General features: G+C 28.3%; 4 protein-coding genes across 6 annotated transcripts; all 4 read right to left on the bottom strand.

Moving 5' to 3' along the window:
- Positions 1–6,258: 6,258 nt before the first annotated feature.
- Positions 6,259–22,751, bottom strand: LOC136078014 (uncharacterized). The gene is made up of 2 exons (XM_065792616.1): positions 22,622–22,751; positions 6,259–10,153 (listed from the first exon to the last, which is right to left on the bottom strand). The coding sequence occupies exons 1-2, from the start codon at positions 22,659–22,661 to the stop codon at positions 9,066–9,068; spliced, it is 1,128 nt and encodes a 375-aa protein (XP_065648688.1). The 5' UTR covers positions 22,662–22,751; the 3' UTR covers positions 6,259–9,065.
- A 6,854-nt stretch (positions 22,752–29,605) lies between these two features.
- Positions 29,606–30,058, bottom strand: LOC136078550 (protein GVQW3-like). The gene has a single exon (XM_065794327.1). It carries the CDS (start codon positions 30,056–30,058, stop codon positions 29,606–29,608), a length of 453 nt encoding a protein of 150 aa, XP_065650399.1.
- A 5,746-nt stretch (positions 30,059–35,804) lies between these two features.
- On the bottom strand, positions 35,805–53,672 carry LOC136078013 (uncharacterized). Of its 3 annotated transcripts, XM_065792611.1 has the most exons (7): positions 53,437–53,672; positions 52,766–53,224; positions 52,446–52,648; positions 41,217–41,356; positions 41,057–41,113; positions 37,492–40,921; positions 35,805–37,396 (listed from the first exon to the last, which is right to left on the bottom strand). In XM_065792611.1, exons 4-6 carry the CDS (start codon positions 41,230–41,232, stop codon positions 39,147–39,149), a joined length of 1,848 nt encoding a protein of 615 aa, XP_065648683.1. In that variant the 5' UTR covers positions 41,233–41,356; positions 52,446–52,648; positions 52,766–53,224; positions 53,437–53,672; the 3' UTR covers positions 35,805–37,396; positions 37,492–39,146. The 3 variants fall into 3 exon arrangements, with proteins under 3 accessions (XP_065648683.1, XP_065648685.1, XP_065648684.1); XM_065792613.1 differs by lacking the exons at positions 52,446–52,648; positions 52,766–53,224; positions 53,437–53,672 and adding an exon at positions 41,798–41,986; XM_065792612.1 differs by lacking the exons at positions 52,446–52,648; positions 52,766–53,224; positions 53,437–53,672 and having other exon boundaries at positions 41,217–41,432.
- Positions 53,673–53,802: 130 nt separating this feature from the next.
- On the bottom strand, positions 53,803–70,932 carry LOC136078012 (uncharacterized). Its single transcript, XM_065792610.1, has 4 exons — positions 70,608–70,932; positions 69,764–69,804; positions 69,476–69,641; positions 53,803–55,909 (listed from the first exon to the last, which is right to left on the bottom strand). Exons 3-4 carry the CDS (start codon positions 69,597–69,599, stop codon positions 55,440–55,442), a joined length of 594 nt encoding a protein of 197 aa, XP_065648682.1. The 5' UTR covers positions 69,600–69,641; positions 69,764–69,804; positions 70,608–70,932; the 3' UTR covers positions 53,803–55,439.
- Positions 70,933–72,089: the final 1,157 nt, after the last annotated feature.

Genomic DNA, 72,089 nt, shown 5'->3' with positions numbered 1-72,089 from the left:
TGGTTAGGATAAATATTAAAAATTAAAAGAAATAATACTATAACAGAAAATATAACAAAAATAAAAGATTAAATAAAGAAAAACAAAAAAGCATTTAAAAAAATGAGAAAGTTTTATATTGTTACATGCATACACAAACATAAATATAAAGATATATACACATACTTACCCACATGCACTTACTTACACACATACATCTATTACATTATATATATAATATATATATATATATATATATATATATATATATATATATATATATATATATATATATATATATATTACATATTTATATTATGCACTTTCTTACACACATATATATCACATGCATACTTACACACATATTTGCACATAAATACACATGCGCAGATATATACACTCACACGCATATGTATAAACACATATATAGATACATATACAGCTTTTTAAAAATGTCAAACCAACATAAAACTAAAAAAAATACATACCTATGTAAACAAACAACGCACTAAAACATATAACAAGATGAACTAGACTCTGCAATATCCAATGAACAAACACAAGAATACCAAAACAAAACACAACAACAAAAAAACAACAACAACAAACAGACAAACAATGCAAAACAGAGCACAAAATTGGCATTATAAAATAAACAAATGTACAAAAATACAGGACAATTTAATGAAAGCATAAATACAGTACATTTTGACAATGTACGAAAATAAATTAAAAAATTAAAAATGAAAGAGTTGTTCTTTTTCTTTCTTTTTTTTGCTGGTAGTAATTTCGTTATTTTTTTAAGTTTACTGCCTTGATTTTCGAACATTTTAAAACTTTCAACTTTGTATTTAGTTTATGGTAGTTTTTGTTTTTTACCTGTTCTTATTTCTCCTCATTCATTTTTCTATTTAAATTATTTGATCTTGTTTTTACTTTGTTTGTTGCTTTTTTTTCATTTGTCTTTTTTCTAAATAACTTTTGATTTTCTTTATCTTCATTTTTTTTCCTTGATACCGTTAAAAACCACCTCTGCCATTTGCGATGTCATTGCAAAGATGCAATCTTCACAACCACAATATATGTGTGTTTCTGATCTTCAGCTCCTCTTTCAACAGGAGCGCCAAAAATGATCTCTTTCTTTTGATGTTAATCGAGAAATATTGTCAAACTGACCGCAAAACTCCAACTTTTGCAAAATACAAAATTAAACTTCAGTTATGGTATTTAAGTAAAGATCTAACAGTTTAACTATTATTTAGTGATAAAACTTTTGTTGAAGAAAAAGTGGAAATTATTATCTGGATATCGTTTGCTGTTGAAAAAGTGGAAGTTGTTACCTGGTAATCGTGTTTTTTGTAATGCATTTGCCTTACAAAAAAAGCAATAACCAGGTGACAAAACAAGACTTGCTCCAAACGTTCGTGCATTTAGAGTAAATGCAACAAAACGTTGCTCCAAACGTTTGTGCGACCATCACAGTAAGGAAGAAGGTTAGAACTACCTAGTTAAATGCACTTCCGCGGTGCTCTGTGACAAGACCGTTAGGTCTTCTTGGGGCACCTAAATAACAAAAAAAAACAAAAAAAAAACAAGATTTATACTTTTTCTAAACTCTCTATTGCTAATTTTGTTACAGGACAGTCAAAGAAATTGATTGACTTTCTTAATCTACCAACAAAATTCTTGACATCGTCTACAGAAGCATGGGCTACGTATTACTTGAAGCCATGGAGATATTTTTTTAAGTAACGCTCCAAAACCAGAGTGAACACCATGATTTATGCTTGCTCCGTCTGCATTTAACCCTAATAGTTTTTTAGTCATGTCAGTTATTCCAACTCTTGCAAATGCTTGTTCAAGGCAGATTTGTAAACCACAGACATTGTGATTGCCAAGGTTTTCGACCAATAAAAGTTTAATGTATGGACTGTCCTTAAACAAAAACAATACATACATTAGTTCTGGTTCCAGAGTAGCAATATCACAACTGTCATCATTTAAAATTGAATAATATCTTGACAAAAAATTAAAATTGAATAATATCTCTATAAAATAATCTCTGAAATAATCTTAAGCAATTTGACCAATGTAAAAATCTGTAAAAATATCAGCGGCTTGATTAGTTGAATAACTAATTGTAATATTTTATTGCTAATATTTTTTGCCTGCAAGATAACATTGATTGGAACTTAATGTGAAAAAAACCATACCAAGTTATTTATACTCTATTGATCATAAATAAAACCGCTTTTTTTTGTTTATAAATATAGTCTGCCATTTGTAAAAAAGGCAAAAGCCTAAAGCCAATGTGTGAAATAAAAGTTAAAAAATGCAAGTCAAAAGTTCCCAATAAATAAAGATAATTTTAGACAGATTTTAAAATACGTTGCTCTTTTTCTTGGTAACTGATTAGAATTCAGTATTTAACTTTTAATTAAGAAAAACTTATGAAAATGTTTTAGATATCATACTTATGTATAATCGTTCTATAAAAACTTCTATAAAAACTTATAAACATTTTAATTTATTAAGTTTTTATCTCAAATTTAATTGTAATTTTTATATAAAAGCAGTTTCTGAAAATTAGTTTCCTATATTAATATCTATATAATATTAATCCTATAAAATATTATTATAAAGGAATTTATGGTATAAAAACCCTTTTTTATGTATTGAATTTTTTTAAGTTTATATTATTTAGTGTTGCCTATTATTTAGTTTTATTATGTAAGATTGTTAAGAAAATAACTTCGTGTTTTAAAAAATAAAACGTGTTTTAAAAAACTAAAGCTTTTTAGTTTTCGAATTTTATGTTGGAATATATATTCAAATGCGTTTTTTGTTGTGCCGGTAAACATAAAATTATTAAACTATGCATCGTTTTTATCAAACAACGTAAATTTTGTATTTATTATAGTTGTTTGCTTTTAGTGATGAAAAAGAATTTTATTAATAACTAATTAATATGATATAAAATCCCATTATAAAACCATATCATTACTATTATTTTTATTTTTATTTAAAATTATGATTTAAACTTTAATATTTAATTCATTTTATAAATCATCAAGAAATGTTGTTTTTATCGAGCTAACATGGCTAAGGGTAAAACTACTTAATTGAAATTAAAGAACGGATCCTTTAAAGTCTCTAAATATTTAATAAAACAATGTAAAATCAGAAGAAGAGAAAGTGTTTCAAAATCTGTTGTTTCAAAAATAATAATAATTTCTAAATTTTTCAATGCCATTTCACTGCAATCACATCGCAATTGATGGAACCGTTTATTTAAAAGGAAAAAAAGCGTTTATTGAAAGAAGAAAAGCAAAAAGAGAAAATGGAAAGGCGATGGAAAATTTTTTGAAGAATAAAAAAGATTAGGTAAAAAATAAGTAAAATAAGAAAATAATTACAAGGAATAAATGAATTATAAGATTGAAGATAAATGAAACACGAAAATGAATAAAAGAATAAAAGAACAAACAGATTTAATAAAACAAAAACAAAACAAAGAAAATCAATTAAAAGCAAAGTATCAATTTAAAAGAAAAAAGTTCGAAATAATAATAGAAAAAACTAATTAAAACGTAATTTAATAAAAAGAACCAGTTTTTCTTCACCTTTTTTTTCCGGCAAAAATAACAAAAGATTAAACACGAGATTATAATTTTTTATCTTATTTTATTTCGTAGAAGTTTTTCTTGCTTGCATATTCGTTTTGTAGTTTTTGCTTTCATTTTGTAGTTTATGTGTTTGCCTTTTTGTTTGTGTAAACTTTGTTATTATTTGTGTGTTTGTAGCTAATTATTTTTATTGTTGTTCTCTGTTTTTCTATTTTATTACATTTTCTACACCTTTTTTTCGCCAAATATAACATAAATTTTTGTGTTTCGCCTTTTTTTTTGTGTAAAGTTTGTTTTTGTATGTGCTGTTTTCCTAATTATTTTCATTTTTGTTTGCTGTTGTTGTTGACTGTTTTCATATTATTTTGTCTTATTACATATTATTTTTTGACTTATTTTTTTTTTAAATTAAGTTAATTTATGCATGCTTTTATTTATTATTATTGCTTCTAGTTTTTTATTTAGGTGTCACTCCAATGACTAGTTTTTAACTATATGAGTGACACCTAACCTAATTTTGTTAAGTTATATAAAATTTTAACTTTTCAATTTTTGGTTGGATAAATAATAGTAATAATAACTATTACCAAGATCAACAACGTTTTTTTAATTAGCCCTAGCAAATCAGGGAAATCGGAAAATGGGCATTCTTTTTTAGCCAAATAGTAAGCTGCATTTAATTTCTTCTTAAGTGAGTGACGATCTTTTTTAGTAATTTCTAGCAGCCCTTTCCCAATATCAGTGTTTTTGTTAATATGTTCTTTATAACCTTCAGCACCCTATTTACTCTAATAATCGATGAGATGTGCTTCCTTATGTTGTTTATTATTACAATGGCTTCTTACACTGCCTTTAGTAATTGATGGAGTTCCAGGGCAAATCCACGAAATAGAAAATTTTTTAAATGCTTATGATTGAAGATTCATATTGCTTGCAAAGCAAGCAGTGTAACCTTACAACATCATTCCCCGCAATATACTCAAACTTTAAATTAAATTCTTTTTTCCCATTTCAAAACAGTATTTAGTTTATAATGGTTATCTTTAGTTTTAGCTAAGAATAATGATTCTATATTTTTTAACAATTAGTTCACTTTATCAACTCTGCTTTCAATTTAATATATTGAAATTTCTTCCATGTTTTTAGGCCATTTCAATTTGCTCAACATGATTGAAAATTGGAACATCATTTTGCAAATTAAAACTATTAAAGTCTCAATACCATAATTTAGCAATACTTTTATTCTTTAACACTTTACTACCGTCAATTTTGCAGACTATTTATTACAAAACTCCACTGACAATAACAAATAATACCATGCTGGAATATTCTGGTATGTATTTCAAGCATTATAAACAATATTATATATTGTTTTTTTAATAAATCTTTTTTTTTCTATCATTGGAATATTTTTTTTTTTTATAATTTTAGAGACCTAATGACAGGGTTGTTTTTGTTTTTTTGAGAATGGGAGGGGGTGGGAGGAGGCTTGCCATACCCTCTAACCACGGCACTGATTAACCTTGTAGGATTGTTTTGAAGTAAATATTTCTTATATATCTTTTTGAAGTAAATATTTTTTATAAATATTTTTTAAATTATATTTTTATATATATGATAAAACATAATTTCTATTCACTATCCACGGAAAAAAAAGTTTAATAGTGAAATGAAATATTTTCTTTAAAACATTTCTATATTTTATAATAGAAAACAATATAAAAAGAGTAATCGCAAATTAACTTTTTCTACTCTTAATTGTAAAGTTTCATGTTTCTAGTTTTAATGCTTTAAGTATAATTGTAAACACTTTAGAAGTTGATAGCGTAATGTAGTTGATTGTTTGATGTACCCTTGATGTAGTTGATATTTAATGTACTTTATTTAACATATTTATATTTCTTTTAATTTTTTCATATAACATTAAGTGCTTGAGTCCTGTATTTCTAATTTTTTTTCCTGGGTTTGTATTTACCTAGCTAGGTAAATACAAATACACAATAAAGGTTAATATAGCTGTTAATCTAGCTAGATTAACAGCTTTTTCATAGCAGGTTAAACATGTAAGTTGCGAGAGTCTCAGTTAATTAGTTAGATTTAACTTTTAAGATCAATAAAAGCTGTTAACAGTTTTTCAAGAACAAAAAATTTAAAGACCAGAAATTTTACCGAAACTTTGCAATCACTTAATTTACCCATTGTACATATATAAATGCAGCATTAGACCTACACAGATGTGTGCATAAAAAACCAGGAAGATGCTGGTGCTTCAGTAAACACATAGACTATCAAATAGCCTGTCTGCAAAGGAGTGCTGCTACATTGACTGAAGAATTTTGGCATGGAACAGCAATCTTTTCTTTCACTATTCTTTATGTTTTTCTTCTTTCTGAAAAATTAAAGCGCGCTTTTTTATTAAGAGCCCAAAAAGGATATTAGGAAACATTGTCCTTACATATGGATTGAATATTGTGTGTATATATATACATATATATATATATATATATATATATATATATATATATATATATATATATATATATATATATATATATATATATATATATATATATATATATATATATATATATATATATATATATATATATATATATATATGTATATATATACACTAGAGTGCTCTACAAAACTATACTAATTAAGATTTTTATTTTTGAATATGTAAAATACTAAAGACATAAAATAAAAAATACAAAAACAACTACCACTTAACAGAATAATGAGAATAATGGTTTAAATAATAAAAAATAAATAATAAAAAGATAAAAAGAAGCAAAAAGTAGTAACTTGTAAAATAATAAACAATAAAATTTTTTTTTTTTTATCATGTTAAAGTTTTTGCAAAGTCATTTTTTTTTATTATAAATAAACTTTTTTAAGTAATTATTAATTTGAAGATTCTGAAAATGAAAAATAATGAGGTGAATTTCACCCAACAAATCGTTATGATTATCCTTATCATCTACTTTAAAATTTAATGTTTCCAAAGTTGTGATCACCTTTTACTAAACATTCTGATAAATCTCATTAGGGAGTTTTAAAAAAAATACCATATTAAGCTAATCAAAGAAGATATCATGTTAATCTAGTAAAATGTAAAATGTTAGTTAAATACCAAACTAAAATTTTTTGTTATAGTATTGCAATTGTTAATTATTGATTAAATATATTAACTTTTCTTCTTGCAATTTTGATTGCGATGAACCTGTGCAATATTTCCTTATATTTATTCAACTCTTTTCACCTTTGTCCGGAGTATAATATTCTCCGTTTGCAATTTGCATAACTTTTTGTATCAAATCATCTGATTGACCAGATAAATACTCTATTACGGTTACCAAATGATAGGGATCAACTAACCATAAAGCATATGCACTATACCCTTGTGCCATTGATAAAGATAATAATGTATTATCAGCACATGATTTTGTGCTAAGATAATTATCATACTGAGATCCAGTATACATCACTAAAACATTAGGTAAGTTTATTATCACATCTAATTGTGCTGCTGCTTCTACATTAGCTCGTTCTGAATCTATTATTAAATATTTTATTTGAGGCTGCACAGAACGCATAAATTCTTTTATTCCTATTACTCTTTGAGGCACAGAAGAACCTAGCAATTGCAAATTTATTTCTATAGATCTTTGAGTCATACCAACAAAATTATTAGAACTTAATCCAAAACCTTCATATTCATATAAGGTACTAGATCTCACATCATCACAATCGTATTCAGTCTCTGATGAGTATTCACTTTTAGTAATATACCCTTCAGGACATCCATCTTCTATATCTTCTTCTTCTATTTCTGCTTGAGTATCACGGTCTTCAATATCAGCATCTCCATTTCTAAGTTTTTCTTTCTGCTCTATTTTTTTTTCACTACATTTAGTTCTTGTTCTTTCAAAAGACTGATCAGTAAAAGGACCTTCTAAATTTCGTGGGTTTTTAATAACATCTATAATATCAGAATCATCGATCAAAAAGAAGTTGAATTAATATTTCTTCTACTTTATCTAAACTTAAACTTTTAACATCTATTTCATCTATTGGATTGAGAAATTCTGTGCGTCCAATGGATTTTTGCGAGCCCCTGAGCAAAAATTCATTTTTGTTTTGGTGATATAGATTCATAATACTCTGTCGACTATAACCTGATGATTTTAATGTTTTTATTTCATCGGGGTAATAAATAAAGTTCCAGTAATCGAAAACTGTATGCTCAAACTTATCTAAGCGTACGCCAATGTGACCGATGGCAGGTTTTTTTATATTTGTAAAAATTGCTGCACTTTTTACTGTTAAATCGGCATGTTTATAAGACTTCCTAATTTGGTGTGCAACAACAGGTAGTTTTTCAGGAACATCAGCGTATTCCAAAGCGCCACATGCTAATTTATATAATTCTACCAATAAGTCTTTATTGTCTCGCGTAATTATTCTCAAAGTTCCGTATGGATTCATGTCTGCACCTGCTTGTTCATTTTTCAGACCGCTATTTACAAGCAGAATTAAGTCGGTATGTCTAAAACAAACTTCAATACTCGCACGAATCGTAGCTGTAGTAGCACTGGTATAATCCAAAATAATTACAGGAAATCGCTTTTCATCCATAATTACTTCTAATAACTGACCTGAGTCTTGATTAGTGGAATCACAATGTGTTAGATCAAAAAAGAGAACTTCAGCTACTATTGTATCTTCAGATTTTTTTTTTTTTGTAGGTACTTCAAAGAATCCACTAAATGCATTTAAAACTGAGCTCACAGCTTCTTTAGTTTCGTAGTACATAGAATCTGAAAGAAGTTTATAGGAGCTCGCTTCAGTATATTTTGTGATTTGGTATAATGCAACATAGGTAGCTAAATTTATAGCTCTCATTCCAGTTGCCAATATAATTTTTTTAGAGAAAACTAGAAAATCGACTTCACCATACAATTCGCTTTCGCAATCACTGTCACTACCAACTCCATCTTCAGTTTCTTGATAACCGCTTTTTCTAATAAATTCTAAATTTGTTTTTTCAAGTTTTTGGTACAAACCTAGTAGTGTTTTAGTCTCAATAGCAGATGATAAACTCTCGTCTAATTTTTCATTTGATGCTAGTGCTAGCCTAATATCTCTTACTATCTGCCAAAATTCTTTATCTCTCTTGATTTGATCATTCTCTACCCATTTGTCATTTTTTATAAATGTAAAAAATCCACCCTCAAGATCAGCGTTATTAATTTTTAGAGTTACAACTGTTTCATAGTTTAGTCTGCACAATAATATGCGTATAGGCGCTGCCATATCTGGTTTTTGTTGATCTAGCTCTTTTAATACAAGGTTTGCTAATATATCAATATACTAATCTTGCCTTACAAGTTGATGTACTACTTTCCGTCCAGAAGAATCACCAACTTTACATAATGTGCTAAAAAGTGAATCTTCTTATTTCCAGCCTTCAACTTCTTTTGGCTTTATAGCTTGTTTTTGTGCTTGCCGCTTTTCATAGTCATTTTTTTTTGCATCATTATAACTATCAATTTCTGCATTTATAAATTTTAGCTCTATTGATTCTATACCTAATTTGAAGCTACAGCCTGATTCAAGTAAAGGCGATAAAAATTTATCCCATAAACTTACTAATCCTTCAGCTAAAACCTCTGTATATATAATTGGCACAAGACCTACGTTGATTCTGAAGCTATCTCCTGTATCACCAACACTTGGTAGGTTATGCCCAAAGCTAGATCGTAGAACTAACTCTATCGGCACATTTTTTCTCCAAGCTATTTGATTAGTAATTGCAACAAAATATGCTGTAATTAATTTATATAACCCACCTTTTTCTGTTTTACTTTCAATGTTTATAAGTATTGGAGTTGTTATACTGACTATAATACAAGGATAATCATTCTTATAATAAGGGATTATGGATGTTAATTTTGACTTACGATCTTCAGTTTTCAAATTAAAATTTCTTATTACCTCTTTACAAATTTTTCCTTTATACAGAAGTATTTCATCGTAAAGATAAGGCTCGTAGCTTGAAACAACTCTATCCTTTTTAGGTGTTATATCTTTTGGCGTTCCACTATATAAAATTCCAGCATATTCTTGATTATCAAAAGGGCTATGAAAAGCTCCAGTTTTAGCTGCGGTTCCTTTAGCATTAATATAAAAATTCATATAAGCTTTGTTGTTTAGTTTTGATAATCTATCTGCATTTCCACCACGACTTGTTGAACGAAAGTAAGTGCCCCAATACTCCTTAATTTTCATATCAAAAGCACTGGTATGTTCAAACCTGGTCTTATATTCACATCTTGGAAAATAATAAGGATTATTGGCAATATTTCCTTGATCTAGTAAAGATAAAGAAGCAAGTTTTTTGGGCAATTCTTCATCAATACTAGACTCTTCTTTTTTTTCTTTATCACTAACTTCTACAGCTGATTGATCTACCGTTAAAGATTTTGTAGAATAATTTTTCAATTCTTCATCGGAAGTTTGAGGATAATTACCATCATGAGCATCTAAATATGTAATGAACAAAGAATTAAATAAACAATTTCCATCACCTGGAACATTATACTTAGATTTACTCATTTTTATTTTTCTTTATATTGTTAAATTCTTAGGATTATCTATGCATTTGAACCTTTTGATATAATCATTTACAGCTTATAAATGACCTGCATTTTCTTTAGATTTTTAAATAAATTATTATAAAAATTTTAATTTAGTAATTGCTTATGAATTAAAATAGTATTCATTAGCTCTATTATTGTCAATTTTTAGTTGCCATAGCTATATGGAAATGAACTTGAAATAGTAAATTTTCAAAAAAGTGCTAAATTACATTGAATTTTCAAAATTATTTCAAAGCATGCAAAATATACAGTAATCTAAATTAGGTATTTGGTTTCTTAATTATAAAATATGCCAAGGCTATATACTATGTACTTGACTTACCATGCAACAAAAATATTCAGAATTATTGTATAAATTAATACTATTAATCTTAATAATACAAACTATTCTAACTTCTAAATAATTTAAATAAAAATTTAAGTAGCTCTATATTATATAATTTAAGTCTACATCGACTAGACTATTTAAAGCTCATAATAAATATTTTGATGTATTTAGAATTAATCAAGATTATCATGAGACAATATTAGTAAGACAAGTAGAAGAAAATAAGGATGAGAGAATTAACAAAAGCAATTGAGCAATATAATATTAATATTTATAGTTAGAAGAATTAAATTAATGAATTTGGTCAAGCACTAATCATATTAAAAATAGGTATAGGCGCTACTTATCATAGCGATTTACTGTTGGCAAGTTAAATAGTTCTAAGACAAGACTTTGTTTTACTCCACTACGTGCAAATTGTGGGCAAGATGGTTGCAGAGCAAATAATTCATGATAAAAATACAATTTACATGCAAGCTTACGTTCTTACTCATCCTCAAATCATAGATACTTTAACTAACGCTAAGCAAAGAGGAGTTGATGTAAAAATATTACTTGATCTTAGTAACTTATTACAGAAATATTCTAAAATAAAAGAGTTAGCAAAAGTTGAATTTGAGCTTACAATTGATACGGTACCAGCTATTGCTTATAACAAAGTTATAATTATAGATAATATAATTACAATTACTAAAAGTTTTAACTTTACAGTTTCTACAGATACTAGAAATGCTAAAAATATCTTAATCATTGATGATTACAATATAGCTTAAAGTTACTTTAAAAATTGGCAATATAGAAAAGATACAAATTAATTGATGAATAAAAAATCTTATAAAAACGTTAATAAAGCTATAAATAATATAATTGTTTTTAGTGAATTATATTTTTTAACCATACATATTACTTATTCAGTTTTAAGAACTTCTCTATACTCTTTAATCAGTAGCAGTTAAAGCATTTAAATAATCATAATTGAAGATATAAATGCGATTATTATTATTAATAACTGTGTACTCAAAAGTCTAATTACTTTATTTTCAGAACTCCAATATTTTTTGGTAAGATAGTAAATTTAACTATATTCCACAATATATATGTCAAAGCTATTACCATGATCTTACTTTCATCATAAATAACTAATATAATGCAGAAAGTTCATTATTTGATACCTTTATGAATGTTTAAAAATACATAAAGACTGATAAATAAATATATATTATAATAACACCATGTTAATTTTATTATGCAAAGCTATGTAAGCTATCAAATTAAAAGTTGAAAAGTATATATTTGAAAACAGCTCAAAACAAATCAAGTAAGTAATATATTTAAATACTTACGCTTAAGCTTATCATTTACAAATGTTAGTCATGAAGAACTTGAAGATATCGTAAGCAATAAGATTAAAAATGAAAACGCATATTTACATTTTTTATTATTATAATAATATTTATTTATACTTATTTATATAATAATATTTAATTTATTTATTGTATTTATATAAGTTATAGTATATTATATACTTAGGTATAATAATTAAATAAGAAATATTATGATAGTAAAATCTATCACAATATCTGATAAGAATCAGATTGCCATACCTAAAGAATTTGTTAAACATTTAGGAAGCAAAATAATTAAACTAGAAATAGTAAATAATAATGAAGTAAGAATGATTCCAGTAAAAAATGCAGGTGGTAGTTTAACAGATTTTGCTTAAAAAAATGTATCAAAAAATTTTAATGATATTAGAGTACAGGCTTGGAATCAAGTTACTAAACAAAGGTTTATAAAAGGATAAAATGGATATAAAAATTATTGACACCATATTAATAATTAGATATTTAATTAATAATCACCCCAAACATTATAAATTATCAAAAGATTATTTTGATTTAGTAAAACTTGGCAAAATAAATGTTTATCTTGAACAAACAGTTTTTACAGAAGTTGTTTTGGTATTATCTAAAATTTATGAAATACCCAAGTATAAAATTAAAGAAGCTTTAAGTGGAATGCTAACATATAAAGGTATTAAATATCTAAATGATAAGTATAAGAAGGTTAATTATTAACCTTTAACCTCTTCCATACCCATGGAGGATCAAACCGCTCTTCTTGCCATAAGCCTTTTTTTAAATGTTTTGCTAGTGCTTAATCTAACATAAACTTGTATCATAGTGTTTATAGGAATAAGCATAACTCTTTCTAACCATTTCTTTGTTGAGGTTAATACCACCCGCATAGCAATATGATAATATTTTCCCATGATTATCAAAGCCTTTATTTGTACAAGAGACCTTCTTACCATTTATTCAGTTTGATTAGTTTATTTCTAGCGTTGTATCCTATACAAACCTGTTCTATAGTTTCATTTTTTTTAAGTACGCAATGTTGATTTATTTCTGGTGCATCTATTTTTTTGTAGTCTGACTTTAGGCTTATCTATCTTAGTAGTGTTGCCATCAATTACTTTAACGTGAGTACTAGTAAATTCTATTTTTTGAATAAATTGCGCTACGCTCTTCATTGGACAATATGTTAAAAATAAAAATGCCATATACATAGCAAAAAATTTTCTTAAGCCTCGTTTTTAATGGTGAGTGTTTGATAAATTATTTAATAACCAGTGATTGAAAATAATCCTATAATAAAATTATGTAAGATTTTTTTATAACTTTCTAAGTCTTTTTAATTAGATATAATTAAGCACCTTATGGACAAGAAGAATTATTATGATAGCAACCTTGGGTTGTTATTATATCAATAATCTCAATAATCTTTATGTAAAAAAATAAAATTACAAAAACAATAGTTTTTGATAAGATAAAATAGGTTTTGGGCCAATATCTACATGCAATGCTAAATTTAGTCCCCACCTCGCCTTGAATTAGCCTATTAATCAATTAAAAGAATGCCCTTAAATATTGTAAAATGTATATGCGATGTTACTACTTTTTTATAAATTCATATTTCACAATTTAAATACAATTTCCTTTAAATAATTGCCAATAACTATCGCTTCCTATTACGCAAAACCTTAGTGGCATATCATTAAAAACTCGACATGGTTTAAGTTGTTTGATACACAAGCATATATGTAAGCATGTTTGTTATTAGAGGTAAATAATTATGATAAAGATTATACATATAACCCATTTTCAATTAATAATCTTCTGGCTTTCTTCGTATAGGCTTTACGCAACAGTATTTTAATCCTTCTCCTATAGGTTTATCCTAAACGTTATAAATTTTTATTTTTAATTCCAAAGTGTGCTATAATATCAATCTTAGGCTTGGCAGTAAGCACTTGAATAGCCTGGTTGTTCCAATATTATTGCTAATGAAAAAATATACACCTAATGCTAGTTTAATTAAATCTGATTTTTTCTAAAACATAATTGACCATTAATTAAGCATTTCTAAAAAGATATAGTGATTGATAACATTTTATCAAATTAGAAGTGTGAAGCTATTTAGAGTTAGTTTTGTAAATCATTAGCGTTATAATTAAATGTAAAACAACCATTAGAAGATAAAAACAATCAGGAAGTTAAATATTAGATAAAAATAGAAACGTGGATTAACTTGCAAGTTTTTTTAACATTTTATTAGGGTTGTAAATAATATAAATAAATGTGTACAAACTGTTAACGATCGCGCTCATTATTTTTTACAGAAAAAGATGTTTATTTGATTTTCAAATATATACATTAAATATGTGTAATTCATAAAATAGGTTTTTATAATAACTTGCGCATAAATATATTAGTAGTAAAAAGTAAAACTTATCATTTAATTACAAAACAAATCGTATATAAAAACTCAAATGACAATTCTAACACGACATAACTAATTAAAAATTAGTTTACATATATTGTTCAAAAAAAATAAAAATGTTCGCGACCGCGAATAAATATTATATTACGGATGAGATGGGAATAAAAATTTATGTTAGATGTTCGCGACCGCGAACATCTATTGTAATATACTCAATAATACTTGTTTTAATGTTTTCTTATCTTTTTCTGAAAGTTTACATAATGCATTTCTATCAATACAGATTTGACCGTTAATCAGCACAAATTTCAATAAAACTTTTCTTTTAACTCTTTTGGAAGCTCCTTTAGCAGGGGAGTTGGCATTTTCTAATAAACCAAGCATTTGTGATGAATCAGATTCTTCTAAAACTTCTCTAAACAAATCTCTATTAATAATATTTTCTTTTAAAATAAGATCTTTTACATTTTCTGGTAAGGTTAGCAATTTCATTGTTTCTGAAACAGATGATCTTGATAAGCCTAATTTCTTAGCAATTTCATTTTGGTTTGCACTAATTTCTTCGTCTAATAATTGTTGATAGGCTTGAACTAATTCGAGAGGATGTAAATCCTTACGCTGTACATTTTCAATCAATGCTATTTCAACAGCTGCTTTTTTATCATGTATAACAATGCAAGGAATGGTTTTTAAACCAGTCATAATGACTGTCCTTAGTCTTCTTTCTTCACTTACTATTTCGTATGTTCCATCATTTTCTTCTTTAGGAATTATCGTTAGAGGTTGCCTAACTTCATGAGACTTTATTGTCTCAGTCATTTGCTGCAAAGAATCTTCATCAAAATTTTGTCTAGCTTGTTTATGAAATGGTACTAATTTATCGACATTGATATTATAGTATTCACCTCTAGATTTATTAGTAAATACACTAGGACGTGACTTTTCTTTGCTTTATACTTCAAAATTAGAAAGAGTGCGAATTTTAGCATTTTCAATTCTAATTTATACCTACTTTGCATTTTGCTCTAATTTAACTGTGGATTTTTTCAATACTTCATTAGCAAGATCTTTTATGTCTTCTAATGCCATTTATTTTATTAAACAAAATTCATGAATTGGCATTTTTCTTTGAGCTGATATATTAACATCTTCACATTTTCTGTCAAGAGAATCCATTACAGCTTCTTTATAATCATGACGTAAAAAACCCAGTGCTTCTTGAGAAGTTACTGTTTTTGATTCATATTTATTTGTTATAATACAAAAACCTACATCTTGTTCAGTTTCATCAGAAAAATTTTCAATTTCTTGAACAAGCATAGATAAACCTTTTCAGCTATAAGAATGTGTTTCACCCACTATATTTAATCTATCTGCTGCGTACGTTGCACTATGGTTTAAAATACTGATAGTTGGGTTGGTATCTAATAATATATAATCATAAATTTTAGTCAAAGGCTCTAAAGTTTTGTTTAATAATCTTTCTCGAATTGATCTTTGTGCAAGTGGAATCTCAACTTTTGTCATGGATAAATTAGATGGAATAGCATCTAATCCAGGATAAACCTCTTGTATTGTATTTTGAATAGGAACTGAGTTTATAAGCACATCAAATAAGGTTAAATCCTCTGAATACTCATTAAAGCCTAAGGATGAAGATAAATGTGACTGAGGATCACAATCAATCGCTAAAACCTTAAAACCAAGTAATGAAAGATGTACATCTATTTGGTGACAAAGGCTTGTTTTAACAGTATTACCTTTAAAATTGAAAAAAACTTGAACCTTTGTGTTTACTCCCAGCTGATCGGCAACAAAGTGTTTTATTACTTTTCTAGCTTCTTCATAAGAATATTTCTTTCGACTATTCCCAAATTCAGCTATATAAGTTATCTTTTTTTCATTCATATACCTTGAAATAGTAGAAGTAGTCTGCCCCGAAAGAAAGCAAATTATCCTTTGGTTAAAATTGATTTTATCTAATTTTTTTCTCATAAAATTATTTTTTAATATTAATTCTATTTATTAATGATATACACAAAAAATAAGCTAGTAAAGTTTATTTATTAAAATGGCTTTATTCGGTTTGCAACAATTTTTACATTTACGTATTTTTTTGTTGCATAGTTAAAAATAATGTTATACTTCTTAATATAAGCATAAAAGTTTTTTTATGATAAATAGGTAATTATGAAATAATATAAAAAAAAGTGCATTAGATTAGCAACAATCTAATGCACCCGCTACTTTAAGTACTGTAAGCAAGTCTTAATCTACATCACGTGGCTGGTGTTGTTAAATATTTTGTCGTTTTCGCATTTTAAAATATTAATAAAATGACAAAACTACGTATAAATGAGCATCCTCTTATTGTGCTTCCAGCTTTGGCCTTAAAAGTTGGACTTAATGAATCTATTATTATTCAACAAATACATTATTGGTTAGATTTAAGAACTATAAAAATATAAAAGATGGCAAGCATTGGGTATATAACACCTATAGCCAATGGCAATAACAATATCCTTTTTTATCAGAAGCAACAATAAGACACTCGATTTCAAATTTAGAGAAAGAAGGCTTAATAATATCTAAAAATTATAAATCAAATTCATTTAGTAAAACAAAATGGTATACGTTTAATTATGAAAAGTTAGCAGAAATTGAATCTTCAACGGAAACAAAATCATTGATAGGTTCAGAAAGAGCTGATCGATCTGCTCAAAATGAGCAATCCATGAGATCAAATAGAACAGACGATGAGATTAAAATGAGCTCTTCTATAAAAAAAACAGAGATTACTACTAAAACTACAACAGATATCTCTTTAGAGACTGATGAAAATTTTTTAAGAGAGAGAGAGAATTAATAAAGATATGGGATCAAATAGTAGAAGGTAATAAAAAATAAATTAAACCTACTGAGGATAGATTAAAATTACTTTACAAAAGATTTGAAAATTAATTTAATAACAATATTGAAGAATGGATTGACTTTGGTAAGAGAATTATCAGCAGTAAATTTTTAATGGGAGAGGTTAAATCATTTAAAGCTTCATTTGGTTGGGCATTAGAGCCTAAATCTATTGTAAGGATATTAGATGGGGATTATAGGATAGAGGATAGGTTAATTGGAGAAAGAATCTATAACAGAAGAAAATTTAATTCAAGAGATTAGAAGTGCTAATTATGCAGAATTTTGGAAACAAATCAAGAAAGTTTGCTAGTTAGCGAAGGTTTAGTTACTTATATTTCTTGGTTTAGGAAGTCAGAATTTTTAAATTATAATGAAGCCATTATTGAATTAAAAGCTTCTACAAAATTTATTGCAAACATAAAAATATTACAAACATAACAGTTTACAAGGTTGATTATCTATATCAATATCAGAATCACTTGAAATTATTCCATTGAAAGTATCATCGCTGTCTTCGGCGAATTTCGAATTTTTATTGCCACATTCAATGCATTGACATAAATCAGAACACGTCAGTTCTGCACTCCGACATGAGCATCATTTTGTATTACAACCAGTTGCACATCTACGATTAATAAAATTTATTACACTATCGGGAGCAATTTCATTTGACAGCCATTTCATCTTCAATTCGTTGTCATCCATTGTCCAACCATGTTGTAAAACACTTGGCATATTCAATAGGGGTGTGGTGGCATGTTTCCAAATATAAGCTTGATAATTGCAACTCAGTATGTGTTGTAGTAATGCATCTGAAGTCGAAGGCAATTGCTCTTCACTATATTTGTCACTCTTGAAGAGTTCATATCTCAACTTGTTAACTGAAGAAACTGTCATTACCATAAAAGTGACACACAAATTTCTCTATTTTAGTAATTAAATCTGATGCCATCAAGTGATTTTCACCAAACTCTGCTAATACGCCTTTAAACTCCTAACTCATACTGCTAACACGCCTTCATACTCCTAACTCATGCGGCTACCACGCCTTCATACTCCTAACTCATGCGGCTAACACGCCTTCACACTCCTAATCCATACTGCTAACACGCCTTCATGCTTCTAACTCAAACTGCTAACATGCCTTAATACTCCTAACTCATACTGCTAATACGTCTTCATTTTTTTTTTGTAAGAGCTTAAGTACTGAAGCTTTTCCTTTACCATAAAATGAACTTGTAGTATTGCATCCTAATAGGAAAACACACCATACAATTTTACAGTGTTTTAAATGTTTGTATTACGGAAGTGAAACTTGCATTCTTTTACAGGTTAATTTGTTAACTTATGAATTAAGTTGACCAATTAACCTAAAAAAAGAATGAAAGCTTACTACAGCATTTACAAAAGATCTACCTCAATCATCAGCTACTTTTCTTACATTAATTATACGTTTGTTGTTTTGATTTCCAGTTGCAAATAATATATTAACAGTAAAATGTTTGATAGCATGTAAAGCAATGACAAATTCATCAGTGTCAGGACTCCAAATTACAACATTTGAATTTGGTGAGATGAAGCTGCATATAACAGTGAGCCATTATTCAAGTATTTGCTTCTTCACGGTTACTTTTAAGAGAGATAATTCCAAATACTACCACATTATTTGCTGATAACATAAACTGATAACATTTATCTTCTTTAGTTAAATAAACACTATTATTTGAGAAATAAAATGTATTTCATGAACTCCAATGTGTAAACAAAAAATTTAATATTTTTTATTTATTTTTTCCATTTGAAAGGAACTTCTTCCATTGATGAGGTATAGGCTGTAGTTTATTTAATATGCAAACAATCGAAGTTCCATGAGTAATTCTTTTTACTCATTCTAAACTTTTAATACTATGATTAAAATACCTATCTGAAACAAAGTCAACACGCTGACACCCATAACAGCTGAAGGGATTAATAACTACTTTTAATATATATTTAGCTAACTCACCAAACATTTTGACTCTAACTTGTAACAGTACATCATATCCACTAGTAAAGCTCCACTTTCAACAATTGACAACACCAGTGAATCTTTAACGAGCTCTTCAAAAATTTTTAACAAATTACTTTTTGTTGTTTTTACTAAAGTTCCATCCATGGTGGCAAAAGGTGAGAGATAAGGGCGTAGAGGATACTTTAAAACTTCCTTTATATCAATATCTCTGCTTTTTGCCATCAAGATTAACTTAGTAAACAAATTTCTGGTGTTCTTTATTTCCACCGTTTCCCCTATTTTATTTTAGTATGCACATTATTGTTCATGTTGGAAAATATATGGAACATTGTTTTATTAAATTGAAAAAAAATGTCTGGCTGTTTGCAAAGAGTATTTTTGTTAATAAAACTCTCAGCTATTTGTTTTCCTATTTCTCAAAGACTAAGCATATCTCTTGAAGTATTTTCTGTGGCAACTTGCCCACTTGCTAACTGTAGAAGTTCCTTTCTGTCATCATAAAAAGGATTTACCATTGTATTAATAGTCTCAAGAATTGATGTAACATCCTCTTCATCCTTTTTAATTCTTGAATCATCCAAGTCTTTTCTACAACTAAATATCATGTTTAAAATTTGACTTTTGAAACATTCTTTAAAAAAATTAAAAAACTAGGTAATAAAACTTTTCAAAATTTTAGAATGTAAAATTTTATCCATTCAACCAATTTTTCATTAAAAAAAAAGGATTATTAGTACAAATATGTTTATCGTGTTATTGAAGATACTCCTGTGAATTCCTCAGCTGCTTCAGTTAACAAAGCCCTCTCCACTTAGGTTAACACTCGTTTTTTAACACCTCCTGGCTTATGGCTAATTATACAATACCACCTGTAACTTTATGATTCCTGTTAAAATTTTGTTCTATAGTTTGGTCACATACAATATCTGCAAAGCCATATGATGCCAACCTTTTAACCATCCAGTTTTCTCTTATTTCACGACAAATATCTGTCAAACATATAAGTAGAAATTATTCTAGGTTGATTACCATAAAATCAAACATATAAGATAATTCTATTATGTTTTTAAAAACACTAAAAACAAATATCTTGTAAGTAAACTATATATTGTTGTAAAACAAATTGTTTTACTTAATCTTAACACTTCAACACAAATAAATTTCAATGAAAGAAAAAATAGGCAATACCTTTATAAGTTTGATTAAGTACACTTATTTCTAACCAATAGCAAGATGCATATTTCTAACCAATAATAAGATGCATATTTCTAACCAATAGTAAGTTGTATATTTCTAACCAATAGTAAGATGCATATCTGCTGTAGTTGATACAATCTGTAACAAAAAAAACTATCCCAACATAGAGTTAACTGTAGATAGATGCAGATCCCAATTTCCAGTATGAACAGCTCCTAAATGAAACAGCATTAATTGCACCATTTCTAAGTAGACACTCCAGAAAGAAAACAACTGGAACTTTGTACATTGGTGATTAACATAAGTCTGATATGAGTATGTCCTTGATGAGTATATCCTTATTAAAAATCCCCAAGTCATACAACAACTCGATCAACAAATTCTGCGTTTTTCCATCTTACCATCTGTATTTTTGCATAAACTGCCTCATCAAAAACTATTACAATTTGATGAAGTGAAAGTTTGTTAGCTATTTTAATACCAGTACTTAAGATTTCATTAATGATGGATATATCAGTAACAGGAGCATTTATAATTGGTAAGTATGTAATTGTTGAAACACTTCTTTTATTTGAACTGTATAATTAATGCATTGTGTTAAAACCTGTCCAACAAGGCAAAATTCCTGCTGCATCTGAGATAATTTGCAAGTGATGTATGCTAAATCAAGATGTCTGTAATATTCCTGACAAATTTCAGTATCATTTATGACTACATCTTTGTATTCAAATAATTTTGTCAAGTTTTTTTCCCAGAAAATAAACTGGTATTTCACTCAGTTCAACATTTACTGTCCTTATGCGCTTGCTAACTTCAAAAAAATCATTATCTGGTTTATTAAAATTAGGCAGTTTATGTATGCAAATACCGTTGTTCCAGAACCGCTAAGAGTTTCTTCTGTGAAATCTGCATTATTATACACAAGTGTAGTAAAGATATTTTGTTGAATATTCTTTGGTACAACCGAATAATCAAACCCCCTCAAAGTCATTGAAGAACAGCAAAGTGTAAAGTTATTTAAAAGTTTTACAAGTTTACATGAACAAGACATTTGGTTGATAGCAGTAGCTAATGCTAAGACTTAAATGTTATTGTTTTACCTTTCGAAAAAATAAACAATAAATCTTGGGCAATAGATAGAACTTTCAACTTCAGCTTGAACTCTATATTGACGTAGTTCTTGTAATTAACTTCATCTGTATAACCAAGAATTATTGACAGAAAATTAAAAAGAGTATGTGGAATTTCACTTTCAATATTTTCAAGACTAAAATCTGAAGCTGGTGATGGCCAGCCATTTTTAATCCCAGTTTCACATCTAAAGAATTCTCTAGTTTTCATACAATCTTGATGAAAGGCAGAATAACTAACATTAAGTAAATTGTTCTCTTGTTCACTTTTAGTTTCATTGTTTTCTGAAAACCTGACTCTTGTGAATTTTGAGAATCAAGCTCATCGATTTCTTCATTTAAAACAACTGCAACTATGTCCCCATAAAAAACAAATTCACTTTGACTGCGATAAAACAGCTGATAAAATACCAAATAATATATTCTTTATCAGAATTAAATTATATTTTTATGATCTTTGCTTCAAATTTAAAAAATCAATCGTGACAATAAAATAAAAACAAAATAAAAATAAACTTTTAATTTCATTTAAGTTTTTTTTAAAATTAAAAAATTGAAAAAAATTTTTATTTAAATTTATTATTTAAATAGCACTTATATCGAACATAATTGCCATTCAAACTTTTGTAATAAATATTTTTACATAAACGTCGTTCTAAAGTTAATCTGACTTTTTTAAAAAATTAATTATTACTTTTATCTTACCGTTTATAGTATAATTTAAAAGTTAAAAAATGAAGTCGTGTAACCGATATCGTGTACTGCTTACATAAAAATTGCTTAAACACATTATAAAGTTTAAAGTTTATTTTATTAAAGCGCCAAAATATATTTTTCACCCATCTTTAAAATGTCTAGCGCCATCTTTAACCCATCACCCATCTTTAACACGTCACCCATCTTTAACCCGTCACCCATTTTTAAAATGTCTAGTCTAGTATTCTAAAATGCAAATTAATTAAAAATGAACAATCACAGTTTTTCTTAACCTGTTAGGCAATGTTTTATTTCCATCATGACTGTATTCATTCACTGTATTGTTAGTTGATTTCATACTATCCAAAGCTTTTTTTGCACCTTCCAAATCATTCACTTCAATTTATTTATAAAGAGCTAAGAATAAAATAGTATAATAATAACAGAAAGATATAATACTAATTTTATTTTAATTACCTAATAATTTACTTGAATTTAAATTACTCATTATTTATATTAGTTTTTTTTGTCGCAGTTTACATTTCTTCATTTTGCAACGTTTTGCAGCTAAAGGTAAATTTGTTCTTTTGTTGTTTTTAAAAGACTATTACTTTTTATCAACAAAATAGTTTTTGATAATTACTTTTCAATCTAACCTAACAATAAAGCAACATTTTAAAAGTCTAATAGTTGAAGTTTATTTTCCTTCTTTTCTACTAACTGACGACATTTTGTTTAAATTGGAACGCCAGTTTTCGCTTTTTAAAATGAACCAATGAAAGTTTTGATGTCATAACTGCTAATAATTAGAGAACGTTTTTACGAAATTTGATGCGGTTGATATAAAAATGTTTAAATGTTTATTTATCAAACGCTTTTATTTGAACAATAAACTTTTTTTTAATTTTGTTAAAACATTTGTTAAAACATTTGTTGAAAACATTTTGTTTAAATAATATAATAAAAATTTTAATATACAAATAAAGTTTTGTTATAAACTTTATAATAGTAAATATTCCATTATTATATTATTAAAACAATTTAAATATAATGGAACAACTTTATTTTGAAGAATAATTTCAAAAAAACTTTGAAAGCTATTTTATCTTTCCATTATTGTCCATTCAAAGTTTAATTACAAAAAAACTTTTCTTTATCTGATTTTCTCTTATTTCTCTGATTGAGTGTGAAATAAAAATAAAAAGATGTTTATAACGCTACTTTATATATGCATCGATAGTTTTGTTACATAAAATATAACAGCGGTTATGATACACAACCGCTGTTAAGTTAAAAAAAACAGTCATTAAAAAAAACGCAAAAAAATCTTTTTCCTAATTTTATATTCATCAAATATGAAAATATAATTCTATTTCAAGTGAAAACAAACACTTTAAAAAATTTGTTTAAGACGTAAATAAAACTTTTTTTTTTATGATAGCAGCAACTCAAAACATTAGCAGGCAACCAAGATTAACTAAATTATTACTCTCACTCACCCGCCAGGAAAACTAATGAAAATCCGAGTGTAAACTACTGTATCTATATATATATATATATATATATATATATATATATATATATATATATATATATATATATATATATATATATATATATATGTATATATATATATATATATATATATATATATATATATATATATATATATATATATATATATATATATATATATATTTATGTATATATATATATATATATATATATATATATATATATATATATATATATATATATATATATATATATATATATATATATATATATGTATGTATATATATATATATATATAAACACACTGTGTTTTAAAAAAATACTGAAAGAACTATTACAATTTTCATGTAATGTTAACAAAAACATGATTAAGTTTTGTTTTTTCTAAAATTTAGTTAGGAAATTTAGGTTTTTTAATAATATATGCAAAAGAATATTAAATGTTTCATTTTTACATTTAAAGCTTTAAAAACCGATGCTTAGTTAAAGCTCATTTTTATTTTAAATTTGTGTAATGTAAGTTAAAACTTAATGTATTAACAAAATGAATTATATTATAAAGTAATTTTTTTTTTTTTTTTTGCGGTTTCGCTTCCAACAAGGCCGCAAACAACCACTATTAGAGTTAGAAGTTACTGCAAGAGAAAAGACGAAGTTTATAGAGCAAGATAATGATTGACATACAATTTAAAAGATTGCAAATTATATGAATCAGGAAAACAAGATGAAGGAAGCAAATTCCAAAGAACTGATGTTCAAGGAAAAAAACTAGACGAATAAGAGTTTTTGGAGCACTTAGGAATAGTCACAGAAAAAAGATGAGATTTTTAGTATTAAATTTTAGTAGATGGCACAAGAGACACTATAATATTTATAGAAAAGATTTTTATAGATAATGGTCGGAGGTTGGCTGCAAAAACAAGCCCAGCTATGTTTACAATGCTTCTTTGCACCTTATCTGAAAGAAAAAGGGCGTCATTAGAAGAAAGATTCCAAAAAAAATTGAAAGTAAGAGTTAATCCAAAAAGGTGAAGGCTAGATGACTTGACGAATACATCACCATTATAAATATAGCAAGATCTAAATTATTGCGTAATGATTGGCTGAAAAAAATTGTGTTTTATCTGATTTAAAGTTTACCAGCCACTGTGAGCCCCATTCTGTAGTAGAAGTGAAATCTTTTTCAAGCTCAAATGCCCACTCCATGCAATCAGAGAGTGTTGGCTTCTTATTATGACAAGAATAAATTATAGTTTCATCAGCGAACAATGCCACTTTTGATGTGAGAATATCTAGAAGATCATTAATGTAAATTAAAAATAGTATAGGGCCAATGATAGAATCTTGAGGAACCCCTGAAGTTACAGGGTACGAAGAAGAGTGCTGCCCATCAAGAAAACTTTTATACTATGACTGGAAAGAAAGGATTCAATAATATTAAAGATGTTACCTGATAAAACGTAAGAATAAGGCTAATGGAGAAGACCAGCATGTCAAACTTTATCAAAAGCTTTAGAAATGTCAAGAGCAATGGCCTTGACCTCTCCGCCTCTAAACAAAACCAATCGGTTATTACTGTTAGCAAATCAGCTGTAGAACAAGAAGATTGAGATCCATATTGATGTTCAGAAAGTAATTTATTAGATTCAAGATGAGAGATTAGGTGCTAATTCAAAAACCTTGCTTATGATACGGTAGTTAGACGAGTCAGATCGCTCTCCAGAATTATTGAAGATAGGGATAACAGATGCCGCTTTCCAGCAGGCTGGAAAACAAGACTCTGATAAGCACTTGTTGAATAGTTTTGAGAGTATAGACAACGGCTCTGGAGAACACTTCTGCAAGACTACAAAGTGTTTGTTGTCCAGAACACAGGCTCTTGAAGTGTCTAAGCAGGAGATCACTTTAGATAGAAAAGCTGGAGTAATATGAATGTCAAGCAATAGATCAACCTGTTTGTCTGCAATATCAAGGAGAACGCAACAAGTGGAATCAAGAGATCATATTGATGAAATTTCCTTCGCAAACAATTCAGCTTTGTCTTTAGGAGATATGACAAAATCTGAACTGTACAGGAGAGGTGGAATAACAGATTTGCCCTTATTATTGGTACTGTTAAAGATTCTCCAGAAGTCACGAGAGCCTAATTTTTGAAATGAAATACAAGATTTCATGACCTTTTACAATGTAATTTTAGCAATAGTAAACAGACATCTGTTTTCTGGAGAATTGTTATGCTGATTGATATGGAATTAATGGTTTCGATTGGAAATTGCAGAAGCACAATGTGAGGTGAACCATGGAGAAGAGTGAGGTTTGACTTGGAATTGTCGAGAGGTAATAAAAGATTCCATGCCAGCCTGATTTTATGTAAGGAGCACATTTATCAGCAGGAAGACAAAAAATTTCTAAAAATAAAAGAATTCCAGTCAGCTTTAAGGTTGTTGTAAAAGGTAAATGATAGGGGGATTCTGATGATGTAGAAGAATAAGATAATAGTTTTAGAAAATCAAACCATGAGCAGAAGCAACTAAGAGTGAATGTGGAGAAACTGAGCGCTGACTAGGATCAGAAACAGGACATAAGTCTTGTAGAGAAGGTAAATGATTCAGGAAGTCAAGAGAATAAGTTGGAAAGTTGACTATTTGAGTTAGAGAATCAGAAAGGCAAAGGTTGTGGGCTTTAACACCTGCAGAGTCACTGACATTAGACCCAAGTCATTTGAGTCTGGCTCAGTAGTGTCAATGACTCATTTTGAGTCACTGACACTAGAGTCACACATTTGACCTGGACATTTACATTCTTGCGAATGTAAATGCCCGAGTAAAGTATGTGACTATTGGAGTCTTTACGAATTAAAGGAAGATAACCATCAACACTAAGATCACAAGATGGGACAGCAAAATTTAAATTAGTCTCACAAAGAGCAAGTAGGTGTGATGAACTTTGCAAGAGATAAGACTCAAAAGAATAAAAGTTACAGAGAAACATGTGATCCAGTACAACCTGCTCCATGTCCTGCTGCCTTGTAGGATACGCTTTTTTAGGCAAAGGCTAGGAGAAGCCAACTTCGACTAAAAACACTCCCTGCCATGGGGCTTTTGGTTAAGTAAAAGCTAGAGATGTCTCAATAAAAATACTCATCTTGGGGAGATGTCTAATGTATCCAGCTACTGTCTTATAGAAGGCCTTCAAGGCAAAGACTTAAGAGGTAAAGTGATTCTAGTTGACTAGCCCCGCACCCCTTCTACATCTATTAGCCTGGCGCAGATGTATTTATAATACATTGTTTCCAGTTTAGGATGTTAAATGCTGGATCTTCTTGACTCAATGCATAGGTTTTGCTTGTGTCTCTGTTTTTATGACTAGGCAACTCATTCTATTATCTCCTGAAGAGGATACAGCTCTAAAACTAAGTTTTATGGTTCTGAGGCCGGCTGGTAGTCAGGTTTCCTGAACTCTATGGTAGCTCTAAGAGAGGCTGATTCCATCATAGGCTGTAAAATATCAGAGTACTTACAGTGCCATGTTGCACATGAATGGTGTCCCTGTTTTTACTTTTGGTGAGCATTGTTGAGGCCACATTTGGAGCCCTTTGTTATGGCTTAGGGTTTATTAGAAGTAATAAGGCAATTGCTTGGGCTATTAAACAGTGTACTGAGCACTATCTATGCTTTGAGTCAAGTTCTTTAACAAATTCAAAAATGACTAAAGTACCTAAAACTATAAAACACAAAAAACCATCATCATTACCAATGTATCTAAACCTATCATTTGTTAATATTCGTGGTCTTTAAAGTACTGTTGGCTACATGTTTTTCTGGTGGTGGATACATGTTTTTCTGTAACCTAAACAAGTTGTAATGGGTTACATGTAACTTTTATTTAGATAATATTTTAGTTTTAGTAAACCAAATAGTTTATAAATTCAATTAAGGGGGGGTGGGGGGTCATCAACTAAGCATGTCACCCTATAATTGTTTATAGGGTGACGTGCTTAATTCCTGACACCCTTTCCTCCTGTCACAAACGATCACATATACCTGAACCCCCTGTCCCTCCTAAACTTTGATAGTGGTTTATATGTCAATAGTCTTTTAAAAGATTTAAATGCAAATACTTTGCAGTATTTTAAAAATTTAATCTATAAAAATAAGGCAAAACGCATAAACATAAGAAGTTTAAGTAAAACTTTCATCAAACTAAAGATGTTTTATTTAAATGATTATATAAGTATTACTAATGTTGTCATGCTAAAGTAATTTTTAAAGTTGCTTTTGGTCTTGCGGAAAAAACTGTTATTGATATAATAACTTTCGTAAATGTCATGAAAAATTACCAAGGAAAAGTCCCATAAGTTTTTTAAAATTGCCTGTGTTAATTACTTTTAATAAATGAGTTCAATACTTTTGCAGTTCTTATGTTCTAAACTCTAAAAATTCCAACTCTTTCAAAAATCCACGCTAATAATCGCTCAGTAATTTAAGTGATGTAGCATAAGTTAAATATATAGTATCGAAAGAACAAGTTTATTTTCCATAGCCGGTGACGCGAAATGAAGTAATCTATTTTAAAATGAATTAACCCAAGGAGTTAAATTGTTTTAAAATATGGCGAAATGGATTAACAGGGGGCTTAAATATTTCTAACCCACATCGTAAAAAATGAACCCCTTTTAGTACGCGTTTTAAATTATTTAGCTTATAATAAGTTCTTCAAAATTGCGTATTTAGTTTATTTTAATGTATTTTTTAAATACATCTTCAGTTAGTGTTGAATAAAATTATTTTGTAACTGTTCATTTTTTACAAGTTTGGAGATTGTTGTGAAAATAAAAAGATCAAAAAATAATAATATTGCACGAACTTCAGTGAACCTCTCTCTTTTGCTAATTATAACGTTTGAGATTATATAGTTTATTCTGCTAACTTGTTAGCTATCTAAACTATATATATACATATATATATATATATATATATATATATATATATATATATATATATATATATATATATATATATATATATATATATATATATATATATATATATATATATATATATATATATATATATATATATATATATATATATATATATATATATGTGTCCCAAAAATAACCGAACTTTTTGGATATAAAATAAAACACACATTATATCATCATTGAAAGTTATTATTTATTCAAAATAGGTTCCATCAGACTCAATGCATTGTTTGGCACGATCAACCAGCGCATGCATAGATTTTTTTATGTCATTTATGGGGATGTTTTTCAGCATCTTGGTTACAGCTGCTTGAATGGCTGGGATGTCATCATAAAATGCTCCTTTCATCTTGGCTTTCAGTTTTGTAAATAGGAAATAGTCACATGATGATAGATCAGGCAAATATGGAGGGTGGTTGATTATAGAAATCCGTTTTTTCATCAAAAATTCGTTCACTTTTTTGGTCTTGTGAGGCGGTGCATTGTCGTGCAATAAAAACAGTTATTTTCCTGCTGGATATTCAGGTCTAACACGACAAATTCTTTTCCACAAACAATCTAAAACGCTAAAATAGTATTCTCTATTAACAGTTCGACCTTCTGGAACAAATTCCTTGTGGATAAATACCCTTCGAATTATATAAAGTAATCAACATTCTCTTGATTCGAGACTTCTGGAAACGCAATTTTTTTGGTTTTGGCTCGCCTTTGGACTTCCATTCAGCAGATTGACGCTTAGATTCAGAGTCATATTTAAAGCACCATGACTCATCACCAGTTATGATCGAATCAAGAAAGTCTGGATCGTTTTCAACAGTTTCAACAATGTCTTTGCAATGCTCCACACGAGCGATTTTTGGTCATCATTTAATTCATGTGGAACAAAACGCGCACATACCTTTCTTTTACCCAAATCTTGACTTAAAATTCTCCAAATAGTGTTTTTACTTGTATTTATTTCCTTAGCCAACATTCTCGTAGTAAAATTTGCATCAATACCAATGATTTCACGGACTTTTTCCACCAATTCAGCACGATTACTAGCTTCTTGACAACATGGCCTCAGATCGTCATTTGAATCCTCACGACCATTTTTAAATCGTATAAACCACGTATAAACTTGAGTACGACTCATACAATCATCACCATAAACTTTTTTCATCAATTCGTATGTCTCAGCGAATTTTTTTTCAAGTTTAACATAAAATTTTATATTCGCTCTTCGTTCCATTTTCGTTTTGAAACATTAGGACGCGTTTTTCTTTTATTGAAATGGCTGTAACTTTCACATCTGTCATCCGATTTACATGAATGTAGGTGCGTTTGAAAGAGGAGGAATGTATCTTTTTCATGCTGCAAATTATCAATGAATGGCGTTGCATGTTATATGATTTAAATATGAAGTTCGGTTATTTTTGGGACACACACACACACACACACATATATATATATATATATATATATATATATATATATATATATATATATATATATATATATATATATATATATATATAAATATATATATATATATATATACATATATATACATATATATATATTTACATACACACATACATATATATATATATATATATATATATATTTATATATATATATATATATACATATATATATATATATATATATATGTAAATATATATATATATATACATATATATATATATATATATATATATATATGTATATATATATATATATATATATATATATATATATATGTATATATACATACGCACATACATATATATATATATATATATATATATATATATATATATATATATATATATATATATATATATATATATATATATAAACACTTATCTATTTTTCTTCGGCAGCCTTAATTAGATAAGTGTTTTTACTAATTTTTACTACTCAGTTTTTTAAGAACAACGAGCACTTGTACAATACACTAGGACAATTCAGCTATTGTCTTTTATCCTTTGAGTCCACATCAATTTTATTAACTTGTTAATCATTGTGTAACTAAAAACAAATGGACAAAGCTCTACAACCAGCACAATTTGAATCAACTTCAAACACACCATCAAGTAACCAAGAATTTAAACATTGGTTTAGAACTTTTGAATACTTTTTAGATGTGTTATCTCAAGAAAACATTGACAAACTTAGAATTCTAACTAATTTTCTTTCTCATAAGATTTTTGAGTACATCCAAGCACTTATAATACTTGCCAAAGATTGTAACTTTAAAGCAGTTACTCAATTACAATATCAAGAAGAAGCAATTCGTGTCTCCTTTATCAGTGGTATAGCTTCTAATGAAATCAAACAACAACTTCTCAAAAATTGAGACATGACACTAGGGGTTATATTTGACAAAGCTGGAACTCACGATTCTGCTCAAAAGTATTCTGAAAATTATCTATCCTCAGTTTACCAAAAACATACTTTTACAGCATCTGTTTCTAATGAGATTACAGAAAACTCACCACATCTGCTGCCGTTTCTAACAGTAACAACACCTCCAAAAAAAAAGTTTGCTTCTTTTGTGGAAACACTGTGCATCCTAGATATAAATGCCCAGCTTGTTGTGTTCTATTAATGAGAATGAACCATTAGAAACCCATGCATCTGATACAGCTATCGCAGGATTTTATAATCAAAATGGCAGACCAGTTGCTCTTTTTTTGCAATTGTTATATCAATCCAAGCTAAAACATCCCCCTATTCAAAAAGAGGCATGTGCTGTTATAGAATCTGTTCGAATTAGTGCCACTTATTGTTTATGTTTAGTAAGAATAATACTACCCTGTGTTAAGGCCGACGTCGGGCCTAGCTCGGGCCGAGCTAGTAACATCGGTTCAACATCGGCTACACTGTTTTCAACAAAACAATATCGGCTGAACGTGGGTTATATGTCTGTTCGCCAACGAATAGCCTAACAGACATTCAGCCGAAGTTCAGCCGACGTTCAGCCGATTTGGTTCTGTTTTTTATTTCAATAATACAAAAAAATACAAATAAAAAACCGAAAATGTTTCTATTAAATTTTAAAAATGGCAGCATCTAAATAATAATACGTTAATTTAATAGTAGTAGTTTTCTACTGCTTTTCTACACGCGGATCAGTATTCCACGCGGTCTTGCAAGCAAGGTCTGCAAGTGAATTAGAGCTGATAAATTTTTTAGTTTCAACAGGAATTGATGTTGTTCATTGTTTAATTTTACTATAAAATTAAAAATAAATGTTAGTTTGTTGTTGGTTGTTTGTATTTTTCTAATTTCTATAGCCTGTTCCTTTTCTTTAAGTAAAATAAGACTGTTATTTGTGGACATGTAAGCGTATTTACATAAATTTATAATGCGTATATTTCAGTATATTTTATATTTCTCTGTATCTATATGTATATTTTCTTTTAGATTAAGCTGATATTAATTGTCGTCAAAATATAAGAAGTGCTGCTTGGTAAGAAGAAATTATTTTATACCTAAATTAGAACATCATGGTTAGATGAGTTGAAAGTAATTATCACGTAAATGAAAGAGATAGCCTAGGCGAGATTAATCATTCTCAAAATGTACGAAATGCTCCTAGACAATCAGATAGCCATTCCAGACGATTTTTTTATAATCTAAAAAAACATATATAATTTATATCATCGTATAGAGCTTGACCTGACTTAAAAAATCAGGGGTCATTCGACCTTTGAAGTTAAGCGGATCCAAAGTTATTGAATTTTTTGTAGTGCAAAAATTGATGATTTTTTGACGAAAGGTATAGGGCTTAAGTATGGAAAATTTGCAGTGTTATGGCACCAAAAAAGAGAGTATTTTTGGATCATATTGACTTTTGAATAACTTTTGAACCGTTATTACATTCGACTTGAAATTTTCCATAATGATTCAACAACTATAAGAAAAGAAAATACCAAAAAAAAATTTTTTAAATTCTGTCGGGATTGCCCAGAACTGTCTATTTTACAGACTGAGGGTTTTTACTTATTTACTTAGTTTTGGTGTCATATTAACTCTTGAATAACTCTTGAACCGTTATTACATTTGACTTGAAATTTTCCATGTTGATTCACCAACTATAAGAAAATAAAATACCAAAATATTTTTATTTAACTCAGTCGGGATAGTCCAGATTTGTCTATTTTACAGACTGTGGGTTTTAACTTATTTACTTAGTTTTGGTGTCATATTAACTTTAGAATAACTTTTAAACCATTATTACATTTGACTTTAAATTTTCAATAGTGATCCAACAACTATAAGAAAATAAAATACCCCAAAATTTTTTTGTTCAACTGACGAGATTTACCAGAATCATCTATTTTACAGACTGAGGGTTTTCACTTATTTACTTAGTTTTAGAAAATAAAATTTGGGGTTATATTATAATAACACTATACAAATGTGCATAAAGGAACCATGGAATCCAAATAGTACATCATTTTGAAATCATTGTATAATTTACAGACCAGTCAGTAAATTACTGCAAAAGGGCTACACAAACCAACTGGGCATACCGACTTTGAATATATTTGATATTTTTCAACCGTTATTAAATTTGATTCGAAATTTTTCATAATGGTCCCATTTTTATTCATCTGACGAGATTAACCAGAATCATCTATTTTACAGACTGATGGTTTTCACTTATTTACTTAGTTTTGGAAAATAAAATTTGGGGTTTTATTATAATTACACCATACAAATATGCATAAAGGAATCATGGAATCCAAATCATACATCATTTTGAAATTATTGTATAATTTACAGACCGGTCAGTAAATTACTACAAAAGGGCATTAAAATCTGTCGAAATTATTCAGAATAACCTATTTAACAAACAGAAGTTTCTTCAATAAAGTTAAAATTTAATTTTTAATGAAAATAACTTACAGCAAACGAACTTTCTGAAATTTGGAGTACTTACAACTGCAATAGGCAGGTATAACAGCAGAAATTATATCTAAAAATGTAAAAATATTATTATTAGAAACACAGATACACAATAACGTGTTAAAAATATTTTGTTAATTCATTTTAGAAATATATAAATTAAAAACATTTAAAACTAAATAAGTATAAAATAAGAAACTTACTCTTTAAGATTGCTTATGTGAACCTATGAAAACGCCTAAGATAAAAAAAAATGAAAATAACATAGAAAAATGTTTTTATTCTAAAACTTATTTCTTGGCTTTTAGTGAATGATTGGAAGTAGCAAGTTTCAGTAACGAAACAAACTAATAATCATTTTTAACAATAGACACCATCGAGAAGGTAAGCCAAGTTGTCTATCAACACAAAACATCACAACAATAACATCACAATCACAAAACACACAGACCCTGTGGCACTAAACGCTCCTAAGTCACACTTGTGTCACTAAGTAATGGGTTAACTTTTAACCAAAACTAGTGATCATCCTGAAAAGCTTAAAGGTGGCTCTATTTGCAGATGACATAAGAAACAAATGGATTTCAATCATCTTGTTTAAGAACTGACTTGCTAACTGTTGTTACAGAATGGTACTACATAGCATTACATAGAGGTGGTTAGGCAAATTCTACTGCTCTGGATCTCAAAGGCTTTTGATAAAGTCTGGCATTATGGACTTACCCATCTTTTTGCAATTTTTTAAGTTGTCTGTTAATTGTTATCTAGCTATATATGCAGTAGTGGTGTTGTGGTAAAACGCTCGCTTCATAAGCGAGAGGTTCCGAGTTCGATCCCTACCACGCCCCTGGTAGTACTGCGCTCAACTAGTTTCTCCGAGCAGCGGCCTTGTTCATCGAGGTTCGTGTTTCGGAGTTATAGAGTTGAGAGAGGGTTATAACCACTATTAAGTAGCCTCCTCATCTGTAGTGGCCTTCTTGGCCTTGAGGAGGTGAATAACAAAAAAAAAAAAAAAAATATATATATATATATATATAAACTTCATCTAGGCTCTTCCAGTAACTTCCAACTTTAAAAGTAGTTACCTTCTGATGCTTGCTCTACCCCTACTTCTATCCACAATAGTAAAATTGTTCCCAATCAAATTACTGTTGTTGTACCTTCTGATTTAATTTTGAAAATTGCTAATGATGACTTTTCATGCTGTTACCCCAACTTCTATTGCATACATCCCTTTAGGAAATGGTTCTAAAAACTTTCTTATTAAAACGCAATTTAATCAAGTGAATCTTCCAGTTTCTAATTTGGATACTACCTATATTACCTGGTGATTTCACCTATCAAATAAAGACATTTTAATTTGTAACATGTAATTGACGTTTTTGAAGAAGGTAGATATATCTAATGGTCTAATTATAAGCAAGGGTTTTGAGTCTTTAATTAACAAACACTTATGCTCTCCTCTTGAATCTAATAACTTACTTTCTGATCATCACTATGGATTTCAATCGCCTCATTTTACAGCTGATACTACCATTTATTCCTGCCTTGATAAGAACGCAACACTCTCTGATTGCTTGAAGAGGGCATTTGAGCTTAAAAAGGATCTCACTTCTGCTACAGCATTAGGCTCACAGTGGCTGGTGAACTTTAACTCAAAGAAAACATAATTTTTTTCAGCTAATCGTTATCTCCATAATCTAGATCTTCCTATATTTATTAACAGTAATGTACTCCATGAGTCATCTACCCTTCGTTTTCTAGGATTAGCTCTTACTTCCTATCTTTCTTGGAAACTGTATATCAAATCCATTGCAAAATTAGCATCTGCTAAGGTTGCATCTCTTTATTGAGCTCAACACTTTCTTACTCCGGATTTTATTCTTTATCTCTATAAATCTCAAATCCTTCCTAGTATGGAATACTGTTGCCCCATCTGGGGCGGATCTTCCAATAATGCTCTTTCTCTTTTAGTCAAGGTTCAAAAATGCATTGTAAACATAGTTGGACCTGCTCTTGCAGCCAACCTCCAACCATTATCACATCGTCGTAATGTTGCTTCTCTTTCTCTTTTCCTCTTTTCTACAAATACTATAATGGGCACTGCTCTAAAGAGCTAGCGTCTCTTGTGCCATCTACTGAAATTCATTCTCGTGTTACTCGTCATTCAATTAAGTCTTATCCTTTTATTGTGACTGAAATTGTAATAAAGTTGCGAAGACAAATAAATTTCGAAAAAAAAATCAAAAAGAAAAGAGAAATGTTGTTAACAAAATCTCAGATTAGAGGGTGACACAAGTTTATTAACAAAAATTAAAAATAAAAATAATTATAGAATACCAAGACCTGCCGCTGTAGCCAACCATTGTCGCACTGTCATAGTGTTGCTTCTCTTACTCTTTTCTACAAATACTATAAAGGGTGATGTTTTAAGGAGCTAGTGTCTCTTATGCCATCTGCTAAAATTCATTCTTTTATTACTTATCATTCAATTAGGTCTCATCCTTTTACTGTGACTGTCCCTAAGTGCTACAAAAATTCTTATTTGTGTGAGTAATCATTCAGCATCATTTTACTGTATATGTTCCTTCATGGTCTAAAAACTTTTTTTTTCTTTAACAAAACATAAATATACATATAATGACTTACGCGTGCATGAATGCTGTACCAGAGAACACAGACATACATACAATTCCAACAGAACATAGACATACATATAATGACTTACAGGTACATAAACAGAAACTTACATATATTGACTTACGGGTGCGTCAACACCGCTCCAAAGGTCCAACAGAACACAAACATACACATAATGACTAACTGGTACATAAACACATACATACATATAGTGACTTACGGGTGCGTCAACACCGCTCCAGAGGTCCAACAGAACACCAACATACACATAATGACTGACGGGTACATAAACACAAACATACATATAGTGACTTACGGGTGCGTCAACACCGCTCCAGAGGTCCAACAGAACACAAACATACGCATAATGACTGATGGGTACATAAACACAAACATATATATATTGACTTACGGGTGCGTCAACACCGCTCCAGAGGTCCAACAGAACACAAACATACACATAATGACTAACCGGTACATAAACACATACATACATATAGTGACTTACGGGTGCGTCAACACCGCTCCAGAGGTCCAACAGAACACAAACATACACAAAATGACTGACGGGTACATAAACACAAACATACATATAGTGACTTACGGGTGCGTAACACCGCTCCAGAGGTCCAACAGAACACAAACATACACAAAATGACTGACGGGTACATAAACACAAACATACATATAGTGACTTACGGGTGCGTCAACACCGCTCCAGAGGTCCAACAGAACACAAACATACACATAATGACTAACCGGTACATAAACACAAACATACATATAGTGACTTACGGATGCGTCAACACCGCTCCAGAGGTCCAACAGAACACAAACATACACAAAATTACTGACGGGTACATAAACACAAACATACATATAATGACTGACGGGTACATAAACACAAACATACATATAATGACTTACGGGTGCATAAACACAAACATACAAATAATTACTAATCAGTAGATCAACACCGCTGTAGAGGTGAACAGAAGACAGGTATTCATATTATGACTTGTAGATGCACCTACAAAAATATACATATAATGACTCACAAATACCTAAACACAAGGATAGATATATTAATGGTACATCAGCGCAAAAATAGAAAACATAACTTACCAGTATGTTGTCATGGCTGCAGAGGTCCAACAGAAATCAAATATACATATAAAGAATTGTGGGTGCGCAAACACTGCTCCAGATGACCAAACAGATTACAAACATAAAGACATTAAATTGAATAATAATAATAGCAAATATAAATGCAATAAATTGAAGTTGAATTGACATTGCGTCAAAAACAATATTAACAACATTTTTGTTTTTTTCGAATTTCGCCCTCCACATAACCATCAGCCTTTCCCTCTATCACAACACATTTCATCCTCCACTCTTTGACTAACTCGATATCGTATTTATCCTCAAATCCGTCATATAGTATCTCAAACTCGCATTCATCATCAAATTCATTGTCATCTAAAACACTTACTACGAGCCCTGAATACCATACATCCTTTCCACCTTCATCTACCATTTTATGTTTAATTCTTTTTCCTAAAAACTTTGGAACCCCTCCCTTTGATGTGCCTGCTCTTATTTTTTTTCTAGTTTCCATTAATAATCTAGTGTCACCCTCTAATCTGACCTTTTTTTTTAATGTTAACAACATTTCTTGTCTTTCATTATTCTGTCTGATGACTGAACATTTTATTGTATTTGCTCGTTGTTCTGGAGCATCTTTTAAAAACTTAAAAATTGATAGCAGGTTTGTTTTTAACGCCTCTATACCAAATTTTTTGTAATTTTCACCTTTTACCTTTTCTCCTAACTGTAGCCACTTTTCTGGAAATTTTTGCTGTAGTACTTTTTTTCGAAATTTAATTTGTCTTTGCAACTTCATTACAATTTCATTTTCAGTACCTAAGATTTGCTCAAAATCCTCTTTACACAAAATTAAACCACCATCCTTCCCAATTTCTGTTGTCAAAAACTCTTTTTCTTCGCTTGCCTTTTGCTCCTTTATTTCCTTTTCTAAGTTGCGCTTGTCCATCTCATCGATTTTGTACTGCAATATATTTGCTTTTTTTTCTCTGTACTTTCTGATATATCCTTTTCTATTTCGCCTTGCTAGTAAAACTAGCCTTGCCAATTCTTCCTGGGATTTCCCATATATCCAATCAGCTGTTTTGTTATTGTTAAACATGATGACACCAGCTGCAGCTACTGTTGTCATGTTAGGTTTCATTTTTAACCTGCGGTCATAAGAAGCAAAGTCACGTTCAGACACAATGTTAGAACGCGGACAGTTTTGAGTTTCCTCAAGGACACCAACATCTGGATTGTGATATTTCCCTCCAGGCAATTGGTCTCTTAACTGACTCTGGATCATAACTGAACACGAACAACATATAACTTCAAGACATTCTTGTGTTAAGGCATCCAAAAGTGGGTCATTACAGTTAAAAAACAAACAATCAAACAATTCATCCTTAGTGAGATATTTGACATCAAAAAATGTAGAACCACTTAACATTATTGATGCATCAGAAGAACAACAAACAAAATAATTAAACATTTGCGACCAAACGGTATTTAAAGAAAAAATATGACCTTCTTCTTCAATAATACGAAAAAGAGGTCCTGATATCAGTTTATTAAAAATTCCCAGAGCTCTGGTTGAAGCATGAAAAATTATGTTGTCAATATCATGCCTAATTGATTCATGAAGGAAATTTGAACCATCAAGATTAAAAACAAATTCTTTAAGATGATCTTTATGAAAATACGTTGCTCCACCAAGTAAAAAGTTTTGAAAGTTCATACAAAATATCAAAGGTACGTGAGTTTTGAGAATTTATAAAACCACCATGAACACTACCTTCCTGCTCAACCACTTTTTCCCATTCTATGATTGCTTTTTCTGCATATATTCCTAAATTATGGATAACATGTAAGCCACAAAAAACATGATGCATTTGAGAAATTTTTAATTTTTCATTTAAAGGAAGTAGTTCATAGTTTTCAACAACAAAAGGCAAAATTGCTTCTCTCCAATGTTTAAATTGGCTAAAAAAACTTGAATTAACTATGGTGCGATCTGTCATCAAAGATTTGAATGAAAAAATAAGCTTCCGAAGATCATCCTCATAGTTTTCTTTTTCAGGAGAAAATATCTGAGACATATCAGTGAGTAAATTTTTTAGCTCTCCAAAATAAGATTGTGCCTCGCCTGAAAACATATCTTCTATCCCAAACGTGTAGCTTCCAGATGACGTTGTGACTTGAAAACTACCAATCTCTCTAAAATTATACTTTGTGCCATCTGTATGAAGAACATTGTGTGTACTATCCAATATAGCCTCTCTAACCTGTGCTTTTGATAAAAGGTTCATTTCACTAAAAAATTCAGCAGCCAAAGATTTTTTTGGAAGTGTGCCACATGAAATTCCAGCCATTTTTTGTAGTACAGTTCTGATAACTGATTCAACATTGTTAACAGAAACATTTTTACTTAAAAGGTCATAATATACAGAGCGAATTTCATCATTATATCTACCTCCTTCAAAAACATCAATTACATTTTTTTCAAAAAAGTTAACTCTTTCCTTCAGCTCTTCTGAAAGATTTTCAAAGTAATTTAAACTCTCCTTTAAGATTGAGTCATTCGCTTCATCAGATGTTTTCAAAACAGTGTTTTCAATTTTTTTCTTAAAATACCATGCCTTTTGTCTATCTGATTGTGAACGTTTTCTAGCCAAATCAATTTCTTTTTCTAATCTAAAATTTTTTTGCAACAATTGGTTAATCCTACAATCCTTTCTAACTTCTCTTTTGTTGACATTTCTGACATTATATTTTGACAAGATTGCTTGATATTTTCTTTTATATTCATTACATCTTTTATTAATTTGTCTGTTTTGTAATTTAAGATAATTAATTCTCTGTTTGTATTTTTTTATTTGATAGGCCAAATCACCTGATAATATAGGTAGTTTTTTATCTGAATTGGAAACTGGCAGATGCACTTCATTAACTTGCGCTTCAAGAAGAAAATTTTCAGAATCATTTCCTAAAGGGGTGTATACAATAGAGTTTGGGGTAACAGAACACAAAAAATCATCATTAGCAATTTGCAAGTTCAAATCAGAAGATACAGAAACAGTAATTTGATTTGGAACAATATCACTATTGTGGATAGAAGTTGGGGTAGAACAAGCATTAGAAGGTGACAAACCAACAACATCCGGAAAAGCACCAATAAAAGATAAAGCAGAGCTTAAAAAATACTTTCTTAAATCAAAATTTTTGGCACGATTTACTTTTGCAATAAAATCTTTTGACTTTTGAAGGCACTTGATCAGCATAACTCTAGATATAGGGTATTTAAACAAGGATGTAAAAAATACTGAAAGATTTGGCCATGTCAAGTTAAATTTATCTTTTTCTTTACAAATTTGTAAAAAATGGCGATTGGTTAAAACCAAATCTGGATTTTTGAGGGATACAATGCCTCCATTAATATTAAGATAATCCATAACAGTGTCAGATACTAAAATTAAAATTAAACTTGATTTAAGTGACATAAAGAAAAATAAGGGGTGGATTATTTTGGTTCTAATAAATTGAATTAATAAAATGAAAAAAATTTGTGCTACAGTATTCCTAATTTAAAATTTTGACTTACTTTCTTGACTTATAGATGGAGCAACCATTTTGGTGAGACTATTGTTAATGTCAACACCTAAAAAAAAAGGAATTAAACTAATTATTACAAGAGTTCATAGTATTTAATCAACAAACAAATAGAGGCAAATAAATATAAAAAGATATAAAGAATTTCTTACACAACTCCATTTTCATAAGCTTTTGTTGAATACTATTTTCAGGTTTTTGTTTTGAAAAAAACAGTTTAAATAAGAGCAACCTGTAGTTAAAATAGTAAAAATCAAGATTTTAACTTTCTTGAAGAATGCAGACCTTTTACCTGGGAAAAAGGAAAAGATGTATTTTCATTTGATTAAAATTTTAAGAATTATACTTTCACTTTCAATTTAATTTTCATAATCTAACCAAAACAAACGCAAAAATCAAAACAGATAACGTCATTAAATACGCGAACAAAAGCATATATATATACACATAATTTATATATGCAAATCCTAAGTACCAATTCTTTAGGTAAACTTAAGTAAATACTTGTTTTAAGTAGAGGAAAGGCTAAACTTGCAATTTCCACCTGGACGTTTTTCAAAAACACTTTTTTTTTTATATAAATCAACCTTGAAGTTTTTAAACGCTGAGAACTAAAATTTTTTGTATAAATGTTAAAAAACGTCCAGATTCCATTAGATTCCCCGTCCTTTTCTTAATAAATATGGAAAGTTTCATAAAAATTAGATGTGTTTAAGATCTTAGGAATCCTTACCTTCAAAAGCTTCGTTTTAAAAAAACGTTCCCGCGGCAAGTTTTTTTATGAAAAGTGGTCTCAAGATATGGGTAATATATAAATGAAGCCATACAAAGCTTAATACTTTCTATATACGGTTGCAAAGAAATTGAGTAACACTAACTGATGCAAAAAACCTCAAGGCGCTAGCTTAACCATACAAAAAGATATAACAGAGCAAAGTTTATGAAAATTACGTGTTTTTTGTCAAACGTCAAATGTTTTTTGTTAAGCCGTGGAATCGCTAAATCAGAACGAAACGAAATGCTCCTAGACAATCCTAGAACGAACGAAATGCTCCTAGACAATCAGCTCCTAGACAATCAGTATAGCAAGAAGTGATACTATTCTAGATTATAATTATTAAGGAGAAATGAGTCAGATCTGTCAGCATTGCTGTGCTTAACATTTTCTTGATGAAACACATTTTTTATGATGCCATAATAGAAGGGTAGTTTTGCTTCCATTTTCACTATTTCTGCAAGATTTACAGGAAGTTATATATAATTCCAATATCAATTTTTTAAAATATATTAGAATTTATTATGCCTGTCTTTATTTTGCTTTATTTACTGATAATGTGGTTTAACTTATAAATCATAGACCGCCATGTTTTAAAATGTGTGTCAAGTTTTTTATTGTGTAGGTAATCTTAGACCAGATCAAGATATTCCGCCAACATTATCAACTGTATATCTCTGACCCACTTGCAGCAATTTTAGAAAGTAATAACATCGCAATCAACTTTGCTTACATAATTGAATGTTTCAGTTGCAAACTATAGTTAGTGAAGTTGCTGTTGTACTTGTTGGAGATGGTTCACCTGCTTTCAGGGAGGTTATTTACCCAAAAAGTCATTTAAAAGTTTTATTGAGAATGTTAGCTAATTTAGATCCTACGGTTTATAATAAATTTTAAGTTGAAATATAGTCTTTGATTAGAAAAGATTGCAGTTTTTATAATTGTTTTATTTTTTATTTATTATTCAGTTGTAACAATAGTAATGTTATTGGTAATATGTTTAATGATAGTAGTGAAATTGAAATGGATAATATTAGACTCGACGTTATTAGTGTAAATGGTAATAGGCATAAAAATAGTTATTGTCAAATAAAAGAGATAGATCTAGATAAAATGAATCGTTGTTGAAATGCAAGAAATGCTGCTCAGCAAGCAGATAACTTACTTGCAAGAATTCAGTGTCAAGTAATGTTAATGTCTGTTAATTCCATTTTACTTTAGACATTTGAGAACACAGCAATGTATGAATTTTTCTATTTATAGTAATATTATTTATATATTTTTAGTAATATATTGAGTGATTTATAGTATATATATTTATAATAATATTTAGATTAATAACAGTTTATAACAACAATTTATAAACAAACAGTTAATAAAATAAATGGTTTTAATTTTTCTTTATAATTTCAAACATAATTCTTCTTTTTTTTTTATAGTTTTTTTTTTAAACATCTTCGCTTCCAACAAGGCTGCAAGCAACCACTAATTAGAGTTGGAAGTTGTCTTTGTCATTACTTGATTAGTTTACTTACTGTTGAAACATGGTTTTAATTTTGTAAATTTAATATGATGTTAAGTTTACTTTATTAATCATTAGTCAACAGTCAGAGAAAAGCCGGAACTTAATTAAGAAATGCTGGAAGTTTTAATCAAATGCTGGGATCTTTTAATCAAGGTAAATATAATTTTGTTTTCTGGTAACATAATAAACCAGTTACTATCCCTTGATTGTTCAAATATTGTAGCAAATGAAATCCTTTTAGTTCAAGTATTTTAGTTAATAAAATATCTTATTAAGTTGTGGTGTTATTTTTACGTTGTATTGTCTATCCTTTACATAATATTTTCTTTTTTAATTATTCTGGAGACACAGTAATGTGTGCTTACAAATATCTTATGCTATGCGCTATTGTTACTGTGTTTTGTGTTGATAGAACTAGGCTGTTATAGCTATTTTTTTAATTATTTATATTTTCTGTAATATTATCCTAATTCTACTAACAATAAAATGCAAATAATACTTTTGTATTAAAAGTTGTAATTTTTTTTGCATTTCTTTGTTAAGGTATTTGCAGGCTTTACTTGACATTCCTTTACTGGTACCTGCTGTGTTGTGACATATTTTAAAAAGAACTTAACTGATGTTAATGCAGTTTTTATGTTGTTAACTATAAGCAATGACATTGCTGATCAGGAGTCAAACTTAAGATGTTATTTATAGATAAATTTGTCTTTAATTTTTCATATCAAGTTATTAATGTGTTTTTATTGTTATAAATGATTTAATTATTATTATCCTGTATTACGGGTTGCTTACTGCTAGTACCTCAATGAATGGCGAAGTTCTGAATGGCAAAATTCTGAAATAAAGAAATTTTTTAATGCATAGAAAAGTTGATACTTTTACTTTGTAAAATAATTTTATTTGATAATATCAGTTAGTATTTATAAGTAATAATTTTTTTTTCTTTATTTATAAATAGATGTTTAAATCAAAGTTTATATACCATTAATTTGATGGTATATAAATCAAGATTATTTATAACACTCTTAAATTTTAATGATTAAAATTAAATAGTGTTAATAATAATCTTGATTTTATTAATACTATTAATATGAAGAATTGTTGTCAAAATAAATCTAAGTATATTGATAATGCAGACATGCAGTTAAAATTAAAAAGTTTGGTGCACAGAGATTAATGAAGTACATAAAGTTCAGGTATTTATAAAATCTGATTTTTTAAATTTATTTTTAAAAAAATTTAATAATAAATTCTGTTAATAATTTATTTAGAGTTCGTCCTAATAATCGCACACCTTTGCAGCCGTTGGAAAACTTAACCAGTGGAACTGATTCTGATGCTTTTACAGCACTGTTTCTTAAACCGCTGAATGTTAAAAGTAGTGAGCCAATATCGCCTCTTTGTTCTCCACCATTAGTTCTAATGCATATATCTACCCCAGTTTCTTCTAAACAACATGTTGATAAAAACCAATCACAAATTTCACCTCCTAACATTTCAAATTTTTGTAAACCTTTGAAAGGCAAAGTGTCCGCATCAGCTTCAGTTGGTCCAAAAAAAGCACGAGCAAATAGTAAAAATGCCAAAGTAACTTTTTTTTTTTTTTGTGATACATCTCTCTCTCTCTCTCTCTCTCTCTCTCTCTCTCTCTCTCTCTCTCTCTCTCTCTCTCTCTCTCTCTATTTGTATATATATATATATATATATATATATATATATATATATATATATATATATATATATATATATATAAAATATATATATATATATATATATATATATTTATATATATATTTATATATATAATATATATATAGATTTTTATAGGGGCTGTTGAATACAAGCAATTTAATAATGCTATGGATACAAATGATTGTGACAGTGCACATCCTGATCCAAAATGCCAAAGTAACTTTTTATTTAATTAGTAAAAATATAATAAGGTATACTCTTCCGGCTGGAAATCTATAACGGCTGGAAGTGCATACGCTTCATTAATTGCACCATCAATAACAATGTCACCTTTAATAAAAGTTGTTCATCAGTAACCTAACTACGCTATGATTCATATGTCAAAATTTAATTTTATGCTATTTTTTAGATACTGCACATGAATTACGAAGACCAATGCCCAGAAAACATCGGATGTTTAGCCAATCTAATTTATTTGATGATTCAACAGATTCAAATTAATTTATTTTAAAAATATATTTAATTTTGATTTATATGTGTATATTTTAATTGCCTAATCCTTTTTTCGTATCTTACATGGTAACGTTTATACATCGAAATTTAACTTAAGTTTAACTTTCAACTTACAAACAAATTTTTGACAAACTGATTTCAGTTGCTTACATATGTCACTATTTATAAATAAAAAATTAGCATTACCTATTATAAAAAACAATTTCAAAATGTTATTACTTAAGTAATAAGTTTTAAAATTGATTTTTATAACAGAAAACAATGGAAATATTCATACTTAAGTAATAATATTTTATATTACTAAAGTAGCAATATTTTTAAATTATTTTTTATAATAGGTTAATATGTTAATTTTTTTATTTATAAATAGTTATTAATAAAAATACCTAAGTTTAGGAATTGAAATATAAAAGGGAAGAGACAGGACTGCGAGGCGAAATTCTAAAGATCCTAAAGGTATAAGTATTTTGTGAAATGTTGTTTTAATTGTTATTTGAAGTCATTACTATTTTTTAAAATGCTTTATATAACAATGTCCCTATGTAGTTATGTAGGAATCCTTGGTATGAATGGGTGCATTTAGCAATTAAGGATGCATTAGGCCAACTTATTTAGGTGCTTTTAAACGTGATAATTCAAAACAATTGTAAGTATTATATTTCTAAGTAAAACAATTTTTGTTAACAAAGTAATAATGTTTTTAAATTTTTTTTTTTATAATAGGTTATATGCTAATTTTTTATTTATAAATAGTTATTAATTTAGATGTAAAAAAACTTTGGGATTTGAATAAAAGAGAAGAGGCAGGGTTGCAAGGCGAATTTCTAAAGATCCTAAAGGTATAATTATTTTGTGAAATGTTGTTTCAATTGTTTATTTGAAATCATTATTATTTTTTAATATGCTATAAATAACAATATCCCTATGTATTTATGTATTTGTATTTAAGAATCCTTTGTAATAATATTTCCAATGTTTTCTATAAATTCTTGATGGGTGCATTTAGCCATTAAAGCCGCATAAAGTCAACTTATTTAGGTGTTTTGAATGTGATAATTCAAAACACAAATCCATGGGAAAAAAAGGATGCAACCTGATCCAATACATTTTAAAAGCTTGTATTTTTTCCATAAGTAATAAAATTGGTAATGCATATATAGTTTGTAATATATATATATATATGTATATATATTAGGGGTATGACTATTTTTCAACCCTGTATCCCCATACTCAATTTAGTGGAGTTTTTATGCAAAAACCAAGAAAATATCAAACATTTATACTATATCTCAAAAAAGTTCACCCCCCATTTAAAAACAAGATTTATGGAATATAAGAAATGTATTTTTCGAACACATGTTCCAGTACTTTATAGAAAACCAATAAACATGAATAATTAAAATTATTTTACAGTGTATTTGACAATAAGTATTTAATGTTAAGTTTTTCTATGCTATGACGTAAAGGCACTAAATCTTGCATCACTTTTACTGCACGTTCTGCACATATATTTGACCCTTGTGTTGGAATTGGTGTTGGCTCTGTGGACCAAAATGTCTTCAACAATTTTAATGCTTTTGGATGCTCATTGCATGCTTCTAATAGATGAACAAAATCTGCAGGATTGAAGTAGTGATCACCAAACCATATATCACCCCATGAACCACAGATGAAGTTGCATGCTGCTTGAGCAGATTTCGATTCTTGATAGTCTGGTATTAGAATGTAAGCAAGTAGAACAAAAATTACTCTCAAGTTCCATCTTGAATTGCTTATAGCAGGAAGTGATTTGAAATTCACTTTTGGAAAGGTACCTGTGCTTTTGAACTTTTTATAACAATCTATTAAGTGATACAGGAAGTCCATGTCATCTCGCCAGCGTATCCAATTCACTTTTGTCAAAGGATCTCCAGTATTCTAAAGTAATAACTTCAGGTTCTTGTACTCTTGCCGTAATCTTGTCACATATGGGTAATGAAGATTTGGTTTTGTTGTTGATTTTTCAAAAAGATCATTCATGACATGTAAAATATGGCGGTGGCATCCTAAAAAAGAAGGTTTTTCTAGTCTAATGGTTTTGAAATGTTTCTGTGACAGTGTTACTACATCAATTTTTGTTCCGATATTTACATATGTTGTATCAGATACAACCATTTTTATGGCTAGCCACAGCTCATATTCATCCAGCACAAGTTTTATCCCATTAAATATTGTTTCACCTTTTCCATTCATTCATTCAGCTCAAGAACAGCAAGTCCAACCTCTCTCTTTTCATATTTAAAAACAACTACTTGATGTTCCATTTTCTCTATGTGTTTTCCATCAAAGTGTAAAGACCGCTTTTCATTTTTTAAGTTCTCCATATAACTTGCTTTCAACTTTTTTCCTTCTTTCCTGACATCTTTGTAGACACCACTATGAGTTGGAGTAGGAATAGAAATTCCATTTTTTGATAAAGTTTTGCAGACTTTATGTGCTTTTTTGGTACTAATCTTTGCAGAAATCAACAAATTTACAGACAAATTTGTTTTTTGTCTTTTAAATGATGATGACAAACTTTCGACATCTTTAGCTTCAGTATCACTGCTGGAAGACTGCTCTTCAGTTACTGAATAACCTCCTTCACTAGCTGATTCATCAAAATCTCAGTCTTGGCTGATTTGTTTCTTGAACATTTGTTTCTTTATCAACACCAGTTTTCTTGGATGAATACCTTCAGTATCTTTAATCGTGGCACAATATCCAACTCTTCCATTTATTGACATTTGCAGACCATAAAACTCTTTATCTTCCTGACACAACCACTCACCTTTCTTATCAGTTTTGTTAAACAATCGGGTAAAATTTTGAGTTCCAGGTTTTCGACTATTTTTGTCAAGTGTTTTCAATACATTTTCTATTTTTCTTTCTGATGGTGATTTACCTTGTAAAATTGGAATATTCAGCTTTCTCCATATTAGTTCAATTTCTTCAGCCAACTCTCTCCTTTCTGCTTTTTACATTTGATGAGAAACTTTTAAATTAATCAATAATATGCTGTTCTGAAGACATTTTATTCATTTCACTAATACTTTTAACAGTAACACATATTCTTGAAGTCTTAGCTTTTTCAAATCTCACTAAATTTGATTCCCAAACTTTCTTATACTTGTCTGAAGCAAGACCATTTTTAGCGATTTTTGTATGTCTATTACGTTATTTATAACTTATTAGGATAACATTAAAAAGACAGGTAAAATTATTTTAAGCTTGGGTGGTTAATCTTTTTCGAATTTTAACATTATAAACTTATATTTTCTGTTTATAAATTTGACTTCTCCACTCTTTGTGACAGGGGGAATTAATATTTCTTTTAAATTTTTTTTAGCCATACCCCTAATATATATATATATATATATATATATATATATATATATATATATATATATATATATATATATATATATATATATATATACATAGATATATATTTAATTTTTATAGGGGCTGTTGAATGCAATAAATTAAACAATGCCAAAGATATATTTTGAACGGTGCACATCCTGATCCAAAAATCCCAAGTAACTTTTTAATTAATTAGAAATGTATTAATTTTTATATTAGAAATATAAAATAATTGCTTTGTTCTCTGAAATCGAAAGTAGAAACTACGTTGATTTCTACGTTTCTAAGTTGAAATCTACTTTGTGAATTATATTATTTTACTATAACACATATCAATAATACATTTACATATCTTATTGATATGTGAAAATTTAATTTTATACCATTTTTTAGATGCACACTGTGATTTGTCAGTAAACAAAAAATGTTGGAAGTTCACCCGATCAAATTTATTTGATGATTCAACTGATCCAGATTTATTTATTTAAATAGAATATATAATTTTATTTTATATTTGTGCTTTAAATATACTTCAGTTAGTTTATCCTTTTTTCCGTAGTTATCTTACATGATATATTAACTCTTACATTAAACTGATTTTGGTTGCTGATATTATTCCGATTTATGTTTTTGTGTAAAGATTTGTTTACGATAGTTCATCGTCTGATCGAGCATTTGTGGCTTTTTTTAATCCTCGGGCCTAGATCAGCTGCTGACATTAGACCGCCATCCTTCGTTTCCTTACAGAATCGCGTCGGGGCGAGATCGGCTAGCCGATGATATAAGCGGTATCGCGTCGGCTTAATATCGGCCAGCTTATGCATCGCGATAGTTTGGGGGGCTAGACATCGATCCGTACGGACAAAAACAATGGCGGTCCGATGTCGGCAGCCGAGCTCGGCCCGACATCAGCTTTAACACAGGGTAGTAAAATCAAGAATGATAAAGTATATCAATGGCGTCGTAAGCATTCTTGTTACCGCTTTGATATTGTTTACCGAAAAGGAATAGACAGTATTGCACCTGATACTTTTAGTTGTATGTACTCTTCAGCAATGAGCTTTTTTACTCTATTGTCTTTACACAATTCATTATGCCACCCTGGTGTTACCAGAATTCGTAACACTAAAAGACCATAAACCAAATTTTCAAAACAAACTTCCTTGTAGGTTATTGGTTCCCTCAAAAAGTAAGATTGGATATGTAAGCAAAATTAAATTGTACATAATATTCATAGAAATAAATTAAATTTACAACAGTGAAAAAACACCACTGATGTTATAAATTAATTCTCTATAATCGAAAACAAAAATAACTTTACATTTATTCAATTTGACATTAATGATTTTACCCCTCAATAACTGCAGATATTTTAGATAAAACAATGGAATTTAAAAAAAGCTACACAGTTATTCCTGATGAAACAATCAGCATAATAAAACATTGTAGAAAACCTTACTTTATTTTAATAAGGAAACTTGAAAAAGAAAAAAAACATACATAACTGCTTTGATGTAATAATGGGCAGTTATGGCAGAGCAGAAATTTGTGAATTTGTTGGACTATACATTTTAGATTTATTAAGTAAAATTATCAATATAAAAGATTTAGGCCTTTATCGCATTTATGGTTTAATAGTAATGCATAAAAAATCTGGTCCACAGCTCGATAAAATTAGAAAAGATATTATAGATATTTTTAAAAATATTGGCTTTCAAGTCGAAATATATTTAAAACATAAATTTAAAACATAAATTTAAAAATTGTGAACTTTCTTGATGTCACATTTAAACTCTCTGAAAATTCATATTAGCCTTTTAAAAAACCAAACGATGAATTATTGTATATTTATATTAACTCAAATTACCTAAAATAAATAAATTCTAAAATAAATCCCGATTTTAATTAATCGAAATACAATTAAAGCTAGCTTCAGTTGCACAAAAAATATGAAAAGAATTATAAAAAGTCACAATAATGCATTGTTAAACAAAAAAGAAAGCCTAAATGAAACAACTACAAAAGATTGTAATTGTAAACAAAATAACAATTTTTAATCAAAATACAATAAAAGCTAGCTTCAGTTGCACAAAAAACATGGAAAGAATTATAAAAGGTTACAATAATGCTTTGTTAAACAAAAAAGAAAGCCTAAAGGAAACAATTACAGAAAATTGTAATTTTAAACAAAATAACAATTGTCCAATGAGTGGAAGTTGTTTATCAAAAAATGTGGTATATAAATGTGTTGTTTCCTCTAAGAATGTACCTGATAAACAATATATTGGCATAACAGAGGGTGAATGGAAAAAACACTTTGCCAATCATAAGCAATCTTTTATAAATAAAAAGTATTCAAAAGACACCATGCATTCAAAATATATATGGGAATTAAAAGATAAAAATATTAATGATATTATACTGAATTGGTCCATCATAAAACAGCGCCTGCATATAACAATATTTCCAAAAAATGTATACTATGTCTACAAGAAAAATTTGAAATAATTACACATGCAAACCAAGAATGCTTATTAAACAAAAAAATCAGAACTAATTTCTAACTGTAGGCACAAAAATAAGTTTCTCCTAAAAACTATAAAAATTAATGTGCTCAAATAATAGTTACATTAAATCCTCCTTTTAAAAAATATTTTTTTGAAAAAGCATAAGTAATAATTTCTAAAGAATTCATTTTATAATAGCTTCCCTATAACATTTTTAGGTTATATTACGTATTGTAACGTAAACGAGATTCGTTACGTTACATGCAAAATGTCCGTTATTTTTACGTAACGAGACGTAAGATTTTACGTAAGGATACGTAACATTGTAACGTAACAAATAATTTAAAATGTCCGTTATTTTTACGTAACTGAGACGTAAGATTTTACGTAACGATACATAATATTGTAACGTAACAATACGTGCAACATGTCTGTTATTTTTACGTAACCGAGACGTAAGATTTTGCGTAACGATACGTAACATTGTAACGTAACGTTACGTGCAAAATGTTATTTTTTCGTAACCGAGATGTAACGTATAACGTATTAATACCTAACATTTTGACCTAATATGACGTCACCTGCGGCGACTTTCTAATATAGAAACATTTTCAATTAAGATCTTGTATGCGTATATTTAAATAGAATAGTCTCTTCATAACTTTTACGCGTAACTATTAAATTGCTTACTATCTAGTCACAGATTACTCTTAAAGCCTATACAAATTTTGACTAAGAGAGTAAACTTTCGTCTCGAGCGTAAGGATTAAACATATATCATTAAAACAACAGCATTATCACAGAAACGTATAACATCAACTATCAGCACTAACCATATATTGATCTTCAATTTAACCATATATTAATCTTCAATTTAAAAACATAGGCAAAATATTAGTTTAAATTAGAAATAAAAAAAACTAACTGCATACATTTAGCTAGACCTATAGCTTTGTATAAAGTTATTTTAAATTAAAGTTACCAAGGACTGACGATCATAATCATTCAATTCCAGCCAATAAGTCAGGTGACTATCAAGCTCGTCTGCTGATGTGCTGAATTTTAAAGCTTTGACAGGCGCATTAATAGCAGATTTCGTGTTGCTTAGACCAACCACCATGCCCATAAGAGTTTTTTGAGTGTCCTCAATCCGAATGAGACTGGTGAATATTTCTTGAAACCACGCTACAATAATAAAATAAAATGATATTAAATTTAGGGACTACTTCAGTATACGAAATAACAGATTAGGAAAAAAATATTGTGGTTAATGCTAACTAACAAATTATCATAAAAACTTACAACGCATAGTTGCATTTGAAATTGGCAAATCAGATTTCTCAATTTCATTATCCTTCGAACTTAGAGTCTTTTGCCGAGCTTTAAAGCATGTTCGAACTGATGCAGATGATCCAAAATATTCGGATAAAGTTTCAATTAGTGGCAGTATTGGATGAGGTGGACTTTGTGATAAAAACAAAGAAGAAGGTTGTGATGGTGCTGAAAATAATGGTGATGGTGTAGTTGGAAATAAATGAAGAAGTTGTGTATTCAGTGTTGTTGGTGGAGTTGGTGATGATGCTAAGCCACATTCGTTTTCTGTGTGAGTCAATTTTGACTTTTTTTTGTCATTTGTTTCGTATTCCTCGTCCGAAAGGTACAGAGGTTGTTTGTGATTTCGTCCATTTTCATAGTCCGTTGAAAGTAAATTTCCAGTCTGTCAGTATTTTTTGCAGTGTTTATAAATATTTTTTAGAGATTCTAGAAAAAAACGTTAACTAAAAATTTTTTTATTCTGATTAAAAAAACTAGTATTAAATAATTTAATTTAATCATAATTCATCTAGCAAATCATCCTATTAATCTATCAGTCAAGTATTATTATCAGCTAGATTTTGAGTTTTTCTTTTAAATTTCCTAATTACTATGCCATTACTATGCCATTACATACTAATTACTATGCCATTACTTACCATGTTTGTATAAAACTTTGCATGGAACAGTTTCCCATGTTGTTAGTGCTGGTAATTTATTCTTCAGCATATATCGTGTTTTTGTATATTTTAAATCGGGAAATGCAACCATGTGGAAGCCGTTTTGATCTACTTCATCCGACTCTAGCCACGAATGTAATGCTACGGCTATAGAACTGTCAGCAAACTCAATTAAAATATACATCTGTGACAAAATTTACCATTGTTAATTAACTAATATTTTGTACGTTGTTTAAAAAAATTAACCATTTTTAAATCTTCATATTTAATAGTTAAACGCAAAAATAGTAATTGGAATTACAACACATAAATAAAGCATAAATAAATTAATAAAAAACAAATTGCTTGCAAAAACTAATATTATTAAGATAATTTAAGTATTACAAGTATGCAAAATTGGAGTAAAATTATTTTTGTACGAAAATAGTTTACAATAAACTAAATTAATAGGAACTTTAGTTAAAGATTTAGAAAAATGTGTTCCTTTATAAATATCTAACACAGAAGACTTTAGGTGATAATCATACGCATAAGTTTGTTCCAATAAGTAACATGCTTTTAACCATATATCATCATTTCAATTGCTATTATATATTACGTATCTTAACAATCTTTTTGTCTAAAAGCATAACATAACAATTTGGTTTTTTATTTGACAACAAAAATGTTTTAAAATAACATTTAGCGTAATATGAAATCTTTGTAGTTTTGTTATAAAAAAAACACAATGATAGTTTACAAAAACTTTTAAGTTTCAAAGCAATTGATTTTCGCTGCCTTAAATTTTGACCTCTGTTAAGCATTTTATTTACAGCTTGTTGCAATGGAAGATTCGGCGATTTAACCAATTGTCTTATAAATCGCATAAAATTTTCCGATTGAAAACAACTAAAATTATCAACACACCCAAATACTTTACAGTCATCAACAATATGAAGCATACAATGGACATTCATAGTAATAAATTCACGACCAAAAAGAAGTGCTGAGTTTGTAATAAATGTTTTGACTAGGTCTGTACAATAACTGTTTAAAGAAATGCTCAAAATTGGATGACAAATAAATCTAAATATTGTTGATAACAACAAAAAATTATGGAAATATTCTTTATACACATGACGTTGCAATAAAAGCGGTCCAAGATACAAACAAAAATATCGTGTTTCAGTTGCTTTCCACATATTAAGATGGTTCATACTACGTGGTTTTCTGGGAAATTCAAAAGGGGTACAGTTATGACTAATTGATATATCGGTGTTTAAATTGTCCATACCACTTACACTTAGACGATAGGGCAATTGACCACTTCGTAAAATTTCTAAATAACGCACAAATACTCCTGTACAAAAAAGGTGCATATAGTCAAAAGGAAAGAATTTAATCATATCAAGATGGGCAATCGACTCAAAAGGTGACATTTCGTGATGATGTTCTTCTTGACGTCTATTCCTAAAGGAATCATTAGTTCTTAAGGTTGATTCACCCTCATATATTCTGCGATGTTTGAAATTTGTTCCTTTAATTTTACATCTATCGCAACCAAAATAAGCAGTATGACCTTTTACGCATTTCAAGAATGATTTTGCAGCATATCGCAATTGGAAAATAAAAATTCGACGTAGTAAGTAATTTCTTCAAAAACAAATCCGAATTCCGAAAAAATTTTCATTTCATTTATTAAATCAAATGTAAATTCTTGACATGATTATGGTTTATTTTCACCATAATACAACCCAACTAAAAATACTGAATTACTGATCTTATCAATTGCAGCAGTAATAGGTCAAAATCCAACAATCGTGCTCTTACACAAAGGTAAACCATCAATACCAATATTTAATTTAAATACATTATTTTCACCAATCAAACTAGCTTGCTTCAAAATAGGTATGAGTTGGCATAAACCATTTTGAATACCAAAATGGTAGTATTTACCAGGAAAAACATCACGTAAGTTAGGAGAAATTGCTTTTTTAGAAATATCAAACAGCTGTGCGTGGATCTCTGGGTAATTCAGGGTGATGAGTAATCATTTTTTCTAAGAGAACTTTCATATTGGCATAGCTTTGACCAGTTTCGATTCCAAAATCTTTTAAAGATTTGCTAACATTAGCAACATTACCATTTTCACCATCAGTAGATATATCGATATCAGATACTGATAATGATGAGTCTGTCAGCTGATCGCTACTTGTATCTGATACATTACCTTCTGAATTATAATTAAAAATATCTTTTTTGGAATAGTCAATAGGTGTTGCTTCAATTTGGTCTTCCTTCAACAAATTGTCGCTACTACAAATAGTTTCACTCATTAAACGAGTCATTGGCTGCGCTAAAGTATTGTTCGAAAACATTCTGTTGCACTTTTTTAATAATTTTCGACGCTTTCTTTTTGTGGAAGGATCAATTCTAAATTCTAATTTGTAGCCATAATATAAATATATCAAATCTAAAGAGAAAACAAAAAATTTAAAACTCTTTAAAGATTGATTCGAACTGGACTCGAAAACCAGTTACTTTAAGGAAATGCATGCATCCGTGAAAGCCTCAGGGAAGAATGAGCAAAGTTTATATAAGAGTAAGAGTTAGTTTAAAATTATTACACGATGTTTACTCAAAAAAGTTTATTCAAAAAAACAAAACTTTAAAGTTTTTTTTTTTTGAATAAACTTTGCCGGCTAAACTGCATTGGGCCAATGTAATCGGGCCAATGTATGCCCGGCGGCCATCAAGGAATCGGCCCAACGCTGGATGCCAACGTTGTGCCAATGTTACAAGAAGCATTGGGTCAACGTTGGCCAAGCGCTGGTGTGTTAGCTGGGTTATTGCGTTTTTGCCCATAGTTTTTTTTTTTCCTAAATCGATTTTTTAATTTAAACAACATTTATGAAAAAACCGGAATACATAACAATCTAAAAAAATTTGGGTCATTATCATATAAGAAAACATATTTTTCAGAAAATATTGTGATTTACCTTGCGCTCAAAGCCAAATAGTTCGGAAACAATTTAGGGCATTTTCCGGGGTATTTTGCTGCTTGAGCACAAGGTAAATGTCAATACTTTTAGAATTTTTTTTTGTAATCGTATTTTTTTTCATATTTGCTTCAAATTTGATTTCTTGTGTATTTTCATTTTAAAATAAAATTTTTTTTAAACACCCCTTATGTATAGTTTAAAAGCCGAAAAATTCAAACAAAATTTTAATTATCATTGCTAATTGTATAAACGTATTTCTAATTAGAAGTCGTTCATTAAGTACGTACGTTTTTATTTCAACCCTTCTTCCCCCTACCCCGCATTTTGATATACGCTTTTTTTTAGTACCCTCCACCTCAATAAAAGAACCTACGCTTTTAACATACCTACCTAACGTTTTATGTTTCTTTTAGTTTAGTGTCTTCTTTCTTTTATAATTGAACCCTGCCCCCCTCCACCCCAATCGTATGTACGCCGTGTACAGACTCCCTCTACCGCATCCAAGCATACGTACTTTTATGGACAATCCCTTAATGTAGTAGATCAGAATGGAGGGGGTAAGTAGAACTTAAGCGCTTTGAGCCACATTTAAAAAAGTAATGGAAACGGGTGATTTTAAGTTAAAAAGCGCTAAAAAATGTTAATAAATGGGAGATAAAAAACTCAAAAACTGGAATAGTTATTTTTTTAAATTTGTAAAAGGCATGGCAAAATTAAAGCTTAAAAAATATGCATTTATGTACGCATGCCTAACTAAGAGCCAAACACCATATCATTATCCCATTAATATTAAACAGTAATATATTTTTAAGAAAAAATTACACAAATTAGCACAAGAGACAACCTTCAAACCTCAACATATAATTGGTATACTTCAATAAAAAATACATAGTAAAATGGAAACACTAAAAACATGTATTGATATGCATAGATGAAATATTTATAAAATGGATGGAAAAAATATTGTTAAAACAAACTCATAAATATACTTAAAGTTTAGTTCCCAAGAGTACATACATATGTACTCTAGGTACACACAAGCTAATCCATGTGTGTGTTTATTCAAAAAAACACAAAAAATAATAAAATAATTACTTTTCTTGGGTTTCTTGGGTATCTCAAACATTAAAGCGGCGTTAATTCTGCGTATGTACGAATAACCAGTTGATACAATATATATAAGATAAATAGGTGATAAAAGACGAACGAGGTAGTTAGTTTTAACTTGTAAAACGTGGATAGTGATTAATTTCCAATTCGAAAACGTGCAAACTAGAATGATCCGGTGAATAATGTAAAATGTTTAATTTAATGAGAGTTGTGTTAACATATAAGCCAAAATAATTGTAATTATAAAGCAAACTAGGAAAATCGCGGATCCGCTCCGTTAATACTTTTTATTATCTTTTTGCCAAAAGCTCTAAGTTAAATTGTTTAAAGTTTAATCGAGTTTTTAAAACAAAATTGTTATGTATTTAAATTTAAGTCAATATTCATTAATGAATAAATTTAATATAAAACGAATCGCCTGATTTAAACAGGGACAAGCGCAAAGAATGTCCATACATCGACTGACTAAAATAGGTACATGCGCAATAGAGTGTTCATACATTAACTGTGTATTGTTTCATTTACTATTAAATTGTTTTTATATGCCGTTTTCCGATATTTTAACAATTTATGTTACTTATAAGAGTTAAAAGAAGTTTCTTTAAATAAAACCCACTACCAAGTTAATTTATTTATTTTATAAGATATCGGAATTACACGCAATCTTTTATGTTTAAAAAAATTAATTTTCTATAACATAATAAGATTTGATTGCTTGTGGGTTTTATTTAAAAAAGTTTATTTTTTAAACTTATAAACTTAATAGCTTTTGACTAAATAAAACGTAACGTAACTTTATATAATCTAAATATGAGACGCAATTAAAATACGTATAGATTTTTTTGACGTTTTGTTGCGTATTAGTTTACGCTTTTTAAAAGTGCACTGTTATAATTACAATCGTTATGGTTTTTTCTTAACTTATAATTATAAGTTAAAAAAAACCATACTGGCACTTTTTTAAACTTTCAGCAATGTACAAAAAATTAGTTCTAATTTTTTTTTATAACAAATTTATCACGAAAAAAACTTTTCGATTCGTCAAATTGCAACTAAATAATTGCAACTTTGCGATTTGAATTTTTTAACAAAAAAATATTTTTCTAAAACTTTTTTTAGTTACTAATGTCTCGACAAATGCATTGTTAAATACCAAAACTCATAAATGAGTTACAGTATTTAACAATTTTGTTTATTTAAAAATATTGTAAATGCATTGAATACATTTGTCCAGGCCATTGTTATAAACAAAGTACTTTTAAAAAAACTAACCCACAAGCAATCTAATTCCTTATATATATCATTTTTACTGTAACCATCTTACACATGTTGTTACGTAGTTATAAAAAATTATTTCACGAATTTAACGCGTCACAAATCTTTGACGGACTTCCAGCTGAATTTTATAAAACCTTTTGGCACATTTTAGAAAAAGATTTTGAAGAACTTGCCTACGAAATACTTTTCGTAGAAAAAAACACCAGCCACTCTATGAAGAAATCTATTATTTCACTGATCCCCAAACAAGGAGATCTTACCGAATGCAAAAACTGGAGGCCCATATCCCTAATCGGCGCTGATTACAAAATAATCACAAAAGCGCTGGCCCTAAGACTGGCAAAAGTAATGGGGAAAATTATAGAACCAAATCAAACTTGCGGAATGCCAGGTAGAACAATATTCTCAAATTTACATTTAGTCCGTGATCTTATAGATTACGCGCAATTAAAAAATCTACCTAGTTTCATTTTGTCAATAGACCAAGAAAAGGCGTTTGATAAAGTCGATCGTGCGTTTCTGCTTCAGATTCTCCGAAAATTCAATCTCGGAGAAAATTTTGTATCTTTTGTTAACACCTTATATTCAGAAGTTTCGGCATCTGTTCTGAATTGCGGTTTCCTGTCAGCCTCCTTCCCTACGGAAAGGGGAGTTAGACAGGGTGATCCCCTCTCTCTCTCTTGCTGTATGTTTTTGTCGCCGAAGCTCTCGCTTTGGTGATCAGAGCAGATGGCAGAATAGAGGGTTTCCCGCTACCAGGTACACCTAAACCCCTTAAAATACAGCAGTACGCAGACGATTCGAACTTTTTTGCCAGGGACGTAAAATCAGTCCGTTGTTTCTTCGAAAAAGTAAAACTGTTTGAAAAAGCAAGTGGTTCAGTGATCAATGCCTCAAAAACCAAGGGTCTCGCCCTTGGGGGTTTTGATCCCAAAATGTACCCGGAATTGGACGGCATAGAGTGGAACAACAACACCGGTTTCAAAATTTTAGGTGTTACTTTTTACACCAGACTGAGCGATACTACCAATTTCAACTGGTTAGTAACTCTAAACAAAATAGAGAAAAAACTCAAGTTTCTGGGACTACGTACTTTGTCACTTAGGGGAAAGACCATGTTGATAAATGGTTTGCAATGTCAAAAGTATGGTTTCTGGCAAACGTGCTGCCCGTTCCCGAATGGGTAATAGAACGTCTGCACAGAGCCATTTTCGAAAATCTGTGGCAAAAGACCAATTACAATCCGGTCAAGAGAGAGACACTTTTCTTACCCGTCAAAAGCGGGGGTCTCGGAATTTTATCACCGAAGGAGCAAAGTCTTGCACTTCGCCTCAAAACACTCTTTCAACTGAAAGAATGCGAAGAGGACAAAGCTCACGATTATTACTACTTTTCAAAGTATTGGTTGGCGAGTTCACTTATAAAATTTACGAACCAAAACCTAAGCTGGAACTTTTTAAAGCAGAACAATTTTCCGAAACACTGGGACAACAAAACGTCTCAGTACTACAAAACAACAATAGAAATATTAGGCAAAAACGGGTCCCTTTTTAACATCCCCCTAAAAACAACAAAAAATTTTTACTTAGAAGTGGCAAAAAACAAAAAGACAGTCGTGCCAGCAGAACTTTTTTGGAACAGTTCAACAAAAACAACAATGCCGTGGACCCAAATTTGGAAAAAAAACTTCACCTCCCACGCATGCGGACCGACTCAAAACATCCTCTTTCGTTTCTTACACAACAGTTTACCTTCTGCGGCCTTGCTAGCCAAAAGCACAAGGCAACAGATCGTCAAAAATAACAAATGCAAAACTTGTGGTAAAATCGAGGACAACATGCATATCTTTGCCTACTGTCCTCCTTCTGTCGAAATTTGGGAATATTTTAAACATGTGTATAACTCCTTGACATCCCGAAACAACTTTTCTCCGATAAATTCGATTTTCTCGATTGAAACAGCGAGTTTATCGGAGAAAAGCCCCACTTCGCAGCTGCTGTTGACACTCACTCAAACCATCATGAGTGCAATATGGAACAGTAGATGCCACCACATGTTTAGTAACAAAAAAATTCACCCAATGGCAGTGATCAGGGTAATAATCAGGAACATCAGGCATATTATTACCTTAAAATATAATTATCATGTCCGCAGAAACACCGCGGACATTTTCTGTGAGTATTTTTGTATAAAAAATGTTTTCTGTCAAGTAGAGAATGGAAGTCTGAAACTAAACATATGAGCTGAAATAAAACAACGGCTCGTGGTATGTTTAGTAAAGACTTTCTTCCATCTTGCAATTTTTTTATGTTATACAACAAACTTATTATTATATAAAATTAGCAAATCACTGCCAGACCTTAATATATGAAATATTATTTTAGCACATTAATTTTTTTATCTATAGTGTTCGTAACGTAATGTTTATGTAAAAGTCCTGTAATTCCTTTTTTAAATTTTTTTAGATATAAATCTTTCTTTTTCCTTATGAACCTCTCCTTAACCTAATTTGAAATTTCTTCTCTCTTTTTACCTAATCTAAACTCTTGATTTCTTTCCGCACAACGGCAAAAAAAATTAAAAACAAAAAAATACAAAAAAATATAAAACCAAAAAACACAAAAAAATATAAAATCAAAAAACACAAAAAAATAAATAATTAAAAATTCAAAAATAATGTAATAAAATTTAAAAAAACAAAAAATGTATATATTTACGCTAGCTTTGTAATACCATATATTGTAAAAACATAAAAACTTAGTTAATGTTATAAAAAATTGTAAATATTTATTATTTTGTAATAAAAAAAAAAATAAAAAAAAAAACAAATCTAATTTATTTTACGTTACCTTACGTCTATCTTGATACTTGTTAGAGTGTAACCAATTAAGACATAATGTTACGTTAAATAAAATCCATTTACGTCACGTAATTTAGTTACGTCTCGAATCTATATTTAGTAACGTTACGTTACATCTTATTTGGTTACACTTTATAAAGTTAAAAAGAAAACCAATTGAGACGTAACGTTGCGAATTGAGAATTTTTTTTTTTTCTGTGACAAAGTAACCAATTGAGACGAAGCTATTTTACAATAAAAATAAAATAAAAGATGATTTTTACCAATACGGCATTATAAAACAAACATTTACTGCATTATCAAGTTTATTTACTTAATATTTAATTAAAAGTTAGAGAATATAACCTTGTTACTAATTGTAACCGATTAAGACGTAACGTAACTTTAAAATGTTATAGGGGGTGTTAAATAAAATAAAATTTTTTTTAAGTGGTTTTCTACTAATTTATAATTGCTCTGTTCTTTTAAGGACATTGAGCACTCTACTTTGTAGAATACATTTTAAAGTTGTTTAAATATATATATATATATATATATATATATATATATATATATATATATATATATATATATATATATATATATATATATATATATTATATATATATATATATATATATATATATATATTTATATATTGATATATCTTATCATACGCAATGCAAACTTAGATGAAACCAAAAAACTTTTGAAAAAACAAGAGAAAAGCTTTGCGTCTTTAACAGTTGCGAACTTGAAAATGTTCACTGAGAGACTTGACAAGTACGAAAAAGAAAATATAAAGAACCTAATAAAAATAAATAAATTCGAAAATGATTTAGAACAAATAAAAAAGTAGTCTCCTTAGAAAATGATTTACTTGAAATGAAAAAATTTATTCAACTCAATGACGATATTGCTTCAGAAAAATTTGAACTTGTGAAATCAAAAACAAAAGAGATAAGTTCAAAGCTAAAAGACAACAGCGAGATATTAAAACTATAAAGTAAGCTTAGAGAAATAGAAGATAGATCCAGAAGAAACAATCTGAGAGTCGATGGTTTAAAGGAAAGCAAAAATGAAAGTTGGAGTGATAGTGAGGCTAAAGTGTTAAAATTATTTGAAGAAACTCTTGGGTTAAAAGATATAAAAATAGAAAGGGCACATAGAACTGGTTCTAGAGACAATAAAAAAAGTCAGATCCATAGTTTTGAAATTGCTCAAACATTCAAAACTTATCTGCGCACATTCCGAAACACAAAAAATATATTGCAAAAGCATGTTTACGTAGTTGGGGATATCAACATTGACTTACTCAACCATGCCTTAAATAGTGAAGCAAAAACTTTTATTGATATTCTTCTCGAATACAACCTTATCCCAACTATAAACAAAGCAACAAGAGTAACTAAAAAATCATCGACATTATTAAATAATGTTATAATAGTCATTTTAAAACTGGTATTTTCATAATAGTCGTTTTAAAACTGGTATAATCAAGACTGATTTAACCGATCATTTTCCTATATTCCTTATTACTGAGAGCGTTACTCTAAATAATGCTACCCACAAATCAACAGTATTCATGAGTCAAATCAATGAAGGTTCCATATGCCAATTTAAATATTTATTAAATAATTACGTCGATTGGAATCTTGTACTGCAATCACACGATGTAAATAATGCTTATAATTTATTTCTAAACCAATTTTCTAAAATGTATGATAAGGCATTTCCTTTAAAAGTGAAAGTAACAAACTCAAAGTCGGTTGTATCCCCATGGATGACCAAAGGCCTACTAAAATCATTAAGGAAAAAACAAAAATTGTATGATAAATATTTAAAAAATAAAACTTATAAAAATGAAACTAATTACAAAAATTATAAAAGTTTATTTGAAAAAACTAAAAAACGATCAAAAGTAAATTACTATGCTAAACTGCTTGAAAAAAAACAAAGGAAACCCTCAAAAAACTCGGAGTGATATTAGAGACTTAATTGGGAAAAATAAAATTGAAAAAAATAACTTACCGCAAAAACTTATTATTGAGGGAAAAATGATTTATCATAAAGAAGTTATTATTGAGAAATTAAACAATTTTTTTCTTGATGTTGGCCCAAACCTAGCAGCGAAAATTCCAGTTGGTCAAAAAAAAATTGATTCATATCTTGCAACAACTGATTTAATTATGGAAGAACCGATTTTAACCAAAAGCGAACTACATACTGCTTTTAATAGTCTGAAAAAAAATAAAAGTGCAGGTATAGATCAAATTAATGTTAATGTAATTAAATCTGTTTTTGATATTATCGAACCCTCATTATTCCACATTTTTAATCTCTCCCTTAAATCAGGTCATATTCCAGATAAACTAAAAATTGCAAAAATAACACCTATTTTCAAATCTGGCGATGAGACCAATATTTCAAACTACAGACCAATCTCAGTCTTACCCTGCTTTTCTAAACTAATTGAACGCATTATGTACAACAGACTTTATAAATATCTATCTGAAAATAAGATTTTATACAAAAATCAATACGGTTTTAAAAAAATCATTCTACTAACCATGCAATAATTGAATTAGTTAAACATATATCAAATGGATTTAATAGTGATTGCTATACAATAGGGGTTTTTATTGATTTATCCAAAGCTTTCGACACAGTAAATCATGAAATTCTTTTGAAAAAATTAGAAAACTATGGTGTTAAAAATCAAAGTTTACTTTGGTTTAAATCATACTTAACTAACAGAAAGCAATTTGTACTTAAAGAAACAAAAGACTTAAAAAACAACTTAATAACTTGTGGAGTACCCCAAGGTTCTATTTTGGGACCATTATTGTTCTTACTTTATATAAATGACTTATATTTATCATCAAAAGTATTAAATACTATCTTATTTGCAGATGACACTAGTTTGTTTTATTCTCACAAAGATATTACTGTTCTTTTTAAAATATTTAACGAAGAATTAGATAAGATCAACGAGTGGTTTATAAGTAACCGACTATCATTAAATGTAGAGAAAACAAAATTTATCCTATTCCATAAACCTATTAAAGCCGAGAATATTCCTCTTAAACTACCCAATCTTTTAATCAATAATAAAATAATTAAAAGGGAATTGACTACAAACTTTCTCAGTGCTCTTAGATGAAAAATTGTCATGGAAATTTCATATTAAATATATTGAAGGTAAGATCTCAAAAAATATTGCCATGTTATACCGAACAAAACCTTTTCTTAATAACGAGTCGTTAAAAAGTTTATATTTTTCGTTTATACACAGTTATCTTTCATACTGTAACATTTCCTGGGGTAGCACTAATCACACTGAACTCAAAAAAATTTATAGTAAACAAAAACATGCTTGCAGGATAGTATTTGGGGCAAATAAAAAAACACAATGCGAACCTCTCTTACGTCAGCTTGGAGCTTTAATTATTTATAAGCTTAATATTCATCAAGTAATGTTATTTATGTTTAAAGCAAAACTTGGGTTTTCTCCAGTAACATTTCAATCCTACTTTAATGAAATCTCCCACAAATATCCAACCAAATTTTCAGTGAATAACTTTGTGGTTCCCATAAACCTTCTTAAATTAAGTTCGTACCAAATTCAATATCGGGGACCTATAGTTTGGAAAAAATTTCTTCCAATCTTTAGTAAAAAACAAAACTTCGTTTTAAACTGCACTTTGCAAAGTTTTAAGGATGATTCAAAACGGTATTTACTGAACATGGAATTCGATATATTAGATTTCAAATACCTTTTTTGAAAACAATTTAAAGGTTTGGACTGAATCGCTTGAAAATAAATAAAAATCTTTATCACTTTCTTTAGCTTTTATTAAAATGGTTTCTAACCATTAGTATAAAAGATAACGAAAATAAAATTGTCTTTTCCGTTCATATTTTTGATGATATTAAATAATCAGCCCAAATACTTATGTTTACATATATATCTTTTTTTTTTTTTTTAATTAAACAACGCATTTTTTTTTGTGTGTTTTTATAACTTTCATGATTTTCTGTCGTTTTTACTTTTTTATTTTTAAAATTATTCTGCTGGAAGATTGTTAGCAACAAATTATTTTATTGCTGAAGTATTTGATTTGTTTTTGTTTTTGTATTTATACTGTCTTCTTGTCTTTTATCATTTATTGTGCATGTAAATTTTTGTGTGACGGGGCTCGGTGATTAGACAACCTGTCTTCTTCTTGCTCCGGCCAGGAGCTACGGCAAAGTAAATAAATAATAAAAAAAAAATATATATATATATATATATATATATATATATATATATATATATATATTGATATATATATATATATATATTGATATAAATATATATATATATATATATATATATATATATATATATATATATATATATATATATATATATATATATATATATATATAGATAGATAGATAGATAGATAGATAGATATATATATATATATATATATATATATAACAATGTATATGTATATATATATATATATATATATATATATATATATATATATATATATATAAACAATATATATATATATATATATATATATATATATATATATATATATATATATATATATATATATATATATATATATATATATATATAAAATATATATATATTAGGGTGGAGTGAATTTTTGTTTTTTTTACAATTCGTTTAGCCTGGGTATGCAAATGTTGTTTATTCATATTAGAAATACTCTGGAAAAATATAAATGCTCTAGGAAATTATCTTGAGGTGCCTCAAGACCTTTAAAATTTTAATTGGTACCTAATATTATGTAAAAAAAGGTTTTTCAAAAGTATGTCATGTTGGGTCTCAAAAGAAGCAAAATTTTACAAAATTTTCAAAAATAACAATTATTTTAAAAAAAACCTTGTTATTTTATAGTTTATTGCAGAAAAAATGACCTTTTAAACTAAAAATGAAAAAAGTTAATTTTTTTTAAATATAATTTCAAAAAAATCTTAAATAATAATTTTTTTATAAAATAATTGTTATTTTTGAAATTTTTATATAATTTTGCTTCTTTTGAGACCCAACATAACATACTTTTGAAAAAAAATTTTTTATATAATATTAGGGACCCGTTAAAATTTTAAAGGTCTTGAGGCACTTCAAGATAATTTCCAAGAGCATTGATCTTTTTCCAGAGTATTTCTGAAATGAATAGACAACTTTTGCACACCCAGGCTAAACGAATTGTAAAAAAAACTAAAATTCACTCCACCCTAGTATATAAATATATATATATATATATATATATATATATATATATATATATATATATATATATATATATATATATATATATATATATATATGTATATATATATATATATATATATATATATATATATATATATATATATATACATATATATATATATATGTATATATATATATATATATATATATATATATATACGTATATATACGTATATATATATATATATATATATATATATATATATATATATATATATATATATATATATATATATATATATATATATATATAAACTAGTATAAATGCTTATCTAATTTTGTCTTTAAAGGAAGACAGAATTAGATAAGTGATTTTACTAATTTATTATTGCTCTGTTCTTTAAAACATCGAGCATGTAGAATACATTATATTTTATTACATTTATTATAATAACTTTATTTCTATATATATTTCTATATATATACTATGTATATATATATATTATATATATATATATATATATATATATATATATATATATATATATATATATATATATATATATATATATATATATATATATATATATATATATATATATATATATATATATATATACATATATTGTGATTTACCTCCTAAGGCCGAGAATAAATTATAGATGAGGAGAATACTTTTTGGTTATAAACCTCTCCCAACTCTATAACTCCGAAACACAAACCCTGACACAAAAGGCCTCTGCGCGGAGAAACAAGTTGAGCGCGGTACTACCAGGGACATATATATATATATATATGTGAGTGTGTGTGTGTGTATTTAATATATTGTGTTTACCTTGGCAATGTGACTTCAAACTAAAATAGAATAATATGAGGGCTTTAGTACATACATTAACTTGGAGAACATATGTAGGAAGAACATACAAGTAAGTGTTGCTGCATCAACTAAGGGTTTGGGTTAGGGTGACAATTATTATCTTCTTGAAATTTCTTTTTACTTCTTGTTTTGAAAAAACTTAAGATTTAAGATTTAATTTAGGATTTAAGTCAGAAAAAAAGTGAAGTTTAGTAAAGTGCTAAGTGGCCAACCTAACTTTTTGGGCTAGTTACTGCATCCAACCTAACTGATATTAACAATTACAGGATGGTTGCAGTATCTCTAGCTATATCATAAATATTTTATTAAAAAAAATATACCAGACAATTTAGATGATTTTCAGTTGGTTTAAAACAGAAGCTTTCTACAACTTTATGCACAAGATATTCAAAGAAAGCTATTAACTACTACACATCTAGAGGCGTGTGAAATATACAACTTATCACTGTTACTGATAAGGTTTTGCATTAGTAATTTATTATGTCAAATTTAAAATATGAGTATTAGATGCAACATAGGAAGAATTTTTTTTTAAATATTCTTGGTTACGCTGATGACATAGTCCTTATACCTTGGTTTTCTCTTCAAAAACTATAGAATGTAATTATTAACAAGGCCTTATTAACTAATATCTTTTAACACAAAGAGGATAGTTTGTATGGTTTTTAACCCAAAACAAAAATTAAAAATTAATAAATATACAAAAATATTTTTTAGATATGAAAAATTATGTAGCCATACTCAGATGTTTTTAGAATTAAGACTTTTGATACTTTTTTTTAGAATTAAGACTTTTGATACTATTTTTTTAAACCAAATCTAACTGTAGGATCAATTTAAATGAATACATTAATAATAAAAAATAATAATAATAATATAATATATATATATATATATATATATATATATATATATATATATATATATATATATATATATATATATATATATATATATATATATATATATATATATATGCATCGTTATTACTTTTAATTATTAATGTATTTATTTAAATTGATCCTGCAATTAGATTTTTAAAAAAATAGTATCAAGTATTTATAAGTATATATTAATGCATATGTATATATTTTAAAAAAGGATAAATTAAAATGTTTTAGTTGTAATAAATCTATGTATTAAATTTGTATTAATTTAATAACTTAAAAATTTTGTTTAATAAAAAGAGTGCCTGCTCAAGCCAAATCCCTGAGTCAATGTATGTTCACTCTTTGCGTGTTTTCTCTACTTTAGTCAGTAGATTCCAAAAAAGAGACAAACTCCTATTTTTTGTTTTGTCTCAGCAGCCACAAACAGAAAATTTCTAATCATTTGTTTACTTAATTATCTCTTTTAACAACCAATTTATTGGCATAACTTGTATCAAACTATTATCAGACTTCAAAGAAAAAGATTTTAATAGTCAAGTTATATAAGAAAATTGTAAAGCTGCATATTAGGCATGCATCTCTTAAATTAATTCTAGAATACATCAACAATTTATTCTTACTTTTAAAAAATATAATCAAAATTATAAACGCGAGAAAAAATGTAAAAACAATTCTAATATATTGAAATAATTATTCTATTAAACAACTGGTGCGTTGATCGAATACATTAAAATATAAAATAAAGTTTTTCAAATAAAGAATTAACTTTTTAGTTCTATTATTGCTTATACAGAATACACATACCATAAATGTTATGAAGATAATTTATGCAATCTGTTGAGTACCATTCTGTAGCAAGATCAATAGCACGTTTTCTATTACTGTTTAATATACCTATTTTAGCCCCATATTCTAGCAAAACAATCATACAATCAAGATTATTAGTTCTTGCAGCATAGTGTAGAGGTGTCTAAATATTTTTAAAAAAAATTAACCTTATACTTAAAAATTATACAATTGGTATAAATATATAAACAAGTCTTAATTCAAACAACAATAATTAGAAAAAAGTTGAAATAACGTAGTTCTCACTGAGCACTTGTCAACAATATCTGAAACTGCATCTGGGTTAGCTAAAAAAAAAAAGTACTTATTACTAGAATTAACAAACATCTTATTCTACTGACAATTCTATGGAAACACTCTGTGGTTTCCTGTTAATCTAGTAAAAAACAAAACTTAAATTAAACATCATTTAAAAGTTTGGTGACCAGTTTTTTTCTTTTAGTGTATGTCGTGCATAAATACTAATATCAATTCTATTATAATAGTTTTTTATGCTTTTTTTTATTGCAATTTTATTTAGTAGTTAATGGTGAAAAAAAAAAAACTTCAGTGTAGCACAACTTACTTTGCTTTAGTAAAATGTACCTAAAAATATCTACAATTTAGTATAGTTTACTAATTATTTTACATGACTTTGTTTTAATTTAAAAGAATGTTGAAAGATTATATTTGTTGGTAAAACAATGTTACCTAAATTAAATAAAAAAGTATTTTTTGGCTTTGTAAGACTTCTCACACTAGCACTCTGTCACTCTGTCTTAACAATAAATATAAAGACATTCTGCTTATTTACATTGTCAAAAAAATTATTAGAATCATAAATCACATGTATCAATATATGTGTTTTATTCAGATATTATCTTATTATTATAACTTTAAACATTCTACTATCTTTTAAATTGAATATGTTAACATGATAAATGTTACATATTTCAAATAAAAATAATATTATTCAACATAAATTTTTCTATTGGGCAAACTTTTGTTAAACTTTTCTACTATAATACGTTTCTAGTTTTCGAGTCTTATTTTTAGATATACACTATTATTCTTACTTTAAAGCCTTATAAATCTCATTTTATCTGTATACCGTTTTTTTCTAGCAATAGCTTAATACATTCTGCACTTCCACTGCTGTCAACAATATGATGCAGAATGGTTCTTCATATGTCATTAGTCCAACTTAGAATACCCAAGCCTCTTTCGTCAAGAAAAGAAATCAGTGACATAACATTGTTTGAATACGACCTTAAAATGTTAACATCTTCTTGTGTTAGTTTATTCATGATTTATTAATACTAAAGTCATATAGTATATACTTGTAACATTAACATTTGAGCAACATGAGACAGAGCAACATGAGACAGGTTTCAGTTTCTTTTTAAAATGTCGTTTGTTTTGATAAATTAAATAAAATGTAGTTGAGACAAATATTTTTGAATACGTCAAGTTTGAAATTTACATGTAAATAAAACAGTCAAGTTGATCTGTTTTATAAATTTGGGATTTCCTTGTAAAAAATTTGAATAACAACATGTAAAAATTCAAAAGTGATATTTTAACTCCACGTGAAATAAAATATTTTTTTTCCACGTGGAAAGCCCACGTGGTTTTTATTTTTGGCCAAACGAGAATTGTTCGCGCGACTATTAAAACTAAGGACGTGTAGAGAGAAATATTTTCACGTTCGGTTCCGTCTCCACTAATATATGGAGTTAAGTAACCAAGTTTGTATAAGCAATAACCAGTCTACACTAAAATATGCAGTCAACTAACCGTGGCTTAATAGGTCAAAAAGTGAATGTTTTAATGTGTTAATATGTTAAAATGTAAGTTATATTTTTAGTTCATGGAAGAATATATGTGTGTCTACACATTCTTCGTATTATTTGAATCATGAAAAAGGATCGTCCATAAATTACGTAACGCTAAATTTCACTAATAAACAAAACAAACAAGATAAAAAATTTTCCCTTGCAGAGTCTTAAATTACATGAAAAATTAAAATAGTGCTTTAAGTTTGATGAAAATCGCTTCGGAAAAGAGCCTAAGATAAAAACCTTCAGTTTTTTAAATAAATTTAGCGTTGCGTAATTTATCGATGATCCCTAAATAAGTCTACAAAAAATATTCGAAAAAATTTTTATTCGAAAAAACTTTATCTTGTATGTTAAAATACAAATGTTATAAATATTTTTATTCGTTTGTCACTTGACATTTAAAAAAATTTTCAAAAGATTTTATAATTGATAAAATATATTTTGTAAAAATAAAATTTATTAGAAGGTATAAATTGTATATCTTGCTAAAACTCAATCAGATCATTTTATGAAGTAAGTTTATGTTTATAGTACTTTATCGTGTTATTATGAAATTTAAACACACTAAATATTACTTTTCATTTTATTTGGATGAGATAAGCAGGCTTTGTGTGAAAAACAACTGCATGAAAATTTTTGAGGTTTGAAGTTTTATCATTTTGTTAATAGATCTTCATAGTTGTTTACATTAATTAATACTTTTACTTTTATCTTTTTGTTTTATGTTTTTTTTTCAGTTTTTTCTTTTGTAT

The sequence above is a fragment of the Hydra vulgaris genome, chromosome 03 (assembly GCF_038396675.1).
Source record: "Hydra vulgaris chromosome 03, alternate assembly HydraT2T_AEP".
In the NCBI taxonomy this organism is placed as follows: domain Eukaryota; kingdom Metazoa; phylum Cnidaria; class Hydrozoa; order Anthoathecata; family Hydridae; genus Hydra; species Hydra vulgaris.
This window is presented reverse-complemented; position numbering and strand designations above follow the sequence as displayed.

What these genes read in the sequence shown, in the direction of transcription:
- LOC136078013 (XM_065792611.1), bottom strand. An exon ending in TCCATCTATAAGTCAAGAAA is followed by an intron (nt 40,922 to 41,056) that starts GTAAGTCAAAAT and finishes TTTTAATTTTAG; the next exon opens with TATCTGACACTGTTATGGAT.
- LOC136078012 (XM_065792610.1), bottom strand. Translation starts at nt 69,599, where the DNA reads ATGATTGTTTTGCTAGAATATGGGGCTAAAATAGGTATATTAAACAGT. An exon ending in TTATCTTCATAACATTTATG is followed by an intron (nt 55,910 to 69,475) that starts GTATGTGTATTC and finishes TTTTCTCTTTAG; the next exon opens with ATTTGATATATTTATATTAT.
- LOC136078014 (XM_065792616.1), bottom strand. Translation starts at nt 22,661, where the DNA reads ATGAATACAGTCATGATGGAAATAAAACATTGCCTAACAG. An exon ending in AATAAAACATTGCCTAACAG is followed by an intron (nt 10,154 to 22,621) that starts GTTAAGAAAAAC and finishes TTACATATTTAG; the next exon opens with ATGCTCATGATGGTAATTAT.
- LOC136078550 (XM_065794327.1), bottom strand. Translation starts at nt 30,058, where the DNA reads ATGGAACGAAGAGCGAATATAAAATTTTATGTTAAACTTGAAAAAAAA.